The sequence below is a fragment of the Elgaria multicarinata genome, chromosome 15 (assembly GCF_023053635.1).
Source record: "Elgaria multicarinata webbii isolate HBS135686 ecotype San Diego chromosome 15, rElgMul1.1.pri, whole genome shotgun sequence".
Lineage (NCBI taxonomy): Eukaryota > Metazoa > Chordata > Lepidosauria > Squamata > Anguidae > Elgaria > Elgaria multicarinata.
In genome coordinates this window covers 22,548,244-22,615,000 of record NC_086185.1, presented here as the reverse complement: position 1 = coordinate 22,615,000, position 66,757 = coordinate 22,548,244, and the positions used below count along the sequence as shown (strand labels likewise).

The following is a 66,757-nucleotide window of genomic DNA, read 5'->3' as shown; positions in this document are numbered from 1 at the left end:
CACATCATCACAAACGCAAGTGTCCCTCTTCCTCCCACTCCTCCCCACTGGTTCCCCACTCCGCCCCGAGAAGAGAGCTCCTTCTAATAGAGACACAGGGCCGGCTGCGGTGAGTCACGAATGATTTAAACCATGCAGTTGATGCTGAGATGAACGGCATTCACACCCTCCCTACACACCCTCCTTCCACACAGCCTCCTTCTCCAGTTGTCATAGCAACAGCAGACCATCATGCTGATTTGTCTTCCTTTATTTTCTTTTTGTTTTTCAGAATCACCACCACAGCGGCTTGCATGATGGACCTGAGGAGATACCCCCTTGACCAGCAAAACTGCACCTTGGAAATCGAGAGCTGTGCGTATCCCTCAGTCCTGCCCCCACCTGAATGGGTTTGGATGTGAACAAGGAGGAAAGGGAATTAGGTCTTCCACCACTGGAATGGCTGCAGCTTCTCTCTGTCTCTCTCTCAGTGCTGAGCCCCAGGCAGAACGTTGCCATGTCCAAGCCTGTATTTCTCGGCTGTTAGCAGTTACAACTGGACTCATGGCTTCTCTATACAATGCTTTTATCCCATAGCTTTACCGGGGCTTCTGCTTCCAGATTCTTTGTGGGATCAACGTCAGCTTCTTTTCACGTGCTTCCATTTGCTTTTTTTCCGGGAATTTCTTTTGTCTGCAAGTTCTATCGCTTTCGTTAAATAGCCACTAGATGGCATTGTGGTATAGTGCAATTGCATTCTTATACTGGCACGCAGCAATATTGCGTTCTGCAGATTTAACCCCACACTTCCCGCATTACGGGAAAAGCCGTGATATTGTTCACAAAGGACGGGAGAGATGTCATGTAAAACCTCCGTGTGTGACCAATCACAAGCACACGATAAAAGCCTCGTGCAGAGAAGCCCTGAGTAATAATGGGAAGTATCATCAATGTTCAAATGCTGTTCTACCTTTGAATTCTTATTTATTTATTTATTTATTTATTTATTTATTTATTTATTACATTTTTATACCGCCCAATAGCCGAAGCTCTCTGGGCGGTTCACAAAAATTAAAACCATAATAAAACAACCAATTCTTTTAAAGTGGAATTTCCTCCCTGTCCACATCCAAAAGTCACATTTGAAAAGGTTCAAAATTCGAGCAGTAGGAGCTGGATGGAATTTTGTTTTGGAAATCACAGCCATATGGGCTGCAGGTTTCCCAGTATGGAGCCATTGCACACCCAAGCTTCTTGCTCCTGCTGTCTGTTAAATTTGCAATGGTGTGCAATGGTTCCCAGCCATGAGGGTGTTCAGCACTTGTGCACACTGGCCCACCCAGTGGTCAGCACCCTCCTTCCCCGCATCCTTGATGCCTCCCCACCGCCACCCCACTTGCTGGACCAGAGACTCCAACTAGCCGTGCTGCTGCTGCTGCTCTGATAGGTTGAGGAGCATCAGGCCTCAGGCAGGGAGCTCTACTGCCCCCTGAACCCTCCCTCCACCCTCCCCAGATGCTGAGGGCTCCCACCCTTTCCAGCCAAGGACTGTACAACGTTTGGCTGGGCAGCATCATGGAGGAGCTTAGCTCACCTTTGGTAATGGCCAGGCCCACCTCAAGGAGGCTGCAAAGGTCCAACTGCCACAGCCTCTCCACTTAATTCTGACTGTGCTCTTCTCTCACTCCTCTTTCACCCAGATGGCTACACAGTCGATGACATTGTCTTCTTTTGGCAAGGAAATGACTCCGCTGTGACTGGGATAGAGGTTCTGGAGCTGCCCCAGTTCACCATCATTGAGCAAAGACTGGTCACCAGGGAAGTGATCTTCACCACAGGTGGGCTGTCACAGCAGGCACATGGGCCGATGACCTGGGCTGAGAGATTGTACCCGTTCTCTAGAGCATTGTGGCCTTGATGTGGCTGTCAAAGGATTTGGTACTCCATTTCCCCCGCTGGGGGAAATATTTTTGCACTGAAGGAGGCTGGGAAGACCTAGTGATTTGGCCCGTTCTTTACACACGCATCAGCGAACTCCCCTAGTCTTTGTTCCCTCCCTCCCCAGGGTGGGCATGCCACAGTGAAACCGTGGAGTTTCCAGCGCTGAGCCTGCCCCCTGTCCTCTGCCCTGGTGGACAGCGACAAATCAGGGCTCGTCATCTGCCTGGCCACACCTCCGCCATGACTCCCGAGCGAGGCTAGATGGCAGATAGAGGGAGAGTCCTGTGTGTATTTGCTTCATTGAAACCATATTGCAAAAACCTCATATCCCATGCAGAGGAGCCCCCATGGCCTTCTCTCAGCCATATAGTTCGCTTAACACCTGGCTTATGCTGGTGTGAAATGGAAGATATAATCATGGTTTCCTTGTCATTGGGCTCATTTACACCAAGCAGGATATTCCACTATAGAAGCGGTATGAAAGCAATATATAAAAGGCAGGAGCCACACTACTGCTTTATAGTGATATTGAAGTGCACTGCAGGGTCTACACTACTGCTTTATAGTGGAATTGAAGTGCACTGACAAGTGTTGGGGCCCATGACACATCTACACCAAGCAGGATATAACACTATGAAAGTGGTATGAAAGCAGTATATGGTATGTGTCATGGGTCCCAACAGTTGTCAGTGCACTTCAATACTACTATAAAGCAGTAGTGTGGCTCCTGCCTTTTATATATCGCTTTCATACCACTTTCATAGTGGAATATCTGCTTGATGTAGATGAGCCCATTGTCTCTGGGTGTTAAAATGAGGGAAATGAAGCTGGTGCCTTCTGCCAGTTAAATGGATTTGATAGATGATAGATAAATAGATAGATAGATAGATAGATAGATAGATAGATAGATAGATAGATAGATAGATTGATTTATTGGCATCATTTATTTGGGGTGCTATATTGAATCACTTCATAACTTTATATGAGCTGTAGTTAACAAACATTAATTTGGAATTATTGCTTTTCCTTAATTAATCTTGCTTCCTGGCTATTAAATAATTTGGTGGAAAATGCATCCATTTAGAAAAACAACAACAACATTGCATTTGTGCAGATAAGCAACACGTGTTCCCCCTGGTGTATGGTGGGCGGCTCCTTTAATGCTGAAGGAGTGGATACTGGTGAGGTCAAAAGCTGGAAATCAGAGATCCCCAGAGACAATAATCTGGAATTCCTTTTCCTAAACCTGCTGTTGTTTTATTATCTAATTGACAGGCTCCTACCTTCGATTATCCCTCAGTTTCCGGATCAAAAGAAACATTGGTTACTTCATCCTGCAGACTTACATGCCTTCTATACTCATCACCATCCTCTCCTGGGTCTCTTTCTGGATTAATTATGATGCCTCTGCAGCCCGTGTTGCTCTAGGTATGTCTTTTGCCCACCAGCTACCTCAGAGTCACAAGAAGGGGGAGGGGCTAGGGGAGTGGAGGTGTGTCCCTTGCGGGCGTTTTAATGAGGCAAGGCAAAAGGAGGAACTTCTGCTCTCTGAATTGTCATTCAGGAGTGCTTTTTGCACAAAGGGCCTGGCTTGAACATCTCCTGTGCCTCATTCCAATTAGGCCGAGGATGGCCGCGTGCCAGAGTTGAGCAATGAAGTAAGTGGGTGTACATGTGTGAAGAAAAAGGCAAGCCTTGCAGAAAGGGAGAGAGCTTTAAGAACATAAGAAGAGCCCTGCTGGATCAGACCAAGGGTCAATCTAGTCCAGCACTCTGTCCACACAGTGGCCAACCAGTCATCAGCCAGGGATGAACAAGCAGGACATGGTGCAACAGCACCCTCCCGCCCATGTTCCCCAGCAACTGGTGCACACAGGCTTACTGCCTTGGATACAGCTTTATAAACACGAAGGCTGCAGCCAAAGGGCTGGTCACCACCACTGCTTTTTCGATTTCAAATTGGAAGGTAACCATTTCAGGATAAAGCATTTCAAATTTGGAGGAAGCCATTTCGGAGCCAAAGCAACAGGCCCAATGACAGGATTGTGTTAATGGCATGCAAATATTGTTCAGGACATGCCATTAAATAGACAAATTAGCCTACTGTATTTTCTGGCGTATAAGACTACTTTTTAACCCAGGAAAATCTTCTCAAAAGTTGAGGGTCGTCTTATACGCCCAGTATAAGGTGACTTTTTAACCCAGGAAGATCTTCTCAAAAGTTGGGGGTCGTCTTATACGCCCAGTATAAGTTGATTTTTTTAACCCAGGAAGATCTTCTCAAAAGTTGGGGGTCGTCTTATTGCATATGGGTCCCACATTGCATGTTGAGAGTCCAAGATGGGTCTTGGGTCTAGACCAGGTGAAGACCACTGGTCTACACTGAATGGCAGTGGTGGCTCTCCAAGGTTTTAGGCAGAGAAGGGTCTTTCCTCGCCCCACCAGGACACCTGGAGCTACCACTGGATATTAAACCTGGGACCTTCTTCATGCAAAGGAAGTGCTCTACCTGCCTGTCCTCTATTACCTAGCTGTTCACCCTGATAAAGGTGGCATTTCACATTGAGCATGAAGAAACTCAGTGCTCAAGTCAAGAACACAAGTCTTCCCATTTTATTTCAGCAGTTTATTTTGCTGTTTTGACTCTGGGTTTCTTTAGAATTAGACTGAAGCTTAGGGATAACTTCCCCAAGGACTCCCAAGGACTGTGATTGTTAGAACTGGAATCTGAAGTCAGATGTCTTGGGGCTTCTGTTCACTACTTCAGTCAGTCTAACAAATCTTGTGAATTCTGCTCGTATCATTATTAATAAAGTCAAAGGGAAGAGTTGTTGCTTCAAAAAATTATACAGAAGCATAGTTCCCTGGATTTTCAGAGTTACTATTTTTTTCTTCTTGTTCTTCTTTCCAAGTTGCAAACAAGTTTCTTGGGGGTTGTGAAGAAGGATCTGAGATTGTTCTACTTTGTCAATGTACATTTTGTAATGTTCTTCTGTTCTCAGAATCTGGGAAGCATCTGAGAACATGCCTTGCCCAAATTGTAAGAGGGACTGATAGCCTTACCAGCACAGCATATAACTGTTGCTGCCTATCAAGTCAGACTTTTGGCTGCCATGTGGAAGGAAGAGGATCAAAGTTTTTCTTCTCTAAAGAGCAACCTGGTGCTTTGGCACCAAGCAAATCCTACGTGTGCTTCATTTGTCACAGCTTTTCTGCCTGCGGATCGCAAATAACTGAAATGTGTTTTGCCGTTATTTCTGTCAGGGTTTTTTCATCTGCATTTGTTTAACGCCATTGCTGAATTTCACCTGAAGTTGAAACATGTGCAGGATTTCAAAAGGTTTAGTGGCATTTCTCAGAGGGCAGAGAGAGATTTCGATAAACTGTCACTAATTTTTGCCAAAAGTGGAAATAGAACAAATCAGAGGAGTCCAGTTTGTCCAAAACATTTGTAGAACTTGAGGGGAAGTAAAATGATTTGGATGAGATATTTAATGGCCCTTGGGGAAAGTGTGTGAGTGAGTCATTCATCTTTGATTTTTTGAAATCGCAGAGAAATGGGGCTATTTGGAACAATGGATGTTAATATTTACTGTAACATTTTAATCTTAAGAAATGAGTCCTGGAAATTTAGATTTTAATTTGGACTTCTAAAATTTTTGAATGTTGAGAATTCAGTGAGCTATTTGAATGTTGGCCAGACTTCACCTCAGCACTCCTGTGAACGTTCTCAGAGCTCTACTTCAGCATTGCATATATGGGAAATCAATAAATCAATCAAAGGCATGGGCGGACTCTTGTTGAAAGATCCTTGTTAAAAGCACTCTCACCAGTTTTGCCTGGCAAGGAGCCCTGTGGAGAGCAAGCACTTGGTGCAATAACTCTTGTGGAGTAACCATGCATGCATTCTGTCCACGCAGGGGTCACCACCGTTCTCACCATGACCACCATCAACACCCACCTGCGAGAGACCCTCCCCAAGATCCCCTACGTCAAAGCCATTGATGTCTATCTCATGGGCTGCTTTGTTTTTGTGTTTCTGGCACTCTTGGAGTATGCGTTCGTCAATTACATTTTCTTTGGACGCGGCCCCCGGCAGCAGAAGAAACAGAGTGAACGCATCAACAGGGCGAATAACGAGAGGCACCGATACGAGGAGAAGAGGGTGAGAGACCAGGTTTGTCGCTCTCTGCATTGCAGAGTAGCGGGGAAACGACCAGCTTCATCCAAATGCATGTAATGAAGTTCTAGGTGCCGGTTTCATATATATATTTAGGGAGGGTGTAATTTTGGGTGGAAAAGCAGGAGGAGGAGCTTAACTTTTCTCTCCTGGACATTTTCCTGCTCAAAATCCATCTCCTCGCTGCTTTTACAGATGGATGTTTGCAAATACTCCTCACTTGCATTCAGGGCAACTCCAACAGCCCTGGCTAATTCCCAAGCAAGCCCTGTCTGGCTGCACACAAAAGAGGCTCACAGCAGCAGATGTCTTGATAGCATTTTTCTTTTCCAAGCAATGTAGGAGGTGGCTGTGACTTTCCCTAGGCTACAGACTGCCAGTGACTGACCTGGAATTCGAATCCAGATGCAAGTCCTGCTGCAAAGGCAGCCCATACTTTTGGTTTCCAGGCTTTCCCCAGAGTTTGAAACCTTCATGTAGATGTGTAAGCTATCCACTCTTAAAATCAGGATTTCCCTCCCATGGAAAAACACATGCCACTAATTGTGGTTATGAGACTCACATTGGATGAACTGAGAGTCCCATGCCACTGAGATTCAGGAAATCTTCATTACCGTTCCCATATTCTATCTTGTCTTCTTGAACAAATTCGGTTGAGTGGAAGATGTGATGGATTCCCAGCTGTGTAGAATACAGAGGTCATTCATTCTCCTATCACAACCAAATGATACAGTAGAATGGGAAATGTTGGCCAAAAAAAGAGCCCATTTCCCTTCAACAGTTTTCCAACACCTGTCATCCATGATGCACTCAGAGCCTACATGTGTTGCAGGCACAGATTTCATGTTACAACCCCTGGTGGCATTAGAGGTGGGCCAGATGCACTTAATATGGTGCACACTGCCTCTCCACCATCTAGAGGGGAGTGGTTGGACCTGCACAGTTTTAACTAGGGCTGTGCACAGACCACCCCAATCCCCCTCGGAGGCTGATCCGAAGCAGCCCTGATCCACCTCGAGGCTGCCTCGGGGGTTTCCGATCCGCCTCGGCACCGAACCCAAGGCAAAATTCGAGCCCTCCGAGGTGACTCTGAGTTTTCTGGATGCCCAGTAAACTCTCCCCACTTACCTGGTGCCTCCGCCGTCCACTTCAGATTTGGGGTTCAGATCTGAGGCAGTGCACAGCCCCAGTTTTAATCATCCCTGTCATTATTCTTTCAATATTATTTTACCATTTTTTAAAAAGTGTGCCTAATGCCATTTCAAGGCAGTACATTGGGAAAAGTGGCATAGAAACACTTCAAACTTGCACTAAAAGGATTTTTTTTTAATAAAAAAAAGTAGAATTTTAAAAAGTAAAAACAGTTGCTTTGGGACCCACCCCCAATTTCAACATGAATTTTATTTTGATGTAAAAATCTAGTGTAAGTTTTAAAGAAAGATAATTCAGGGGGATAACTGAGATGCAGATGCTAGCATTTTTGCCAAATTAGTTTATGGGAGCTTGTATCTTTTATTTCAGTTAGTTGCATTAATCCGTTTCTGCCCTTAAGTGTAATGTGGTTTTGGATTAAGCAACTGAGCCATGGAATTTTTGAAGCATTAATTTCAACTTCACTGAATATTTCTTTTGGCACCTGATTTTTGATGTATGTTTAATAAATGCTGCTGAGACTTGGGGTGCTTTCCTATGAGACTTTTATTGTCCAATTAACCTGCCTCATTCATAGAATTTTAGGATGAGTCCAAATTATATTGTGATCTACTGGTTTTCCCACTGCTACATCCACCTTTTGTTGTAACTGCAAAAAAAATCTGATGGATGGCGGAGGGAAGAACAGCACAGCAGTACAAATTTTTTTTAGAAGGTGTAGGCAGGAAAATGCGCAACTGAAGCACATTGGAAAGCATTGTCCCATGGGGAGGTGCATGACATCCTTTCTCTAGCGCATGCATTTCCAGCGGCCGAGCCATTGTGCATCTTGCAAAGCAAGTCCTTTTCCCACACTCCCAAGGTTCCTCCAGTCTTATAAAGAAAGGAGAGATCCTATTGAAGGCAGAGATGCTTAGTAGGAGATGTTGGAGAAATGCACAGTGGAATCAAATGAGTTCAGATTTCAAATGAGGTCAGATTCTGCAGTGGAGCAGATTTTCCCAAGGTGCACAGATTCTTTGGACTTGTGGACTTTTTTTCCCCTTTGCAGAATTTTGCACAAATTTAATAATAGAAAAAATACATAAAATTGGGAAGGGGAAAACCTGTCACAAATACACATTTTCCCCATAGGCTAAAGCATGAAAATGTGCATTGGGGGATATCTAGAGGGGATTTACACATTTTGGAGGGCATTTGTGAATTTTGGCAAGTGTGAATTTCTGCAAATGTGAATTTCTGCAAATATGGTAAAAAGGAAAAAAAATGTTTGTGTCGATGAATGGAATCGTCGCACAGGCTCCAAAACTCACAATGTATTCTGAAATTAACAAATTCATAAGACAGCAATCCAAGCGCCCTACAAAGTTTAGCATTATGAATGCATGAGCTTTGACCAATGAGCTGACTAATTGCAAAATTTGGCAGCATCACTAGAAAAATAAAGTTCGCAAGTTTCCTAACTCAGTTTTGAAACTGACCAGAAGGATCAGGATTTACAGCACCATTGTAAACATGTTTAAGAACATAAGAAGAGCCCTGATGCTGGATCCGACCAAGGGTCCATCTAGTCCAGCATTCTGTTCACACAGTGGCCAACCAGCCGTCGACCAGAGATCAACAAGCAGGACATTGTGCAACAGCACCCTCCCACCCATGTTCCCCAGTAACTGGTGCACACAGGCTTACTGCCTCGAATACTGGAGATAGCACACAACCATCAGGGCTAGTAGCCATTGATAGCCTTCACCTCCAGGAGTTTATCCAACCCCCTTTTAAAGCCATCCAGATTGGTGGCCATCATTACATCTTGTGGCAGTGAGTTCCATAATTTAACTAGGCGCTGTGTGAAGTACTTCCTCTTATTTGTCCTGGATCTCCCACCACTCAGCTTCATGAGATGACCCCATTGGGTTCTAGTATTTTAAGAGAGGGAGAAAATGTCTCCCTATCCACATTCTCCACACCATGCATAATTTTGTACACCTCTATCATGTCCCCCTTTAACCTCCTTTTTCCAAGCTAAACAATCCCAGCTGTTGCAACCTTCCCTCGTAGGGAAGATGCTCCATCCCCTTGATTATTTTAGTTGCCCTTTTCTGCACTTTTTCCAGCTCTATAATATCCTTTTTTAGGTGTGACCAGAACTGTACACAGTATTCTAACTCGGACATGAGGTTGTACCGCACTTGTTCTGTGCTGCAGAGTCTCTGGGGGTGGGGGTGGAAATGAAACACAAACCCACATGAAAACAAGGTGCTAAAGTGGTGCTGAGAAGCACTAAAGTTTTGGGAGGAAGCGGGTGGAGACTATGAAGGGTCAGGACAGGGATGGGAACAATACTGCGCATTCAGCTATGTGACACTCATTGGGTGAATGGAACATAGTGAGGTGCACCCACCCCAAAAGCACTAGACTCCCCTGAAGTGTGGAAAGTCCATGGGAATTTTGCTTTTAGCTCAGAATGGAAGAGCAACGATGGCCAACAGTAGACCCTCTCCATCTGGGACACCCCTGGCCAAAAGCTATCCCTTTCTCAGCCTGTGGACCTGCTGAGCAACTTCCTCCAAGTCATCTTGTAAATAACCCGTGAGTAGGGGCTGCCCAAGGAGATGAGTCATTTATTAAAACAGAGCAAACCTATTGCAATGTTTGATCAGGGCACCGCTCATGGGACAGGTAAAATGTTCACGCTGCGCCATGCCTCTTGTGCTTTCCAGGTTGACCCCTATGGGAACATCCTTCTCAGCACTCTGGAAATGAACAATGAGCTCCTGGCTACGGATATGATGAGCACAATGGGAGATTCTCGAAACTCTGTCATGTCTTTTGAAGGATCAGGAATCCAGTTCCGCAAGCAGCTGGCTTCCCGGGATGGCTTCGGACACCACCCCACCTTAGACCGCCACGTCCCACTGTCCCACCACGCTGCCGCTGCTGCCGCCCGCAACCGCGCGAACTGCCGACTCCGCCGGCGCTCTTCGAAGCTGAAGCTCAAAATTCCGGACCTGGCAGATGTCAGCACCATTGACAAGTGGTCTCGGATCATTTTTCCCATCACCTTTGGATTCTTCAACCTGGTTTACTGGTTGTACTATGTAAATTGATGCCTGCCGGCCACGGAAGACATAGCGAAAGACACTCAAACTATGACAACAACAACAACAACAACACCGGAGTGCTGCAGTGTTTGGGGTTTGGGTTTTTCTCTTAATTATGACAAATTCACAGTTCTCACCCCACCCCCACCTTTGGTTTACGTTTCTCCTAAACGTCTATCCTCTTTTTGGCACATTATGTACACGCAGACTATGTGTGGTGGTAACATGGGTTTGGAGGGGGCAGGGGTTGGCTTCCAGGAATAAGCAGGGGGCATCGTCTCGTCTTTCTTCTTCCTTCCTTCCTTCCTTCCTTCCTTCCTTCCTTCTTTCTTTCCTTCCTTTCTTCCTCTGGTAATTTCTGGCTTGAAGTACTATACCACTGGGGTGGGGGACTTGTTTTCTTTTGAAAAAACATGCATTGTTGCAGCTGACTCAATAACAAGGGTGGAGCTGCGTCAGTGAACTTTGGGATGTGCTGGCAAGTGCAACACCCTTTGCTCCATTTGCTCAGAGATGTCTCACATCCTTATTCTTGGGGGGGGGCTCCCTTTTTTAATACCTTTCTTATTTCCTCTCCCACTCTCTCATTTATCCCTTTGAACGATGGTACTGTCTCCTCTCACTGCATGAATCTCCTTTCTTTTTACCCCTCTTCCCGCGTCATACGTATACAAATTACCTGTTCAAATACAACTAAATATTGATTTTGCAAGCGTTTGGGCCGAAAACGGGGAATTACTTGCGGAAGGGGAGCAGCTGGGAGCGTGGTGCCCAGGTCAGAGTCAAAGGCATGTCGCAAGTTGCCTTTTTCTAGCCTTCAGAGTTTGGGAACCGTTCGGGGGTTTGTTTAGTTTTTTCTAGTGTGAATGTTTGGGAATGTGTACAAGTACATTTCCTGTGGTGGTGGTGGTGGTGGTGGTGGGTGGGTTGGGGGAGGGATTTGTAACATCTTTTCTAGAAAGAGGATATCTATGAGGGATAACTGGTAACAGTGGCGTGTGGGGAGTCCTGTGTGTGTGTGTGTGTGTGTGTGTGTGTGTGTGTGTGTGTGTGCGTGTGTATTGTGATGAATCCCAAGAATGTAGGGGAGCATCCCACCCTCAGGTAGGTTCAGGCAGCTAAATGCAGCAGATCAGAATGGGAAAAGCCAAGGTGATGCATGTTGTTTCCATCACAAAGTGCCCCACAAATTGGAGCGATGGGGCCAAGCCATGCTGTGGAGGTTTTCTCTACTCTAGCGGGAGAAGAGAATGAGATTTGGAATGGGAGCTCTCTTTGCCTCATCCTCCTTTTGTGAGCCAATGCGGGCAAGTTGGGCCCTGTAGGCATGGGAGCCAGTGGGTGCTCCTGAAGTGCAAACTTTCTTTCCCACATCCATGTCTGCAGCAAACAGAGGATCGAGGGCCTGTGGCTGTCCTGATGGTCCTCCATGTTGACCTTGGCTTCTCACCTTGGATAAAGATAGAGAGCAGACATGCCCAAAGGTGCCTCCCCTCATTCCCTGGGATGATTATGCAGGACCCAATACTTTAGGAGCGTGCCGGAAGCCTCACTGGTCAGTGGAAAGGCAGAGGTACCATCACTGAGCTTTGCCATGCTTGGAAAAGCTTGCAATCCTAGAGCAAGTCATTCTCAGTAACTTCATCATGTGCTTTGGAAAGGCTGGCCAAAAATGCCTCTTGCCACTACATGCTGCAAATGCCACATGAAAACCAAGCATAGAAATGCACGAGGCACATTGCAAATGCACTCTTCATTTAGCACACATTTGCCCTTTTCTGTCTTCATCCTCTTCTTTTGCCCCACGGTATCCTAGACTAAACTAGAATATCTTTAAAAAAAAAAGCCAATGGATAGTCAGCCTTATCAGATAGCAGAGGCACAACCCAATTTATGGCCAACAATATCTTGGACACAAAAGAATAGCATTATCCCCGACTCTTACACTGGGTTACAATATTTTGAAAGATCCTCCACCGTGACTAATCTACCTTTAACAGGGGGGCAGGGTTGCCTTCCTTCTCACTGGAGAATACCTGTGCAGACAGCTTTCTCTTCTCAGCCAGACCTTTTGGTGGTCAGCTTCACCTGTGGGATGTATGTGTCTGTTGGAACGAGATGGGGCTGCAGCCACTTGCCATGGTGTGCATGCATGTCTTCAAGGGTCTTCGAGCCCATGTAAAGTTGCGCAATTCCTGCTGGAGGTCTCTGTGAAGAACAAGTAGTTACCAAATATATGCACGCATGCGTACACATCATATCTTCTTCTAACGGGTCCTATTCAGGTTTATTATTACAACATCTTCAATCAAGTCATACTGCCTTCTAGCTCTGTCTCTTTGTCTCTCTCTCTCTCTTATGCAAACACACACACACACACACACACACACTGCAATCTGTGAGGTGTTCCAGCTCCACTTTTGGCTGTACCAGATAAGATGTTTCCGTTTCATTGACACTGTACCAGTTGCAATCCAGGAATGCTTTCAAACCCTTGTACCCATTGCAATCTTTGTACCTGTTGCAATCCAGGAATCCTTCTTCTTTCAAATAAGGAAAGGAAGGCCAATGGCAGCGGTGGCAGACTCCTTGTCACTCTCTGGACAATGGGCTCCCACTACACCATCAGGGCTGCCCCTCACAACTCCAGGTCTCTGAGTCCGCCACCATCATTAGTTTCTTTCCACTGGCTGCCACCTGTACCCAAACCAGCCCCGTTCCTATTATTCAGAACTTCAATCAAGGACTCACCTGGCCATTGTCTTGACAGAAGTAGCTCAGCCAGGGCTTCCTGCACCTCACTTCATCTCTTTGTCAAAAGCTCAAACTGGCATCCCATCTTTGTGCCTCGATTCTCTGTCCCCTGGAGTCTCTTGCCAAACTAGCAGGAGGGCTTGCTCTGCTTCCCTTTCGGCCCACTCTTGATATTTTAGTTGGCTTTTTCTAGACATTATTGCCTTCTTCTCCGGGCCTCCTGGATCCATGCACCAAGTTTGTTTCACTCCTATTTGTGCTGTTTTGAGGTGTTGGAGCAGCAGCAAATGAGAAAACAGAGAATCTGCCCAAGTGATTGGGATGGTAGCAATGGTTCTTGGTTGCTCCACAGGGCTGCTTCCTGTTTTGAGCACAGCCTGGACCTTCTGCCTCTGAGTAAGAGTCTGGAGGAGACCTCATCCAACTCTATGCTTTGGTCATCCTGGCCTGATAGGAGGCCTGACATGAAGATGCATAGCAATCACAATTTTTTTTCTGAGATGGGGGTGGGGAGGAGGAGGAAGAGGGAATATCAGAAATCTCAGGACAGCACAATCAACACGCGTGCTTCATTTTCTTCTACTGGCACAAAATAAGGCCACCACTCAGGGACTTTTATGAACTTGGGATAGCATTCTATCAATCCCTCCACACCCCACTCCTTCCTCAGGGAGGCAGGGAAAGTAGGTAGGCAAGGTTATGTTTCTGGAGGCAATGCTTCATCTATCAAACAGGCTGATGGTTATTTAGGAAAACGTTCATCATGAAAGAAGCAGGCAGGACTCTATGGAGGCTTTATGAATATGTGGCATCTGTGCTCAAGTGGAAGCATCCTACATCTTGCAACTCAGTAGGGCGACAGCCCTGGCTGAGTCTTCCACCCATGGACAGTAACCCAGTTCAGGGACTTCCCAGAAGCTGAACAATTTGATGGGAGGGTTAGGCTTGGCAAAGGAAGTGAGAGATTTGAGATTTGCAGTAGTTCACCATGAAACATAAGGAAGAAATAAAAGCCAGTAGTTTACGGTGTCTTGCAGTTAGTGGCATGTCAAGGAATGGTTGGGGCTGATCTCTGGGACGGCAGTCTGGTATAACATTCTAAAAGGGTTTGGTGGATAGCTCAAAAAGGGATGATGATTTGCATCCGGTTTGACAGCAGGAGCCGAAATCTATGGTCAGACTCTGCAGCAGCCCACACCAATGACGAGTCTTGGCTAAGGATATAGGGCTGGTGTCAGAGAGGCAGGAGCATCTTCGTCAGACCTGAGAGGCAGGGAATCAATAGTGAGAGTAATGGAAGAGGAGGGGAGGGACCGTCGCTCAGGTGTAGAGCCCCTGCTCTGCATGGAAACAGCCCAAGGTTCAATCCCTGGACCGCATCTCCAGGAAGGCCTGGAAAGACCCTTTTCTGCCTGAAAGCCCAGAGAGCCGCTGTTGCCATTCTGTTCAAAAGATGCTGAGCTAGATGGACCCAGAGTCTGACTCAAGATATGGCTGAGTTCTATGTTCCTGGGGGCTCAAACTGGAGAGAATGGCGTGGGGAAAGGAGGAATTAGTTGGAGGAGGTTGGCTGTAGCCCTTCCTTTTGTTTTCAGTTATGGTTTCTTTTATGACATTTTGATGTAAACCAAATAAGTGTGGTGGTGATGAAGGAGAAAGGTGGAATGGACAGCAGACAAGGGGAAATGTCCATTTTTTTAAAAAAAAAAAAGAGTATGCACGGCACTTTTTAAAAATGAACTTAAGTGGCGGTGGAGATATGTGCAGCAGCACCATCACCTCTCATGGGGACCCCTGTGACTGGATTGAGTGGGCCAAGTGGCATGTCATCTCTTGGTTTGGCCCTCAAGTGGCCCTCTTCTCTCCCCCTCCTTTCCACACCTTCTGACATGAACGCGTGTGTTTCTAGCAAGTTTGAGAAGGAAAAGACCAACTGTAGCTTTGCAGGGCACCTGGGGGGAATCCGCACGTCGTTCTCAGGGCGCTTTCATCCGCCCCCAGTGCACCCCGAAAACGATCGTGTAACTCGCGTGTAAAAGAGCCGAGGAAGAAGCGTCCTTGCCGGCGCCGGCGCCACCCAACTCCCTCCTCGTCCGGCACTGGCAAGGACGCTTCTTCCTCGGCTCTTTTACAGGCGAGATACACGATCGTTTTCGGGGTGCACTGGGGGCAGAAGGAAGTGCCCTAAGAACGACGTGCGGATTCCCCCCTAGTCTTCAGTGCACCCCAATGCCAAGTCTTGCCAGGAAGGTAAACCTATGACACAATGAGAAATATGGAGGCAGCCAGGCATAGCCGCTTTCTCTGTCCACATAAGAGGGAGTATCTTCTGCCATTTCTCCACAGCTTGAGATAATACAGTACCGTTCCCAATTGCAGAGTAATCAAAAATACCAATATATGTGACTAGTCCTGTATTAGAATTGGGCAACTATTATTACCAAAGAGAATGGAAGGCTTTGGTTCAAATGCAAGGTTTTCCCTCCTGTCATGTTACAACACTGGTATGCCCCAACCTAGACTCCTTCTGCTCACAGAGAAGTAATCCAGAGTGAGGAGTGAGCCATGAAGGTGCCTATCCCAACCCTACTCAGAGTAAGGCACACATCCTCTTACTATCTGTCAGCCCAACCCCTTGTGCAACTTTATCAGGCTTTTCTGTCAAAGCCGGTATTATGCAGCATGTTAGCTGTTCGGGAACATGATAGCCCAGAACTCAATGGATGGCTGTGTTGTTAACACCTACGCTCATCACACTGCATTCCAGAGCGTCTTGGCATTTTGCCCCTTTCTGGTCCAGCACTTATTTTGGTGTGTTTCCTGTTCATATTCACTTCTTCCATCCATCATAGCCAGTCATCTAAAATGAAGATGAATGTGTGAGGTGCACCTGTGAACTGCTCCCTCCTCCAATAATCAAGATGCAATGTGCCCCAAGGAAGTACTCCCTAAGTAGAGGGAGTCTTGACTTGGAGTGGTGAGGTGGATCAAGTGTAGCTTCTGCTGAAAAGGTCATGAGCAGGCAACAGTAGCCAGGAGTTGAACATGAATAGAAGAAGAAGAAGAAGAAGAAGAAGAAGAAGAAGAAGAAGAAGAAGAAGAAGAAGAAGAAGAAGAAGAAGAAGAAGAAGAAGAAGAAAGCTCTGACAATGGTGGATGAGGGACACTGAAAAAAATTCTCTCCAAACCTCAAAAGAGGAAAGCGTTGACCTCTTCAGTGACATACAAATGTTCCTATGCGGAAGCCAGAAGTGATGCCATTTTCAGGCACAAAGAAATGTCAAGTAATGTGTGTAAAAATCAATATTAGATTATAAGGACACCACCCCTGAAAACGCACACTCACGCACCCTTGGCTTTTCATGCACTCAAAATTGCACCTTCCTGCTCAACAATTCTGTCATTTTTCATACCAAATACTATTTAAAAAAAAAAAAACCAACCTGAAGATATTTGACCATCTCAGAATTCACTAATAGAAATCTGAAATTCCCTTCCACCTAATTGAAAAACTGTATTTATGTTACCTTATACATGAACAAAATGCCATTGAATTTCCTTTACCCTGGTTAGTAATCCAGTGCTCATTTGCTTTCTTTCAAGACCACCAAAAAAATAAAAGTGGGGAAGGAGTCAGGAAACCCATGTGAGATGCCAATCCCTCATACCAACCACCAATGGTGGCCCAATGGGTTGAACCAGGTAGCTAGATTCTTTGGGAATTCTGCAGGTATCCATGGGTTTCAGGGTGATCATAATATGAATCAGGGGTGGGGTGGAGGATGGATAATGGCCTCCTGAAGACAGGATGGTCCTTTCCTTGCTTTTGGGGGGAGTTATGTTAGGGTTATGGAGCCCTCAATTTATTTCCATTATGTCCGTCTTTGTGATATGGCATACCAGATATGCACTTCAATTATCATTGGTGGCCACTGGATCCAGGTGCCTCGAATGTTATTCTTTGCAATGCATCTGGTGACTCTTGTGCCACGTGGTTGGGTGAATTCTAGTAACTTTTTTTTATTCAACTGGCTTTGATGGGGCAGAATGTCATTGTGACTATAGGAGCAGGTTGCAGATTGAAGTGGTGTGAGATCCAGGGCAAAATGTTTTCTGTGTGCAAGAGACAGAGGTGAACTTATTGGAATGTTGTCCTAGACAAGCAGACTTCACCACTTGCTGGATGGATACATGTCCCACACCAGCCTGCAAAATATCAAAGTATTGTCTGTCCGTCCCCATTAGCACTGTCACATTGCTGGGGTGACACTACACACGTCAACTGGAACAGCAAGGAAGTGAATTGAAGAACAGAAAGTGACAATTGTTAGGCCAGATCCAAGAGGGAGGGAGGGGCAGAGGAGGGGAGAGACCCTGGAGAAGGAGAAAGACTGTGATCCGGAGCCAAGCTTCAGGCTGAACACTCCAATGGCTGTGCCTCACTGTGGAAGGAACTGCCTCCACTCCTGCTCATGGCAGGCCTCTGAAAAGGCCTAGCACCTTTAGGAGGCCTGATGAATGGCAGACCATTCCATTCCAAAATGTTTGCCTGCCTGACGATCCTCTACGATCTTGTCTGAAAAGCTCTCTTGGCAGCCCAGGGTCAAGCAAGATGGTGTCAACTAAACATACGGTCTAAATGCCACACAACGCGTGGTAATGTCAGGATAGATGTCTGTGTAAATTGGAGATTCTACTTTGTGCTTTACAGTAAGGACGGGAACGAACATCTGAGTGGATCACCATGGTGTCATGACATGCCAACCAGACGTGGCTGAAGAAGCCTCTGCCATGCTGGACAAAAGAAATGAGATACTAGAGACAGTATTTTTGAGGATAGTTCTGTCTGGATTTCTCTTGCGATTTATGATCCTCTTCCCAAACTGGAAAATAGCAACAACAACAACAACAAGTCAACAGGGAGGTGGCACCTTTAATATTTAGGGGAAAGGAGGAGGATTGATGGATACAGCCTTGTCATGCAGGGGTGCTGGGGGAAAGCTGTCCCTCTAATTTTAGAATTCCTCTTAGTCTTTGCAAGATGTCAACCCCAAGCTCATTTACATGTGGATTTCCTATGTCAATACACTTCTCACAGGACTAGCAAGTCCAGCCCCTTTCAGGATTGCGTGGAAGCAAGAAAAAAACACATCAGCCCTTTTGCTCCTGGAACCATGTCAGTGATGTGTTTTAAAAGACAGGCAGGCAACTGACTCTAAATGTGTGTCATCTTTTATGTGTCATCTTTTATGGGCCAGGCATAAGAATATATAAGCTTCTGCAGTATACAGAATGTGTCACTCTACAGGATGAATAGGTATTTGGAATTTGAAGCCTTGTATACTCTTACAAATATCTATTATCATCTCTATATTTTAATTGTTCTTCTCTTGAGTCCAATATGGCAACAGCAGCCTTTCTCTGTCAAGGCTGAAAGTAATCAAGGCAGGGTGGTGACTGTAGGGAAGATTTCAGCAAGGTGAGGCTGAACTTCTTAGCTGATTATAAACTCAGGATGTTTCCGGGGTCATAGCAAGAAGAGGCCAGATGCCCTGGTGGTGGTGATACCTTTTGTGTGGGCAACATCAGTTGCTGCTTGGTAGATCATGGTACTGTATGGATCATTTTGTCATGAATCAGGTGAGTTATCTCCGGATGAATTTTAAACACGCAATAGGATGGGTATTTAGCAAAAAGGGGCAACTGTTTTGCATGGCAGACAAGGTATCAGTTAGCTGAAAGGGTGATTGGGAGGCACAACTGAATGCCATTCAGTGGGTGAACAGAGAAGCAATTCCTTGGCCTGGTCAGATTTAGATACACCTGCCTCTTCTGGTGCCTGACAAAGAGGCACTTTACCTGGGAGACATTAAATAAAACAAGGAAAAAGCCAGGGAAACCCATGTAATTGTCACATAAGCATATGTTGCAGAATGAACTGCTGTGAATCATCTTTAACCTTCTCTGAGTGGCTACTTTGCATCCTGTACAGTGTTTCCCAAAAAAAAAAAAAAAGGAAAAAAAGGAGAAAAAAAAAGAAAAAAAGAAAAAAGAAAAAACACCCGTTTTTATGATCTCTCTTTGATTTGCATTTTTCTGCATGAAATAAGTCCTTGATCTTTGTCTCTATCTTTTTTCTCCCCCACAAAAGCAGATTCTGCTTTAAAAGTGTACAAACCAGAAAAGGAAATAATGTTTCTAGCAAAGTGATTTAGATGTAGATTTTTTTTTTTTTTTTGTATAAAAAGGCAAGAAAAAAAAACAAAAGAAAAAAACCTAAGAAATAAAATAAAATAATCTAAAGAGCCATCTTTGTCTACTCTACAGGTGTGAAAATGTGATTAGTGAACAAACACTTCCTGTTTCCAAACAGCCACTTCCTGTGACTGAACAGCCATCAAGAACTCACGTTCTGCAAAAGGGAAGTAGCTGTGACAGGACGTGCCGATTCACCAATCACTTAATGTGTGTCCTTTCAAAAACTGTCTCCTTTAATATATATGTCGGCTTTTTCTTCTTTTTAGTGACCCTGTTACTTTAACAGTGACAGTTTTTGGAAGATGACAATGAACTAATGTTTAAAAACAAACAAACTTGAAAATAGTTTACAGTTTTGTATAAAACATTATCAATATTAACAAAATGGGGTTTTTTTAAAAAAAAATTATCATAACAGTGCCAAACAAATGTAATGTGTGTGCATTCATGTTTTTCTTTTTTGAAAAAGTGTTCAGACACAGACACAGACACACACTTCCTTTTTTAAAAGCAAATGGCGATGTACATGAACTAAAATGTATTTTAAAATTGTTAAATATCAATTGGTCAGAAAACTTCCTTGTTTTTTTTTTTTCCTAACCCGAAAGAGAAATTAGACTTTCAAAATACAGCCTTGAAAGAAGATGTGCTCTTTTCTTTCCACTGCCAATTTGAATGTGGGATGTTCTCCTCTGTTTTCCATGCTTCGTTTTATATTTGGGGAGCTGTGTGCAAACAGACACAACTGAAAGAGAGCCCTACAGAGCACTCAGCATCAGCCAATGGGCCCTCAAGGCATGGTAGGCGTACCTGAAAATTGTTCAAAGGTAGCACATAAAAACATAAGAGCCATGCTGGGTAAGGCCAAAAGTACATCTAGTCCACCATTCTGTTCAGTGTGGCCAACCAGCTGTTGACCAGGAACCCACAAGAAGAACTCAGGTGCAACAGCACCCTCCCACCCAATTTCCCCAGCAACTGGTGTATATAGGCTTAATGCTTCTGATACTGGAGTTAGCACATAGCCATCAGGACTAGTAGCCATTGACCGCCTTCTTCTCTAGGAATTTATCTATTCCCCTTTTAAACCCATCCAAATTTTTGACCATCACTACATCTTGTGGTAGTGAATTCCATAGTTTAATTGTGCACTGCATGAAGCCCTTCCTTTTATCCGTCCTGAATCTCCCACCAATCAACTTCATGGGATGACTCCTTTGGATTCTAGTGTTATGGGAGAGGGACAAAAGTGTCTCCCTATCCACATTCTCCATACATCATGTTGTACACCTTTGTCAGGTCTCCCTTTAGCCTCCTTTTTCCAAGCTAAACAATCCCAGATTTTGAAACCTTCCCTCATAGGGGAGATGCTCCAGCCACTGTCCTTTCATGCATAGGAATGTGTGGCAGACAGGTGTGGTGTGTTTTTTGTGATAGTTGTGGTGATGGTGATGGATAGCCTCCAAGAGTAAGGGGAGCAGATCTTACTCTGGAAACTTTTCATAGTGGTTGGAAGAACGGTGGACCATAAGGTCCTCAAAATATGGATGGACCACCTGGCTAACAAAGTGAACATGTCTGGTAAGAGGGCAATGCTGAACCTGCACACTAGGAACTGGGATCCATGCACAGCAGCAGCCAGGCTGCCTTGCTTCATAAAGAGGCCATTCAAAGTTATTTACAATAGAACTCGCACAACCCGCCATAGTAAATATTGCTGTGGCATAACCTTCTAGGTGAAACTAGCAGCAATGAGGGCTAGATGCTTAACCTTAATTTTAGCATGTGCTAAATATTACCAAGATCAGTAAACACTGTAATTACTGGGGCATCTTTTACACATGGTTCTGTTCTTAATGCTCACAACTGACCTCCAACAAACATCAAAACAAAAAAGATGAGAACAGTGCAAGACAAAACCAGCACTGAAGAATAAAACCATTACAACGCCATAAAACCAAACTAATCCAGCATCAGAAGAGAGTACTAAAAGCACTAAAAACAGTTATTAAAATGCCTGGGAGAATAATAATAAAAAAAAGGTTTCACGTGGTGCTGGAAAGGCCATCATCTAGAGGCCAAGTGAGGTGATCTGAGGAGAGCACTCCACAAACAGGGTGCCACCACTGAAAAGTCTCTCTTGTAGCCACCTGCCTTGCCTCATTTGGCACTGGGAGGAGCACCTGTGAATATCCAGGTGGGTAAATTTCTAAGGAGACAGTCCTGCAGATAACCTAACAGCTTCCTGAGATGGCCAACCAGTGCCTGCCCTGGAACAGTTCTAAGTGCAGGGTGGGCGGGTGTCCTTTTGTAAACTGCCCAGAGAGCTTCAGCTATGGGGCGGTATAGAGGAAGAATACGGAAGGAGAAGGACAACAGGAAAAGGTCACAATTATTCCATTACTCACATCAGTCACTGTCATCACATCAAAAAACTATACAAAAAACCTTCAGAAACTACCAAAATACATGCACACCAACATCCAGAAAGCAGTCATACTTAAAACATGGTCAATTGTCAGGTAATACGTGAACAAGCTTGATTTGGCAAAGCCCGTCATGTCTGTCTAGAAAAACCACCAAGAGCAAGAAAAGAGATGATGATGATGATGATGATGATGATGATGATGATGATGATGATGATGATGATAATTCCTAGAAGGCTACAGTGCTTTCACTTTTGTAGGAGGATGGATTTAAATTTTATGATATGGCAATGTATATTCCACCACATGAAACTTCTGCATCCCAGAAACCAGTTTACTATGTCAGTGAGAGGTAAAGGGTTCAAACATCACAAATGCTTTAGTTTTCATCTACAGTCCAAAGTCTTACATAATGAATTGTGCATAGCTCATTAGAGGAGTCTGAAGAGCAAGGGAGTCGCCCTGTTTGCTGATCATCAGCATGGATGCTACTGGACATACGGTTCACGTCTTTTTCTCCCACAGTGCACAAGGAAGTTGTCAAGAATATGCTGAGTGTCACAGCCCCTCCTCTGCTTCTGGGAGAAGGAACTGCTGTGTAATATCGACTTTGCACCTGGTACTCTGCCTCAGATGCCACCGCATTGAATGGATGTGATTCCTCAATCTTGCACCTGCCATAAAAGACCCTGAAGTTTAGGCCCATCTGTTTAATACTGTTTGGCAGGAAGGGACATGAGAACACCTGGGACAACAAAGAAATTCAGTGACTCTCATGCCCTTGTTAATATCCTGCTGAGCACAGGTCCGTGGACAGAGTGGGGGGGGACCAATGCACACCACAAGGTCAAGAGTTAGCTGAGGTCAAAAACACCATGGCATGGCTGCTCAGAAATAAGGATAGTCAATAAAGCAAGGTCTTAGGTGAAGCTGGGACCAAACCTCAAAAAGCAGAATCTTCAGCACTGGTCCAGGGGTCAGTAGCAGTCCATAACTGCAGTAGACTTCACAGGTAAGCTGCTTTTCAAGAGTCTAGATGGGAGCTGAAAGACCTGTACTCTTTCAGGAGCTACCAGACCTCATATCGTCTGGTCTCCTGGACCTCACCCAGATCCAGCTGCAAGCACTTAGTTCTGCTCAAAGGACTGTTTACTCCCAAAAAGAACCCTACTCAGAGGTACTTTAAGGCCTCTACTTGGGACAAGTAACGGCTTCTCGCTCTACCTGTCTAGTTTGTTACTTAAACTTGAATGCGTGTATCTGAGATTCACCAGATCAAGAGAGAATACAACTCTTTTAAAGGACAGGCCATACTCAGCAATTGGTTTGCAAATCTTTACCAAGTGTTTAGGGTTTCGAGAGTTAAAGTATAAGATTAGTGGTCCCTGAAACTTCTCTTAAGTCCCTGAAACTTCTCTTAAGCCAGACAACACAAATATGGTATCAAAGAATACATTTTTATTGCTTAAACAGTCTAAGATGAGACAGATCACAATTATTCCTAAAAGCACAAAAATTATAATCACTAGAAGTACAATAAAGATAGTAACAAGCATATTGATAACCCAGGCCTAATCTACACCAAGCAGGATATTGCACTATGAAAGCAGTATATAAAATGCAGGAGCCACACTATCGCTTTAATGCAGAATTGAAGTGCACTGACAACTGTTGGGGCCCGTTGACACATACCATATACTGCTTTCATAGTGCTATATTCTGCTTGGTGTGGCTCCTGCCTTTTATATACCGCTTTCATAGTGCAATATCCTCCTTGGTGTAGATTAGGCCCTAGTAAAACCAAGGGACTTCTCGATTTAACAGTGAACATCAACGTTTCATAGTTACCTAAATGGTGCGCGAAGCCATTCTAAGCACGAATGGCGGGTTTCCCGTTCTTTTAGATTTTCTCTTTCAAACTTATTAAACTTTGTCCTTTTTATAACCTAATAATGATCTCATCTTTTGTTTCAGACCTAATCATATTACTATTTTCATTTTTTTCTCAATGTAACCAACCAGGTCTGCCACAGATACTAGTAACACCCAAATGAAGGTATCCCTGCTAAGTTAAGCTACATGCTGCTTCCAACACTTGACCGACACGTTCATGGCAGCCTCTGCCTGTTTCTAAGAATATATTCTATTACTCATAGTTATCTCACAACACATATATGCAAAACTAGTCACACCTACAACACCCATTTGAACACGGAATAACGGGCTCAAGTTAAAGGAAGCCAGATTCCAGCTGGACATCAGGAAAAACTTCCTGACTGTTAGAGCAGTGCGACGGTGGAATCAGTTACCTGGGGAGGTTGTGGGCTCTCCCACACTAGAGGCCTTCAAGAGGCAGCTGGACAACCATCTGTCAGGGATGCTTTAGGGTGGATTCCTGCATTGAGCAGGGGGTTGGACTAGATGGCCTTGTAGGCCCCTTCCAACTCTGCTATTCTATGATTCTATGATTCTATGATACAAGATACAATAAATTCTTATAAATTCTACTCACTACAATGCATATTCCATTACATACTTGGTGTTACTTTAAGCTATGAGGTGTGCATTCCTTTGCCAGGCGGCCACCTGAGCCTGTACTTTCTGGCATTTGCACTCTGGCGCAGGAAGACCGTTCGGCCTTCCTCCCTCTGTCTCAGAAAGAAGTTTTGGAGCATGTTAGGACCTTCTGGAGAATTGGCCAGGTGATGTTTCTCCTTAGCTACTGGAATCTTCCTGGGCTGGATCTACACTTCTGCTTTAAAGCGCTTTAAAGTGCTTTATAACAGTTTTGAAAATGGTATATGGAGTGTGTCCTGGGCCCCAGCAGTTGTCAAAACTGTTGTAAAGCGCTTTAAAGCAGTAGTGTAGATCCTGCCCTGGCCGGTGCTGGAGTTGAGGGGCTTGGTCTACTTCCAGGGGTCTCCAGGCTCTGGGAAGTTTAGATCCTCATCTGAGGAAGAGTAGTCCAGGGTAGGGCCAGGGAGGACCATCATCATGGTGTAACCCACCCCCAAACACCACCAAAAACAAACAACAAAAAAGCAAACCAAGCACAAAGCTCATTTTTTAAAAAGCAGTGCTTAACAGAAAGCATAAAAGTTGTAGCATAGCAACCAATCAGCTGAAGGATTGTGCAAACTGGTCTATTACACCACTGGCTTGAGTTAGAGAAGGTTTGCAAGGCAGATGCAGCTTGGAGTTGCATTCACAGACCATGCTTCAAGAAGGACCACATGAAACCCACAGCATGTTTTCTGGACCAACGACATCTGAGGCCACCAAAAGCATGTTTATCTTAGGCTGAATTCAGGTGAACATAAAGATCTCTGCAACAGACCTCACCCTTCCCATCTGGGTAAGCATGGCAGACCTCCATGCCCCCAGAGCAATGGGATAATCAGAGTCCAATAAGTGACATGAGGTATCACACCAGGGTTGTAACCCTCCTCTTCCTCCTCCAGGTAACCATGGCTCAGTGTTTTGCAGTGGAGTAGTTGTGTTCATCCGTTGCAACAAAAACAAGAAAGACTACTGTGGCACCTTACAAACATTTTCAGGGGAGCATTTAAAAATGCTAACATTTTACTGAGACTCCCGGTGGGGAAAGGAAGAGCAAACCTAACACACTCTCTGGCAGGTTGCTTATCCTCCTTGCCCAAAGGCAAACTGGCAATGGAAACTACTCTTCTCAGGTACATTCCCCCATAACAGAAAACACCAGGCCTCTAAAGCCTGACTTTATTACCTTGCCAATGTAGGCCTCAAACCTTCACATCTCCCCACTCTTTTTTTTTTTAAGTGGAACATCTTAACCAAAGAGAATTGTGAGACCCAAGAAAGAGATCTTGGGGTTGTGGTGGACAGCTTGATGAAAATGTCCACCCAGTGTGCGCCCGCTATCAAGAAGGCAAACTCCATGTTAGGCATTATAAGGAATTGAGAATAAAATGGTGCGGCCACCCTTAGAATACTGTGTACAGTTCTGGTCACCACACCTAAAAAAGAATACTATAGAGCTGGAAAAAGTGCAGAAAAAGGCAACTAAAATGATTAAGGGGCTGGAGCATCTCCCCTGTGAGGGAAGGTTACATCAACTGGGATTGTTTAGCTTGGAAAAAAAGGCTAAGGGGAGACATGATAGAGGTGTACAAAATTATGCAAGGTGTGGAGAATGTGGACAGGGAGACATTTTTCTCCCTCCCCCATAATACTAGAACCTGGAGTCATCCCATGAAGTTGATTGGTGGGAGGTTCAGGACAGATAAAAGGAAAGGCTACATGCAGTGCATAGTTAAACTACGGAACTCACTACCACAGGATGTAGTGATGGCCACCAATCTGGATGGCTTTAAAAGGGGGTTGGATAAATTCCTGGAGGCGAAGGCTATCAATGGCTACAAGCCCTGGTGGTTGTGTGCTCTCTCCAGTATTCGAGGCAATAAGCCTGTGTGCACCAGTTGCTGGGGAACATGGGTGGGAGGGTGCTGTTGCACCATGTCCTGCTTGTTCATCCCTGGCCGATGGCTGGTTGGCCACTGAGCGAACAGAATGCTGGACTAGATGGACCTTTGGTCTGATCCAGCATGGCCCTTCTTATGTTCTTAACAGAAGGCACAAAACAGAATTTACTTCCAGGAAAGAGCATCTGCGATAACATTTTCTCTCCCTTCCCATAGCACACCAGCATCTCTTAAGCTTTAACCAGACTTTGGGAGATCAACTCATGACTCTGGGTCATGAGTAATTTGGCTTTCCTTGGTCCATACTATTCTGGGAGCAGGTCCAGATTGTGATGTGCTGCTGAAACCCAGGGATTGGGGGATGAATGCTGACCTTGAGGTATTGGCTCTGTGGGATGGGCTGCCTTTTTCCCAACCTTGAATGCACTCACACCACTTTCCCCAGAGGCACTTGACAGCACTGTACACGTCATGAAGCAATGCACAGATTTTGTTTTTAATGACCACAGCACTGTTCTCGGTGCTGACAATTACAGAAAAAAGGAAAAGGAAAGCAGCAACAAAGGAGAAGAAAATTCCATCCCAAACCAGGAGAAAAAGTGCAGCAAACTTGGGCCACAGCTAGATCTAAGGTTTATCAGGGTTCGCCCCTGCCTGAGCACTGGATCCCCTGTGTGTCACCTAGATGAACAGGTTTGACCCCTGGACGATCCAGGGATAAACCTTAGGTCTAGCTATGGCCTTGGATAGAAGACAATGGTGCAGATTTCTTCACACACCTTATCTTCCACCTCTGATGCCCTTGTTTTCTCAATGCAGAGAGTGCATTTCTACCTTTAAAAAATCCCTTGATAATTGGCTCAATGTAATGTGTAAGGCTTGTAGATTTTCATCATAAAATCTTCCTCCAGATGCATCAGATTTTCCTTTTCTGGAACAGAATTTCTCTTCAGACTTAAGGTCAAACTATTGGACAAAATTTATGTATTGCATTTACAAAACAAGCACAAAGAAATACCAGAACAACCCTCAGCCCAGGTCAATAATTAAGCACAGCCTGTCATTCTCCCAACACGAGGGTCTCTTGCAGTGAAATCCCACATTTATTCAGAAATAGGCACCACTGAGTTCAATTGATTTTTTTTGCAGAGAGAGAGAGAGAGAAGGGAAGCAAAATCCCTTATGACTGGAGAGTGTCCGTCTCTTAGGGCTTTTCTACATAAAGGACAAATCCCACAGCCTTACCGGGGATTTGCCTTCTGGAGTCTTTGGAATTCACAATGTGGGCTTCTCAGAGGTATCCAGTTGGCCACTGTTAACAAAATGCTGGACTACATGGGCCTTTGGTCTGATCCAGCACAGCTTTTCTTACACTCTTAGGATCAGAGGGCAGGCATGATATCGGGACCAATGTAAAACCCAAAGCAGGTCCCATGCAGTTTGGAAAATGTATAAACAGCACCTTGTGCATGAGCCTGCTCAAAGATGTGGTGAAGACTTGCTGCAATTGATTTATTAATGCTATTTCATGGTGTTTTGTAAAACTGTAAATATTAGTACCAAGTACCTGGGAGTTTCCTGAGAGTTTTTCAGGAATTTCCTGAAAAATTTCCTTCCGGAGCGTGGAAATTTTGGAGTTTCCACTGTTTGCTTCCTATTCTCTTGTGGCTGAAAATGCCAAAGCGTGGTGGGGTGGGGTCAAAACACCATAAAATATCTAACATGGCTGGCCTGTGTTCGCTATGTAACTACTTGATTTTTTTTTTAAAAAAAGGGGAGATTATTTTTTGAGCTTGAAATCTAGCATTTCTGACATCTTCTTACTGGGATGTGTGCCTTTAGCATTTATTATCTAGAAGCTGTAAGCCAAGAAGGTCAAATAGCCACAGGGTGACTGAATTTGGGCGGCACACTGCCTAGCCAAATCTTTCTTTGCACGGCTCTCTAGCATCCCTTCTGACTTGTAAACTGATCTGCACGCTAAACGGGTTCATTCTGCTCTCACAAATGTGCATCCAACATGCGAGGCAGCTCTGACACCTACTGTAAAAGTAGAGGAACGGCAGCCAAAACCAACCCGGGATTTTTACGGCCTGAGTGAGACAAGATGTCCCCTCTAGTTCATGTGCTGAAGCCAACTGGACCGGCGCTTGGATTTGACTTCAGCACTGGACAGCGAGCAACCACCCTCCCACTGGAAGCAATAGGTCATCACTGCACTCCCAAACGAATACTGCAATGCAGCAGCACAGCAGTGGCACCACCATGCATCATATGAGTAGAGTAGCACAAGTGCGACTTCAATGCCTACTGGAGTGCTGGTATTGCTGGCCTGGGTTGGTGGACTCTCTGCCACCTTGTCCAGTTAGAGGCCTTTCCCAATGGTGTTGTCTGTGATGGAGGTGAGGTGGCCAGGCCAGCAACAAGTAAGTATTGCCACCACTAGGGCACAGGTTGAGAAGGATGGGAACAATCAGTATAAATGGGGAGGGAGCTGGCTGTACCCCTGGACAGCAGGCTCACAAAAGTAGAGAGACTTGACCAAGGCCACAAATGACCTGACTCGCCTGACGTGACAACCCACCATGGGTTGTTACCCATGGTGGGTTGTTGTCATGTTGAACATGGTGCGTGTTTTCTGAAGAGTGGTTTATTTTTCATGAACGAGCCACCCTATGGACCTATGGCTTGTGGGTGGGTTCACATGTCATGCTAAGCTACCCTGAGAATAAGCCGCCACGGTTGGTTAGTTGGTTGCTCACTAACCCGACAGACTATCAGGCACTCTGTGTCTTGCCATGACTTCATAGAATCATAGAATAGCAGAGTTGGAAGGGGCCTACAAGGCCATCGAGTCCAACCCCCTGCTCAATGCAGGAATCCACCCTAAAGCATCCCTGACAGATGGTTGTCCAGCTGCCTCTTAAATGCCTCTAGTGTGGGAGAGCCCACCACCTCCCTAGGTAACTGGTTCCCTTGTCGTACTGCTCTAACAGTCAGGAAGTTTTTCTTGATGTCCAGCTGGAATCTGGCTTCCTTTAACTTGAGCCCGTTATTCCGTGTCCTGCACTCTGGGAGGATTGAGAAGAGATCCTGGCCTTCCTCTGTGTGACAACCTTTTAAGTATTTGAAGAGTGCTATCATGTCTCCCCTCAATCTTCTCTTCTCCAGGCTAAACACGCCCAGTTCTTTCAGTCTCTCTTCATAGGGCTTTGTTTCCAGAACCCTGATCATCCTGGTTGTCCTTCTCTGAACACGCTCCAGCTTGTCTGCATCCTTCTTGAATTGTGGAGCCCAGAACTGGACACAATACTCTAGATGAGGCCTAACCAGGGCCGAATAGAGAGGAACCAGTACCTCACGTGATTTGGAAGCTATACTTCTATTAATGCAGCCCAAAATAGCATTTGCCTTTCTTGCAGCCATATCGCACTGTTGGCTCATATTCAGCTTGCGATCTACAACAATTCCAAGATCCTTCTCGTTTGTAGTATTGCTGAGCCAAGTATCCCCCATCTTGTAACTCTGCATTTGGTTTCTATTTCCTAAATGTAGAACTTGGCATTTATCCCTATTAAATTTCATTCTGTTGTTTTCAGCCCAGCACTCCAGCCTATCAAGATCACTTTGAAGTTTGTTTCTGTCTTCCAGGGTATTAGCTCTCCCACCCAATTTGGTGTCATCTGCAAATTTGATCAGCGTTCCCTGCACCTCCTTGTCCAAATCATTAATAAAAATGTTGAAGAGCACTGGGCCCAGGACTGAGCCCTTATTTCCTTCTTTACTCTCCCTTAGTCCTCCTGCTGGCTCTCAGCATGTATCCGAGGTGACTTTGTGGCAGAACCCCTCATTTCCTTGCTCACTACGTCAGCACCCTTTCTGCAATTGGTCCTCTGGGGTTGCCAGCTCCCAAGGAAAACTCTCCCCCCAAACTACCACATCAGATCCCCAAATGGAATTAATTTTCTGAGCCCTTATGAACATGGTAACACATTTGGAACACACACACACACACACACACACACACACACACACACACACACATATATATATATATATATATATATATATATATATATATATATATATATATAATCAGGGTCTTGCACTCTTGCGCCACAGTGCAAGACCACCTGTCTGCTATTTAGCGGAGCATAGTAATATTCCTTTCATGTCAATGCCCTTGTCAATTTCATCTGTGTGGTTTTATCCTGAGTGGATTCCACACGTCATACTGAGGGCGCTTCCATGCGCCCCCAGTGCGCGCCCAAAGCGATCGTGTAGCTTGCCTGGGAAGAGACGAGGAAGAGGCGTCCTTGCCGCCGCCGCCACCCACCTACCTCCTCGCCGGCCGGGCCGAGCTCTCCGACTCGGCCGGCAAGGAGGTAGGTGGGTGGCAGCGGCAAGGACGCCTCTTCCTCGTCTCTTCGAACAGGCAAGCTACACGATCGCTTTGGGGGCGCACTGGGGGCACATGGAAGCGCCATCAGTACGACGTGCGGAATCCCCCCTGGTTGTGCTTTTTATATTGTATTTTGTATTTGTGTTTTAAATTGTTGGTTGCTTTTATGCTTCTCATGGTTTTAATTTTTGTGAACTGCCCAGAGAGCTTCGGCTATTGGGTGGTAAAAAAAATGTAATAAATAAATAAATAAATCTTCCACCACAAGGTTTTCCTTGCTAGCAAACACCCTTTGCTTAAGGGCTGATTCATGTTCTACTGAAGTAAGAACAACCACCCCTAAAACTTCTTTCCTATTGCTTTCAGCACCCACCCCGCTTTAGGCTTATCATTTCCCTTCACTTGTCTGTTGCTAAGTGTCACATATACATACAGGTTACAGAGGAGTGAGTAGGTTGCTAAACATACAAAATGTCATGGCAAAGCAACAAACAAAGGGGGAAATTGCGCAACTCTCAAGGCAGAGCAGTAAAACTAAGGGGGAAAATTGTGCAAATCTCATAGCAAAGTAGTTAAACGGGGTGGGGGATGCCCAAATTTCAAGGCAGAGCAGTAAAACTCAAGGAAAAAATAGGCAAATTTCCTAGCAGCTGACATTCACTCATGCGCACCTTTTTTAAAAAAAAAAATATTCAGGACATTCTCCAGTGTCCTTTCTTCTTGAGTTTTAGGGGCACAAGATGGGAGGCACTGAGAATGGATAAGGAAGGATGGTGGCAGCATTAACAAGAATGTGAGGAGCAGAGAGGCAGGGGGTTTCACTGCTCTTGCCAGGCAGCTCTCTAACCAGTTGCCCTGCTGGGTTTGGATATCACCATTGGTATGAACAACCCAAGAAGAAGCCATGGGTTCTTAGGATGGGGACTCAGGGGAAGAATAAGATTTAAAATTTATTAAAATAATAAATAACAATTGGGGTTCAATCTTATATACGAATATGGTAGGGTAAGGCTTATAACTAGAGATTTAGCAGACTGATTCTGCTTATTTTATTTTTTTGTTTTGTTTTAAGTTGAAGCTTGAGCTGTCTAGATATGCAGGAAATTTCAAAGAAGTTCAAAGCTTGAGCTTTAATAACCCAATAGTATGTTTCCACACCTTGGCTAGGAGCCTGAGGAAATCAGGGAACTACACTCCCACATAGCTCTGTGCCATGCAGGGAGAAAAACACAAAGGCAGGGATGGGGAGAAGGCCTTGGACTTTGCGTGTTGAGCCTACGCTTGGAGCTGCCATATTGGTGGCAAGGATGATGATGGAGGAGACGGTGAATGCTCCGAGGCAGCAGCGGCCAAGGTGAAGGAAAAGCCAGGCTTTAAATTGTGCGGGGAAGAGGGAAGGAGGTGTGCTTGAGGCCTGAGGGGAAGAAGCCAATGTCGTTCAGCGGCAATAGATATGAGGAAGTGAGGGCCGAAAGTCCACGGTTGCATTGAAGGAAAGTAACCTCCACTCAGCTTCAGAAGGACTGTGCAATGGCACCGACCTTAAACAGAAGGCCTTGCCTAGCACACCCTTCTCAAGCCCAGCACTACCACTTGAACAACCTGAGGGTAGGGTAAAACACAACCTTTTCCTCATATGAGAGGGTAAAGGCTAGAATCTGGAAAGGTTTTACTGTGTATGTAATAAGCTGATAAGGTGTGTATGATAGTAACTACAGAGCAGGTGATAAAGCCAAGCAGACACGCAGTTTGACGTAACAAAACAAAACGTTTATTTTTGTTGAACAGATCTTAGTTACTTTAAATGCAAGTTAACCTGCTTAATCTACTAGTTCTAATCAAAACAGTAATCTGAAATCTCTTAAAATCTTATCTTCATTTACTCTCCACACCGCTGGACACTCCAAACTAAACAAACCCTAACTCCCTTAAACTAACTTAACTAAGACACAATCCCTTCAGCCAACTTATTTATACTCCTCTCTCCTCCTCTCTCACCACATCATCAGCCACACCCACTCAGTCAAACATTCAGCACTCACTAGACATACAAACTCAGACATACCTAAGGGACAGAAAAGTGGGTACCGACACAGCAGGAGTCAAGGAATAGTATGTTTTGCCCTCAGACTACTAACAGCCATGGCAATATGGGCTTTACACTATAGACAGATAATTATATTTGCCCACACTAATCCTGTCCCTTTTTCTGTTTTCCCCATTACCTACGTTACATTGTAATCTGTATGTGGGCAGGGACCTGTCTAATCTTGCCTAATGGCCTATTTTATTTATTTTATTTATTTATTTATTTATTTCATTTCTATACCGCCCAATAGCCGAAGTTCTCTGGGCGGTTCACAAAAATTAAAACCATAAAACAACCAACAATTTAAAAACACAAATACAAAATACAATATAAAAAGCACGACCAGGATAAAAACACACAGCAAAAATTGATATAGGTTAAAATATGAAATTAAAACAGCAGAGTTTAAATTTAAGTCAAATTAGGTGTTAAAATACTGAGAAAATAAAACGGTCTTCAGCTGGCGACGAAAGGAGTACAGTGTAGGCGCCAGGCGGACCTCTCTGGGGAGCTCGTTCCACAACCGGGGTGCCACAGCAGAGAAAGCACTCCTCCTAGTAGCCACCTGCCTCACTTCCTTTGGCAGGGGCTCATGGAGAAGGACCCCTGTGGATGATCTTAAGGTCCGGGCAGGCACATATGGGAGGAGGCGTTCCTTCAAATAACCTGGCCCCAAGTCATTTAGGGCTTTGAATGTTAATACCAGTACTTTGAATCGGGCCATACCTGGACTGGCAGCCAATGAAGTTGTAGAAGGACTGGTGTAATATGATCTCGTCGGCCAGTCCCTGTTAGTAGGCAGGCTGCCCTGTTTTGTACCAGCTGAAGTTTCTGGACCATTTTCAAAGGCAGCCCCACGTATAACACATTGCAGTAATCCAAACAAGAGGTTATCAGAGCATGGATAACTGTAGCTAGGCTATCTCTGTCCAGATAAGGGCGTAGTTGGTAAATCAGCCTGAGCTGATAAAAGGTGCTCTTTGCCACTGAGTTCACCTGTGCCTCAAGTGACAGTTCTGGATCCAAGAGCACCCCCAAACTACGGACCCGATCCTTTAGGGAGAGTGCAACCCCATCCAGGACAGGGCAAACATCACCTCGTTGTCCAACCCTGTTTTTTCCAAAACAAGGTTAGACAACTAGTAACCCTCCTGTTCTTTTGACCTACAACTCCCAGTACACCTCACCACTGACTATGCAGGCTTGGGCTCATGGGAGTTGTTGGCCAAAAGATCTGGAGGGGCCGACGTTTCCCACCTATATCACAACACATACGTTTACTGTGCAGTCACATACAAGAAACCCCCTTGATTTCAGTATGCCTTACTACCAGGCAAGAGCCTCGTGTAGCGCAGAGTGGTAAAACAGCAGTTTCTGCAGCTGAAACTCTCCCCACGGCCTGAGTTCGATCCCAGTGGAAGCTGGTTTCAGGCAGCCGGCTCGGGTCGACTTAGCCTTCCACCCTCCCGAGGTCAGTAAAATGAGTACCCAGTTAGCTGGGGGAAAGGTAATAATGGCCGGGGAAGGCCACAGCAAACCACCCTGCTATAAGGCCTGCCAAGAAAACGCCAGCTTTCCTCCAAGAGTCAGTAATGACTCAGTGCTTGCACGAGAGGTTCCTTTCCTTTCCTTACTACCAGGCGAACATGCATACAATTGCAGCCCTGTTACACACTTATCTTGAGGAACTCCCATCAAACTGTGGAGCTTTCTTCTGAGCAGACATGTATGGGGTTACATTGTAGGTTTGTTGATTTTTTTATGATGACACAAGACTTTTGTTTTGTTTTGCTCTGCTCAACAAGTTAACACACTTATCCCTCTGAAAGTTAATTTTGTCTCAAACACACACACACACCTCAAAGACTATTTGAAAATTGCTGGGTGGTCTCAGTGGACCTCTTACAGTGCAATCCTAGGGATGTCTGCTCAGAAGCTGGACATCAGGCAAAAATGTCCATCAGCTGGACATCAGGAAAAACTTCCTGACTGTTAGAGCAGTGCGACAGTGGAATCAGTTACCTAGGGAGGTTGTGGCCTCTCCCACACTAGAGGCCTTCAAGAGGCAGCTGGACAACCCTCTGTCAGGGATGCTTTAGGGTGGATTCCTGCATTGAGCAGGGGGTTGGACTCGATGGCCTTGTTGGCCCCTTCCAACTCTGCTATTCTATGATTCTATAAGTAATCCCCATTAAGTTCAACAGGCTCAACTGGAATGCAGTCCCTGAGTGCTTCTCTGAAATGCAACACCCCAATGTACACTAATTGTGACTATAATAACTAACGATGGTGCTTAATAAGGAGCAGCGTCACAGACAGTGGACAACCAAACTATCATCTAGCAACACTAAGGCTCCAGTCCCTATGAATACTTCCTTAAGTCTCACACAGTGGGACTGACTTACTTCCGCAGGATCTGCCTGTTTCATGTAACCCAAAGCAACGGCCCCGCCCAGAGGCGTGGCTAGCCCTCCCTTGCCGACCAATAAGGAGGAGAAAGGCCCCAGAAGAAACCGACAGCTACTGTAAAGACTTCTTAGAGAGGCTTCTACCAGCGATAGGTTCTCCCCCCCCCTCCCGTTGGTATCGTCCAGAATCCTTTGCTTGGCGTCGCCGCCCACTCTCCACTCCGCCGCTCTTTCGATAGTGGTATCGTCCCTTCCCTCAAAGGCACCGCCTCCTTTCCTGCCACCCACCCCCCGCCTTGTAGCTGCGCGGTGGTACAACCCAATGTGATTCGGCTGTATCTAGCGCCGCCTCGCAACACCCCCCCTCACCGGCACAGACAGTGGTGCGGCCCGGCATTGCCCAGCAGCCTCCGCCGCCTCTACCGCTAGGGAAGGCCGCGGTGTTGTTCGTCCGCCTGCTTCCTCCCCCCCCCTTGTGGAAGCTGAAGTGGTAGCGGCCGCGATCGCTCGGGGAGCCGCTCGAAGCCAGCCAGCCGCCGCCTTGTGCCCCCCTCACTCGCCTCGCCTTCCCTGGGCCGGTGTATGAGTGATTTATAACCGCGAGCCCGCCATGTCCACGCCCGCCCGGAGGCGCCTCATGCGGGACTTCAAAAGGTAACGCGCTGAGGGCTCCCCCGGAGCGGAGCGGGGAGGGCGGCGAGCGGGAGGAGAAGCTGAGGTGTTCCAACATGGCGGCGGCAGAGGCAGCGCTACGCCGCTGGCGTAGTGTCAGGGCCGCGCTACTGGCGCAGGGCTCTGTGGAAGGCGGCGAGGAGTTACGTCGTTTGCGCGCGGGGGGGGGGGGGGAGAGGTGGGAGAAGAAGCGAATCGCGCTCTCAATCCGGCCCCTGAACTGGGTGTCTCTTCTCTGCCCCCCCCCCCCGACAGGTTGCAGGAGGACCCCCCGGCTGGAGTCAGCGGGGCCCCCTCGGAGAACAACATCATGGTGTGGAACGCGGTCATCTTCGGGTGAGTAGGCCGGGCGGGGCCCTGATCCGCCCCTCCTGTCCTTTCTTACGCCCTCCCCACTCTTGGGGGAAAATAACAGAGTCTCTGGCCTGTCTTATGCCCTGAATCCGCTTTCCCCCCAACATGGGATCCTCCAGATGTTTTGGATGACAGCTCCCATTGGTCGCAGCCAGCATGGCCAGTAGTCAGGGATGCTGGGAGTTGTTGTCCAAAGCATCTGGAAGGGCACCAGGTTGGGTGGGAGAGTCTTGCTATTTACTGTTTTACTCTGTACAGCACCATGTACATTGATGGTGCTATATAAATAATAATAATAATAATAATAATAATAATAATAATAATGAGATGCCCCAAATAAGCCTTCCCCCAACCTGGGGCCTTAGAATCATAGAACAGCAGAGTTGGAAGGGGCCTGTAAGGCCATTGAGTCCAACCCCCTGCTCAATGCAGGAATCAACCCTAAAGCATCCCTTCCAGAGGTGTTGTTGGGATTGCAATTCCCATAATTCCTAGCCAGCATGTCCATGATGGCATGGCATTATGGGAGTTGCCATCCCAACACATCTGGAAGGCCCCAAGCTGGGGAAGGCTGCCTAAATCACCCCTTCTCTAACGATCATGATGATGATAATCACATTTGTATCTGCCCTTCTTTCAGGTAAGGCAAGACAGTGTGGGTTCTGCTATAATAGCTAATAATTATTTTTGCTGTCACGTTTGTATCTTGTTCTTCCTGTAGGGCAGCGGTCCCCAACCTTTTTGGCACCAGGGACCGGTTTCGTGGAAGACGTTTTTTCCACATACTGGGGGGGGGGGTGAGGGGATGGTTTTGGGAAGCCCCCCCCACTCCAGCATCCTGGCTTTGCTTCGGCTGGGTGGGCGCCCAGCCGAAGCAAAGCCAGGACGCTGGGGCGGAAGGGCGGCTTCGGAACGGTGCTCCCAGAAGTTGCTCTTCCTGGCTTCGCTTTGGCTGGGCAGGCGAGATGGCGCCCTGTGCCCAGGTACGCCGGGGTGAGAGCAGGGGGTGAAAGCAGCTCACCTGCACGGCCCGGTTCCTAAGAGGCCATGGACCGGTATCGGTCCATGGCCCGGGGGTTGGGGACCCCTGCTGTAGGGGACATGGGATGAAGATGCCCATTCTATCTCCCAGATCTCTTTTTCCATAATGGTAGTCCTTAATACTACATTTCCTGTTCACTCTTTTTTCCCGGATTACAAGGTCATAAGAACATCCATGCTGGATCAAACCAAGGGTCCATCTAATCCAGCGTTCTGTTCACACAGTGGCAAACTACTGGTGTACGTAGGCAATGGCATACTGCCTTGCATACTGGAGGTAGCACATAGCCATCTGGACTAGTAGCCATTGATAGCTTTCTTTTCCAGGAATTTGTCTAACCCTCTTTTAAATATATCCAAATTAGTTGCCATCGTCACATCTTGCAGTAGCAAATTCCATAGTTTAATTATGTGCTGTGTGGCACAGTACTTCCTTTTATCTGTCCTGAATCTCCCACCAATCCGTTTCATAGGATGAGCCCAGGTTCTAATATTATGGGAGAGGAGAAAAAATGTCTCCCTATCCACGTTCTCCACACCATGCATCATTTTGTACACTTCTATCTTGTGCCCCCTTACATACCTTTTTTCCAAGCTAAATAATCCCAGCTGATGTAACCTTCCCTCATAGGGAGGCTTCTCCAGCCTCTTGATCATTATCGTTGATCATTTAAGTCTTCAGTAGTATTTGCAACAACAGTCATTATTATAGAACAACATTGCATCTTGCATTCCTTGTAGGAAGATGGATACGTATGGGATAATCATAGTAACTCCTATTATTATTACGTCACATTTAGATTTTGTTTGTCTTCAAAGGGGCAGAGGTTGTGCTGTGTGTATCTTATAATAATTAATATAATTACATTCGTTGTGATGATCTGCCATACCGCAATTTCCTTATGAGGCGGACCAGTTGTACATGTTTTTGTTTGATCAGTTGGAAGCTGTCACCCCACCCTTTTCCCTATAACCCTTGGTAGGGGACACTAGAGAGAAGAGTTATTTATTTGCTGGGATGTGGGTAGCAACCATCTGAGACCCTCCCTGCATTATCACAGACGGGCAGCCTGCTTTCCTCTTACCTCCCCTTAGAGGCAAATAGGCAAACACGGGTAGATGAGCCTGAGTGACTGTGCAGGTGTGGAGAGAAGACACTATTCAAATCACCAGAAACACTTGCTCAGAGCTCAGCTCCAAATTGAAACAAGATGTTTATTAAAACAATATAATAAGAGATAGAAAGGAAAAGTGGAGTAGGTTATTTTAGAGTACCTTCTCTTTATTTTAAAGAGAAAGCTTGCTAATGTACACAAACACGCAGCTTAGGGGGCACCTAGAGAGATGAAATACGCATAGCTCTTTGGGGGCAGCTGGAGGGACCAGAGCGACTAAAGAATTAAGAACCATATTGGTGACCACCCAACAGGTTTCACCAGTCAAGAGTGGCACATAAACAGGGAGAGCCTCTTCTCACCTTACGGTTTAGGAGATGGACAGTCACAAGGAAATGGCTTGAGCTATCTCTGGCAGACTGGATACATCAAAAAGCTTTCCTCATCTGTAAATCCGAGTGGGCTATGAATGATTGTAGCTTTGAAGAAACAAGACTCTAAAAAGCAGCTCCGAGTCACACGGCCATGGTGGCTCTATTTCTATACTGTTGACTTAGCAGCTACCATTGTTGCAAGGATTTGAACCCTAACTTGGTAGCTTTCCAAATTTTGAGGGAGCCTTTCTTATAATGACTATTATGTCAAGGAACAGCTGTAGATTGTCGAGGATATGGCATTATGTTCTAGGGTGCTTAGAGTAGTGGCTAGGTTTCACTGTTGCTCTCAGGTACTGAGAGTGCACCAAAGAATGTCATCGCCGTGCTCTGATTTGGCTGCACTTAACAAGGAAACATCATACTGGTCTTTGAGGGAAGCTTCTTTGTCATTACTGATCTTCTGAGGAGTTCTCTAAAGCGTTGGCGGGGAATGTGTGGACCTCCAGCTGTTGTTGGGCTGCAACTCTCACCAGCCGTAGCCATTGGTGATGGATGATGGGAGTTGCAACTCAACAACATCTGCAAGGTTACATTTTCCCCATCCTTACCCTGAAGCCTCTGAGGAATTCTATCCTGGGCCAGATTGAAAACCGCTGATTTATCGTATCCCATTGTGCCATGTTGGTTTCCTCAGACATAGTGCCATTCTTCCCCTTCCTCACTTCATTTTGATCTTGTGCAGGGAGGTAGGGAAAAGGGAGCCTTGCCCTGGATCGCCAGTATGCACGTATCCCTTTCCTCCCCCACACCCCTTTATCATGAATACTTTCCACATGCTGCTGTTGTTCAAAAAGGTGCTGCTCAGAGCATCTCCACCTTCCAAAGCAATGCAGATTACCACAAGGAACAAACACCTTCCTTTGTGGTGGAACCTGCTCCCAAGACAGGCCTGCCCGACTTACTCCATTTTACTCCAGGAAGCTAGCATTTTCCAGCAGCCGTTTCCTACTTAAGGTTTCTCCTGCAAATGGTTTTAGTTGGTTTTTATATTTCTAAATTTTAGTACTTTTTATTTAGAATCGGATGTAATGGGATACTGATTTATTTATTTTTTAATAGTGTCTTCTTCATGAATCTGAGTGATCCACTTTCTCCTATATCTCCCCTTGTCTGTATGTGAGCCCTAGTTTGCCCTGTCTGAAAGGCTTGGGGAAACATTTCATTGGGATGGTTAGGGTTCTTGAATTTCAACTGAAACCAAGCTCAAGTATGGAACTACATTGGTGCATATTGCCCCCCCCCCCCCCTTGTCTGTGCACTCCTTTCTATCAGCATTCAGGCTATGCTCTCAGGGCAGGGACTTCCTTCTCTGTGTTGCTCTGTAATATGCTGCTCACCTCAGCATTAACTAGAAAACTTCCAGTTGGTCAACACAAGCTCTGACCCCAGCGAGCATTATGTGGTCTTATTCAGCTGTTGTACCATTCATTGCCTTTTATTAAAAAATAGCAGTGCCACTGGAATTGGAAGGGAGAATGGGCAGGCGAAGCAGACAATTCTCTTAGCACTGCAATCTTTGATGAGAGGTAGTGCTTTGGGGTTGGGGGGGGCTTTATCTCCTTTATCAGTCCTGAATTAGCATTTGGCTTGGGGGCATAAGAGTGGGCGGCTGCCCTATCGCAGTTACTTCCAGTAGTAAAATTCCCTTTGCGCACCTGTGTAGGTTTGTTCTCCTAAAGCCCTTAAAACATTTCTCATTTTGATCCCCGTTTCTGTGCTGAGGATGGAAAATTTTTTACTACATGTCATTTTGCAAAAGCTGACCACCCATTCAACAATAAACTAACTGTGGCAAACTACATGTGCGATGCTGACATGCTCTCTCCTCTTTCAGGCCTGAGGGAACCCCATTTGAAGATGGTAAGTATTTAAACAAACGCTTTCACCAGTGACTGTACATTTGTTGTGTTCTATTTGTAAACCATTCCTGGGATTCCGCATCAAAATTTCATGCAGGGTAGCATAAAAGCAGAGATCCAGCTCTTCTGTCCCAGTGCTTGAGAAAGAGGATGCCTACTTCATTCTTTTTTTCTTCGTGACAAGGCTGTAGATCCATTTTTAGAAGGGTGGGGAGGATCTTGGCTGAAGTGTAGCCTGCTGCAGTTAGTTACTTCGACTTGAAGTGGTGATTAAGTCATGTCAATAGGTGCCTGTCACAAAAGAGGCAAGATCACCAGGTAGTAGGACACAAAGAAGATACCTGTCTCCTTAATTGGGATGTTGCTTTTCCCTTACGATACAAAAACGTGGCCCTCTCTGCCCATTGGGCAAAACCTGGTTCATGGCCCTGATCCCCCTTTGGCTTTGACTACTGCACCCTTCTCCTTAATCCCTTCACCTCTCTCTAGTGCTTTGCTGCTAAAATAGTTCCCTCTCCAGTTTCTCTGATCATGTGGTGGCCCTCCTTAAATCCCTGCACTGGGCTCTTGGCCACTCCTGGATCCAGCAAAGCCCTCTGTGGCCTTGCCGTCTTTTGTATCCCAACTCATCGCTTCTCCAGGTCTCCCACCCTCAGTCCTCCGAAGGTCTCTTACTCCCTCACTGCTTTTTATGCTTGGAACTGCCTCCTAGAACTCCTGTGTGGTGCTACTTCCCTCCTCTCAAATCCCTCAACATGCTTTTTTTCCCCCAAACCTTTGGCACAACCCTGTCCTCCTGTAATTAGGCCTATGTACACGTAACTGAAACAACACATGCTTTCCCTATTTACCCATTTCCCTACCTTCCTCTGTTGTCTCCATCAGATTATAGATTGTAAGCTGTCTGTGTAAGAGCTGGTCCTCTTGTGCTCTGTAAAGCACCATGCACACTAATGGAGCATCTCACCTGGCCAGTCAGTATTGGAGGCAGAATGCTCAGCTAGTCCTTGACTCCTCTCACAAGGGATTTCTGTGAAACCGTTGGGGCTTCTGCATTTGGGGCCATTAGTGGGTACAGGGAAAGTTCAAACCATCAGCAATACTTAGAACCCGCATCTCTCAATTGCAGGAACTTTCAAGCTTACCATAGAATTCACAGAAGAATATCCAAACAAGCCACCTACTGTTAGATTTGTGTCTAAAATGTTTCATCCAAATGGTATGTACCCATCTAAACATGAAGTGATTTGTGCAGCAATGGTGGAGAAAAGTGGAGCACAAACTGATAGTTCAAGGGAAGCATGGTCACAAAATGTTATGCACATTGCTGAGAATCCCGTCCTACTTGGTTACTAAATTCCTAGTGAAAGTGGATGATTTGCCCCAATGATTCCCCTAATCTCTGAGGTGCAGAATTCCATCAGTGTGTAAAGGCAAGGGAAACATTTATTTAACCCGCGTCTGTCAGGGATGCTGCAGTTGCAAGGTTCCTTTGTTGAGTGGGGTGGGCTAAATGACCTACAAGGTCTCTTCCAACTCTAAAATCTGATGGTCTCTGAATAAAAGTATACTTAACTGCAGTACTAGTTCAGTATAAGGGTTCCTAGACTCATGGCTGGTTGTACAGCTGAAATATCAAAAGCAGACTTTTGATGGAACCCTCAAACTGTTTTTGTGATCACTAGCCAAATACAACAAATTAGGCTTGTGCCACTTCTACAGCTACTTTTGTAAATTGGTATTAATAGCTTTATTCTTAACTGATAGTCCCATCTTGCATGTATGTTTTCCCCAGTTGTATTATAAAGAATTCTAACACAAAGTGAACCACCCAGAGAGCTTCGGCTATTGGGCAGTATAAAAATGTAATAAATAAATTAATAAGTTCACATTAGATAATTGTATAGATGTTGTTACTAGGTCAATTTACACACATGGGTTCCTGCTGTTTAATCCTTGTTTGAAATACCATGCTGTGAACATCCTCATAACCGTAGTTGTGAGGTCATAAAGGAGGAAGTAACAGTGGAATAAGGTGAACTTGAAAGAGGCGGGGACCTGTTCCATAACTCGTATAGAAATAAAATATTTGAGGCATAAGCTCATGGACGCTTGTCGTGTGAGTGTCTTTAAATGATTATGCAGCAAATATTGACAATGACCTGGGTGTGGTAACCTGGCAGTAGAGAAACTTGCAGGCACTGCATCTTGTTATGAAACCCATTCATTTCCTTTTGTAGTCTATGCAGATGGTAGTATATGTCTGGATATTCTTCAGAATCGTTGGAGTCCTACCTATGATGTATCGTCCATCCTAACATCCATACAGGTAACGTCAGGGCTACCAACTAACCTTACTGGTACAGTTTAAAACAGTGCTTTCATTTGTATACTAACCCTGACAGTAAGAATTCATTAACTGTTTTCCATGGGCCTAATGATCCTATTGTAACTTCTTCTCTACGCTTTTATTATTTGAAGTAGTTAACGGAAAGGGGCAAGAATACATATGCCCACACTAACCATACCAGTGGCTGGAATTGATAAAATTCAAAATATCTGAAACATCTTGATTTTCAGGATAAGACTAAATAGAAAGGAGGCCCAGAGTTAAAAGCACTCAGAGAAACACATACCACCCAAAATATAGTAGCATGATATATTTCTAATCAGTCTCCCAGCTGTCAATATACTGGTTCCCAAATCTCCCCAAGTACAGAAATGCATGTTCTCATTCCTTACTAATCAAGTCTTTTCTGAGCAGTGTGTATCAAAAAATGGATGAAATGGCTTTGCGCTGTAGCAGTTCTACAGATGGACATACTTTGTTAACTCTGTTCTGTCTGTGTTTCACAGATCATGAGACAGATTTTATTCCATTGTCTGCTCATTGTCAGAACTGGACTTTTTAAAACCAGAATTTTGTTCAAATTGTGATAATTCTCATTAGCAGAAGTGCACATTAGCGCCAGTGTGCATTAGTGAACTGCATCAGCGCAAATCGTCCCCAGAATCCACACAACTTGGAAAAAGCCAGCCCACTGGAATCTGCCAGTTAGATTTATAGAAATCCAAACTCATTCGAATCTGTTGCAACTTTCTCCCAACATTCCTACGCAGCCCCCAATAGTCTATAAGTTGCATCTTTACCTTTTGCTGGTATTTTTTTCTATGCATTTTTGTACTTGGAGATTGTTTATGAACCAGTATATTTATAGGTGTACCAGTTTATAAACCTGTCTCGTATTTTGTGTGTGAATACCCTTCTGCTACACCATGTGGGGAGCATGCTTTCTTTTCTTGCGCTTCTCAAAACATTCAGAAGTCTTGCACAGATGTCAGCTGGCTTCTCAAAAGTTAAGGCCTGGCTCTGTTCTCTAATGGATTCGTCTTCCATGAAAATGGAACTCTGAGCACAGTCCCATAATGGGCTTAGTTTTCAACCTTTTTTGCTCCATTCCCCCCTTTCACCATTGTTCAGAATATAATTCCCCCCTTCCCAAGATAGTCTAACTCAAAAGGTGCATTCCAAATAATATGCCTATAATATTGAAAATCTTTTATTTTTTTCTATATTAGTCCCATTTAAAGGGGCAACGCAAAGCATGGCCCCTTTTACATTCTCAGCTTCCATGCTTTCCCCTTTAAATGGGAAGCTTGAAACTTCTAGGATTGCGAGAGAGGGAAAAGAGAGCAAAAGCCTGGGTTTTGCAGATGACATGACACTTTTCTGGGACGTTTTTAATAACGTGTGGGAAGACATAATCTACAGGATATCATACTTTGCTGAATAGTGGTCCCAATTCCCCCTCTGGAACCCTAAAATTCCCCTTGTTGAGAACCCATGGCTTAGAGGAACCCATTATACACATATTATCTTCCAGTGGTTTAATTGCTATCCATGTAGTTTGAAGACTGGATGTCATCACTAGTGTTAAAACAACAGGACAGGTACAGTCTAAGAAGGGGGCCGGAAATGCCCAATGTACACTGGAATGTATCAATGCCTGTATGAATGTGTCGAATCAACCACATTGCTTGCTTTCGTGAAATGCCATGATGATGTACAATGTGACCCACCTTTCTCTTCTAAAACAGTCTTTACTGGACGAGCCTAATCCAAACAGTCCAGCAAACAGCCAGGCAGCTCAGCTATACCAAGAGAATAAGCGGGAATATGAAAAACGGGTGTCTGCAATAGTAGAACAGAGCTGGCGTGACTGTTGACCCTGGATGATGCAAATGAACACTCTGATGAGGAAAATATATGTATGAAGTGTCTGAGTCATCCTCCTCCTCCTCCTCCTAGCATCACTGCATTTACTTTGAAAGCAAAATAGCTGTTGTGCTGTTGCCACCCACCCTCGCTGAAGCTTCTTTCTCCTTGGACATCAGAAAGCACCCCTTTCCCTTTCCCCTTGAGGTCAAAATGTACTTGGGTTACTTGTAAAAGAATTGCTGAGGCTGAATTCCACTCTCTGTGGTCTACCATCTCCAGCCTTAGGGCAGTATTGTGCATTTCTGTAGTGTACACTAAGCTTTTAATTGTAATTGTGTTATACACAGTGATGCTTATGTGTAGCTTGATTTAAAAAAAAAGGGATGTTTATATACAGTAATACATTTTTAACTATGACTCAAGTGTTGATCTGTCCAGGCTAGTCATTGAACTGCTGGTATCAACTTCACTGCATCTGTAAGTACTGTGTGAAGAACTTAACTTTCCCTGCTATCTCTCATTTGTCCCCAGGGATTTTTCTGTTAAGCAGTATGATTAGAAAGTATTTGGAATTGCAAAGTAAGATTCCATGTCAAGCTTATTAAGGGAATGAGGGTGGGGTTGCTGTCTACTTCTATGAGTTGTGTTCAAAGATCTATCAATGTAATATGATGATGCATTTAAGGTTAAATGCTATGTATCCTTCATATAGGACTCTTCAGGATATCAGAATGGCTTAGTAGCGCTCACAACCTCTGGGGGTGGCCATAGTGGGCAAGGAACAGGAGTTGACTATTACTTGGCTAATGGTAAAAGGATAGAACTAAAGAAAATACAACAATGCTTAAAAACTACATTTCCTTCTATGATTTTAATCTCTACCTCTATCACTGGAAAAGATAACCAGATGCTACCGCTTTGCTTTCTGTTGGAAAAAAGTAGGAAGATCACAAGCATTACTGCTGCATGCCTCATTCCTCTCTGCCCTTCCCCACCCTGCCCCCCCAGTTCTACAAAGTTGTTCCGCCTTTGCAAAAGCATTTTTGTAAAGCTCAGTTTGTACATTTTGGATACCTTAAGCAGCAGTGCGGGAGGAGACTGATCAGTGTGTTTGTCTGCTCTTCCAGTGTCTTCTGTGTATACATTGATCTGTTGAGTACAACTTTGCACAAGTAACCCATGTAAGAAACTGTACATTTTTCAATTACTTGTAAATAAATGTGTAACCTTAAGTGCTTATTGTTGAAAGAAGCAAGATATGTACAACTGCTTATTCTTACAAATGACCTAAAAAACAATTCTAACTTGATCCTGTAAGTCAGGATGCCTTCAGCTACTAGCTGTGACCCCCTTGTAGGAACAAAGTTTAGAATAAATGCCATCCCTTAACCTCTATCGATTTACCAGAGGAGCGATTGTGACATTCCTACTACAGATTACTTTCTAAAGTGCCCCAGAAGTTACAGACTACAATAAACCAGAATGAGCTAAAACAGCCCTTAGAAAGATGTATCAGTTCTGGGAGGAAATGGGGATCAATGGGTATATTTTGCCTCCAATAACAAGACAATATGTCTCTGCATACTAGGCGTTGAGGCCCACAAGTGAGAAGGTGCTGGTATGTTGAGGACCTGCTTGTGGATTACTTCTGGCCACTGGGATCAGAATGCTGGAGTAGGTAGTCCTTTTTAGTCTGTTCCAGCACAGCTCTTACTGAAGCATTTCTGAAAAGATGCTGCTTGACAATGAGCTCTTTGCCTTTCCCTATAGCTGGTTAAGCATAGGCTAGTTTCCTTCTCCCTTGTTTCATTGATGCTAGCGGGAACACTCGCCCATAAGAGTTCTAACCTGTATCTTGGTCTCTTAAGACTTTGAAAGCGTTCAGAACCATCTTTCGCAGGAGCTTATAACTGTGTTTTCCAACTACCGCTTTCTAAATACTCCTTATAACAGCAAACAATAAGCAAAACAATACATGTGTGTGGGAAGGGGGGGAAATAAGGATAAACTATTCTTAAAGACACTGGTAACGTAACACACCAAAGCAATTCTATGATGCCTGTAGTCCCCTAGGATGAATAGCATTGCTTCTTGTATTCAGCTTCATCACTTCAATAGGGATTGCTGTACAACGGGTAGACAACCTTTGGGAGCACCTGTGGCGGTTTGAGAAACTCCTAGTCACCAGGACAAAAATGCTGCCATGTGAGGCATGGCTAGTCACAAAAGATGGGTAATTTGTCCAAAAGACTGAGTAAAAGGCAGAGGTGGGGTCTGAACCCCAACAAACCCTTTGAACCCAGAGTTTTCAGCATGTACAGAAACCTATTTTACAAAAGGCAAACTTTTAATTTACCCCCTCTTGAAAGCCAACTCATTCCCCTTATCTTTCTCATTCTTGATCGCCCATGTACACGCTGTCAGCTCTGCTCACTGCCCATAGCCATGTGCATTCACACAAACACAAGAACCTCATATCCATCGTGTGTGCATGCATATATAGACATCCCCCCCTTCACTGCGAGCATACAAAAAAAAACATGTTTTCAGGATCCCTCCAAAATCCTCTTGAACCCTTTCTCACATACATGCAGCCCCCATCCATTCAGACATATAAGCATGTGAAAAGGTGGGAGGGATAGGACACCCTGGGGGGGACACCAAGAAAGGTGTCCTGGGGGAGGGGGCACTGGTGCCTATTCCCATGGTACAGCCTCCAACCCCTTCAATAGTTTTCCTGCAAGGTCAAACAGTAGAGAACAAGTTAGTTGCCATTAGTGTTGCACATTTTAGTTCCTCATCAAATTAATTTTAAAACATTTCTTAACTGTGCTAATCAACTGGATGACAGATTTACGTTCTTAATACAAGTCCTTATAGAATATGCCCCAATGGCATGCTTAAGATAAATTTTACATACCTTCACCTACAAAAGCAGGGCAGGGGGAGGAGAAGAGAACTTCTTCAGGATGGCACCCACAGTGTGATATGTACATAATCATACTTTATTCTGTGTGAAATTTTGCTCCACAACTATTTTTTTTATGCAGATCTATTCAGGATTATTACTCAGTCAATCAACTAAGAATCCTTTAATCAGGTGACATTGGCCCCGTTCAGACAACACACTAAACCATGCTGCTTAACTACAAAATGGTTAACGGAATGCATTAACCATTTTGAGGTTAAGTAGCATGGATTAGCGTGTTGTCTGAACGGGGCCATTATCTGCTTATTCTTTCTGGTCACGCCAGACTCCCCGGTGTGTCAAGGCAACAAAACCGTGGAGAAGATAGAGAGACTGATGAAGAGGAGGTGGTTTTCTCACATCTTTAACAAGCCTCAATTTTCTTTAAAGGTTCGGATAGCCAGAAGAGAGGGGCCCTACTACACGCCTAGCTTTGGAACAAGAAAAAGAAAAAAAAATAGAGAATATTCCATACACAAGTTACAGTAACAAGAGAACCTTTTACTTGTTGATCTCCCTATGAGATATACAAGCACAAGTACACAAAAGAAGCAGCATACGAAAACGAGTATTTGGAGGCTATGTATAGAAATAAGCAAATGTAACCACCCACCCTGAAATGTGGGTTTTTTTCTTAAATACTTCACTGTTCAACAGGATGAGAGAAAACACACTCTTCCAGAGTTAGTCTTACTGTTGAGATTATGGAAGTGCCTTCGTTTATTCGATTGTTTCTCCTGTTTTGAAAAGCAGGTGCCTGGCTGGGCAAGGTGAAACCCAGTCGTGCATGTTCTGCAACACACATATACAAAAATGAAATTCCATGCCAGAATTTTGCATAACTCTGATCATACAAAAGTGGAACAGAACCCACCGCGGCAGAAAACTTGGCATAATAAGGTACTTTCTGCAAACTTCCTCACATCTTATTGCCTTGAGGGTTAGAAACATGAAATGCAACCCAGCCCCAGGTAAATATGTTTAAAGCCCACTGGTTACCATGGGAGAATTATGTTCGTTTTACAACTCTTTCCCCCATTGAAATCAATGGGACAAAGACTTCAATTTTAACCAAAATTAGGAGGAAGCATACTAAAAAAAAAAACCCCTAAGTGATTAACCACGGCTGGGCTATGCCTTTGGATATTAAAAAATAAAAGCAGTTTCTCGTGTTTGCCAATTCTGCATCCCATTCTATCTTCAAGGCTTTCATAGCGCAATGGAAGAACCTACAGCCTTGGGCAAACCAAATTACCAAACACTCGTCACTGTAATGATGTTACATTTTGAATATGCTGAAAATATTTTTACCCCTCCGCCCACATTTTAAATACAAAACATGCCATTCTTTGCATGTCCAGAAATAAAAATCTATTTATTATTAATACCAACTTTACATATAGTTTTTCTTCATACTGCCATCTCCTTCCACTCTTTTTTTCAACATTAAAAAGGCGAAATAAAAAGACACGGGAATCATCCTTTTTAAAAAAAAAACCAAAAAAAAAACCACAGTGTGGAGTTTTCCCCGGGTGGACTTGTTTCTGCTATTACAAAACTAGTAAAATGTGAAGGAAATAAGCCATTTCCAAGAGATTTCATAAAACAGGTAACTGCACTAATGTTATCCAGACAGCACTACATATGTTTGGACAGAACTCTGGTTTTAAAAGTTCTAACTTTTTTTTCCTAATAAAGATTTTGAAATTAAATGAGCAAGGAAAACTTTTTTTCTTAATCATTCTTTTCCCACCACAATATGCAGCCTTTGCTCTGTTTAATGGGGAATTCAGCCTCAGTCCGGGCATGCCCAGGAAGGGGTCAGGGGCACTTATTTCTCCTGGGGCATAATGAGTTCATAATGGCCAACTTGGCCATCTTGCTTTAGCTGGTCTAACAAGTCCTCTTTGCGCCTCTTTCGGCTAACCACCAGATATCTATCGCGGCCCTGGCCGTGGGATTTGCTCTTAAGCCCATATTTTTGGGCAATTTGATGTATCTGTTTGCGCTCATCGTTGGTGAGTTCCGTGGAGAAAGTCAGGTCGATTTTACTGTCCGAGAAGGCGTAGTTCTGGATGATCTGCTCGATATCTTTCTTGGTGATTTTCGACCCCCTTTCAACGTCAAGCCCAAGGCCTTCCCTTTTGAACTGCTCCTTCACCGCGATCGGCTCCCGGATCCCCTCCCCACTTTTGCCCAAGCCGCCCCCCGTCCAGCCCATTTTCCTTAAAATCTGGTTCCCGATGTTGTCCTCCTTGATCTGCTGCTTCAGGGCCTCTTCAGCTGAGCGCCCGCAGATCTCATTCCTCGAGATGACGTCTTCGATGGTGCCTTTCTTCAGGTTGTTGACGACAGTCGGCTGGGTCTTCTTTAGGACTTTGACGGCCTCCTCGGCTGCCACATGCTTGACCGTCTTCTTCACCCCAATGGCTTCAGCGATTAATTCATTTTCCAGCATTACCTTGCACTTCCACCGCATCCCCGTCATCCTTTCGAAGACGTACTCCACGGTCATCTTGTTGAACTGAGCCGTGTCGTTAAGCGTGCACACGGGGTTCATGGAGTTCTCATACACGACGAGTTCTTTCAGGTCCTTCTTCTTGGCAGGATCCCGGGCCGGGCCGCCCACTTTCTGAACCTGGACCGCTTTGGTGGCGCCGGCGTTGGACTGGGTCTTCTGCAGGATTTTCAGTGCCTCGTCTGCCGCTGCGTGCTTGCTGGTTTTCTTGGTGCCATAGCCTTCGGCTAAGAAGTGGTCCTGTAAATAGACACTGCAGCGCCACAAGCGGTTCGGCATCAAGATGTATTTGTATTCGACAGTCATTTTGTTGAAGGACGCCGAGTTGTTCAGAATCCCAATGGCGTCGCTGGCGTTTTCCGTCAAGACAAAGTTAGTCCAGTGCTTTGCCGAACTGGGGCCTTGCAAGGGGTCGGAATTCGCCTGCCCGGGTGCGCATTCTTTCATGGCAGCGATGAAGTCGTCCAGCTGCTTGAGGGCCGGTGGGAATTCGGCAGGGGACGTGCCACTCTCACACAGCACTAGATCCTCCCGGGTGGTGTTCTTGAACTTCCGCTGTGCCACTTTCACCTCCACGGGCTTCTGCAGCATCACCACCGCCAACTCCGTTGCTCGGTCCCGGGACCCATTTTTGCTGCCAGCATACCCTGTGGTCAAATACACGTTCTGACACCTTACCTCGCAAGCAAAGCCCTCTTTGAGGAGCTTCTTGCTCTTGGGGAGGTCACCCGGGGAAATCTCTTTCAAGGGGGAATAAATATACTCGGGGTTTGTCTTGCAAGCCTGGATGGATCGCGTCAAAAGATAAGTGTAGTTGATTTTGTCAGGTCCGCCGCTAGCATCCGGGTTAGCAAGATTCTTGCGGACAGCCGCTACAAGTTTGTTGATGAAACACTGCTTGACTGTTATAACTGACTTGGGAAACGTTTCGGAGGCTGTTTGGAGAAGAGAAGGCGCCCCTGAAACCACCGCAGGGCCACTAGCAGAAGTGTCTTTGCTTTGGGGAACTGCCTTGGCTTCCGTCTGGTTGCCCTGGCTGCTTCCGTAGCCTAAGCCCACGGCGCTTGAAAACTGAGGGTCCCCATCCTGTGTACTGAAGCTGCTGAAAACCCGATCGGCGTAGTTTTGGATTTGCTGAGCTGTGATGTTCTCGCCGGCGGCGTCCTGCGCTTGGTTTTCTGATGGCCGTTCCTTTCCTCCATCTCGCGTATTGCTGGCTACGAAGTGTATGGGTTCAAAACGAGGCCTGACGCGGAATTTGGGAGGCTGTTTCCTTGGAGCTTCGAGACCTGCAGAATACAAGATGGTTATAGCATTCAGAGAAATCTTCTTTCTTTTAAAAAAACATGGGTCAAATATAGCTTTTTCTTTGCAGCCACAAGGACTTGTGATGGGGGGTGGGGAGCAGGGCCTGTGCCAAACTTCAGTGGTTCCACGAGCATGGCACTACCAATGGCACCCCCGTCACGATCTCCCCCTCCACCCAACACCAAATCTGTCCCCACCTGCTGCTGCATCCCTCACCAACTGGGAGAGCCCCATTCTACCATGTTTTACAATGGGAGCAGAGCCGCCTTGCGTTGGGTCCTGTTCAGAAGAGCTGCCTGGGAAACTTACCAAGGGAGGGCTGGTGAGGTGAGTGGCCGGCTGCTGTGGCACTTCTGAACGGCCGCCAAGCCAGGTGCTGCTCCGCATCAGCTGCCAGCCATCTTGGCTTATCACCAATGCAATGCCCTGGCACTGCATCATAGCGTGCGCAGCACATTTCATTAGGGTGTGCGCATCCAGGGATTTATTTATTTTTTTAAAAGGTGAACATTTATTGAATTCTCAATCATAAAGGACATTATTTTTATTCATTGATTTATTAAACGCTGTAGACACTGAGGCCTACTCCACTTTCAGCTTGCCTGACCACAGGAGGGCCATTGCAGGTGGGAGGGGAGAATGAGGAGACACTCCTCAAACCCCAGCACTGGTGGGGCTTTGTGTTGACACTGGTCAGAGGAAAGTCTCACAAGGTGATATTAGCCTTCAGGGGCTTCTACTCCGGGCCTCTTTGAAATGTGGTTGCCAGCAGAGTGATTCCTTTTTGCTCCAGCTCCTGGGAGTAATGGTGTGCTGTTGGAGGCAGCAGAGTAGCTGGAGGGCCATTTCCACTGTGTCTGGATCCCACTATGGACCTCTACTCAATGCCCCCCCTCAATTCGCCGCTTATTGCTTGAGACATTAGGGGTTGCCTGGGCACACCCCTTGCGCACGCCTATGCACTGCATTTGGGGTCATCTAAGATGGCGGGCAGCTGATGTGGAAGTGGAGTTGAACAGCTTGGCTCATTCAAGCATTCCGCCCACCACCAGGTGCGAAAATCAGCCTAGCCCAACCCAGACGTAAATGTTCTCTTATAGCTCACCACTTTGTCCTAGCCTTGAAGAACCAATCTCCCTCCTCAACCCTTTCCCCTCTGCTGCCCTTTCCATCTCCTACAACTAGCATGCAAGACGTGGTGGGCAGGGCCAGGCAACCAGCGAGGATCCAGCGACTCCGGACAGCCCACCTGCAACCTGACCCTGTGGACCCCGCAACAAGTTTTCCTGGTGGATGGTGTGCCCTCCCCCTCCACACACACACACACTATTTGGGATCTTGACACTGGATCATCTTTTCATATACAGCAGAAGATGGGAGTTACAAGTCCGCAAAAAACAGCCGCCCCTACAAATGGGAAGATGGGGATACTCACTGCGAGAAGACGACTCGTCCAGGGGGGAGCGCGGCCTTTTCGTTGCCTTGGCACCTGGCACCAACTCAAACGATGGCATCTCCCCAATATCGATTCCTTCGGCCATCCGGAGGACTTTCTCCATAACTTGGGAGCCATACCTGCATTTAAGGGAAGGAAGCTTCAAATCGTAGGCCGCCATCAGGAAGCCCTCCGGACCGTGCTGTTCCCACCTTGGGTAGAACACAGACTAACCCAGCCTTCCTCACCCTGTTGCCCTGCAGATGTGCTACACTGGCTGAAGGATGATGGGAATTGTTGCCCAACACATCTTCTCCATCTGGTTCTCTCCAGATGTTTGGGACTGCAACTCCCAGGATTCCTGACCATTGGGCATGCTGGTTGGGACTGATGAAGTCCAAAACATCTAGAGGGTACCAGTGTGGGAAAGGCTGAGATACAGGAGTGTTAAAAGCTAACTGTAGCTCAATATTGTCCACAGTGACAGGCAGCAACCCTCCAGAGTTTCACACAAGTCGTTCTCTAGCCCCACCTGGAGATACTGGACATTGAGCCTGGGACCTTCAGCCCACTAAAATCATGTGCTCTGTCACAAGCTATGGTCCTTTCCCTAATAATCAAGGAAAACACCAGTCCTCATGGTTCTGAATAAAGGGCTGATTCAAACAGGAGCATAGGAATAACTAACCAATAATTTGACGGCATATGATGGGGCATTTATGTCAGCTGCTCAGATCGGTTTCAGTACTTTATAGTAAATGTTTTCACTGTTTCAGCGCAATCCTATGCATGTTTAGACAGAAAAAGCTGCCACAACTCCCAACATTCCCCAGCCAGCCATGCTCCCATGCTGGGAATTGTAGGACTATTTTATCTCTAAAAATGCATAGGATTGCGCCCTGTCTCTTCAGAGCACTATCCAGGGTGGATAAAAATCAATGATTTTTTTTAAAAAAATAATAATTAAAAAATCGTATTTTTATTATTATTTTTTATTATTTAAATTGGATTTCTTTAATAAAATGCTTTTAGAGGAAAAATATATCTAAAGATAGTTTTCTATTTAAGATACATTATAATCCAAAGGTTATTCATCACAAAATAAGGATTAGTTTTTTAATTATGTAGCATGAGGCTGTACATTCATGCAATGTTTAAATTTTTTGGTAAATGAATTCCATTAATCCATTCCCAGTGTCATGCTCTTCCAGAGGTTTCTGTAAGATTATTTTTCTCCTTCCAATAAAGTACAGCAGAAAAGTTGTCCAAATAAATATGGTTAACCTATTAAACTGGAGATAGTTCACCTCGCAATAACTTCATTATTATCTATGATGTGTTTCTAATAGTATAACCAAATCAGTATTTTTGATATAACTGTAAAACTAATCTGAAAAGTTGCTATTCTAAAAATGAAACCTTCATCTGGTTGTAAATATTAAGATTATACCAGCAAGAATGAGTCTTTGGTATCTCTGAGTTGTGTAAAATATAGCAAGGAAGAGTGCACTTTTTTGGGGGGGGGGGGGGAGTCACATGATTAAATCAAGTCTTCCCGAGTAGTGATTTGAATTGAGATTTAAATCAAATTGATTTAAATCAAATCCACCCTGGCACAATCCCAATAGAACTTACTCTGAGTTCAATGGGACTTACTCTGAAAAGTACATATAAGATTGTGAACCATCCCCTTTTTTACTTGTGGAGATATAAGGCAAAGCACATAGGGTGAATTCTACCTACCGTGTTTCCCCAAAAATAAGACAGTGTCTTATATTAATTTTTGCTCCCAAAGATGCGCTAGGTCTTATTTTCAGGGGATGTCTTATTTTTCCATAAAGAAGAATACGGTACACATTTATTGTTGAACAAAAAAAAAGGTCTTATTTTCGGGGGATGTCTTACTTTCGGGGAAACAGGGTAATTGCTCACTAGGAAGTATTAACAGTATTGTATCATAAGTATACATGGCACTTTACAGAATGTAAGAGGACAGATTTTAGCCCCATGGAGCTTACAATCAAACATTTGCCTAGTTGTTGTTTTAAAAGAACTTTACATATACCTAAAAACTGAAATATTTAACCATTCAAAAATCCATGTGTGTCTTTTGTAAATGTTGATTGTTTATTCTTAAGGTTTAGTTTTCTTCTTCAACAACCTTATTAGTACAATTTAAAAGTCTTTTTGGTGGTGGTGATTCAGGTACATCATGATAGAAATGTCATAATTAAATGAACTGTTGGAGCGTGTTCATCTTTACAATGACTTCACACAAGTTCATTCTGCTTTAGTACTAAAATGACCAAATTATCATCCCATTTTGATGAAAATTAATCTGAAAACAATTGAGAAAAACTGTTTAGTCTTTATCTACCTTCTAATGAAAACTACATCTCTGAATATGTATTAAGGTTATATTAAATTACAAAAAAATGATGATGTAATGGAATTTTCTCACCTGTGATTTAAATCATTAAAATTGAGTCCTTCAGAGAAGCGTTTAAATCAATTTGATTTAAATCAAATCAACCTGGCCGTAACAAAAACAGACAGAACATTCAGAGTTGAGCAACAAATTTAGCTCTCAATTTCCTGGTTGCTGGCTCAAATAAGGAAGCATGTAAGCTGACATAATGTTCATTATCGAACAAAAAAAGAACATACAAATTCACTAGTATAACAAAATCCTCCCTGACAAATATTTTTCATGTGGATCCTGATAAAGAGGGCACTGGATAACATAATGGAACAGATCCTGAGAAGCAGTTTTGCAAAACACACAAGATCGCTCTTCCAATGGTAATTTCTAAGAAAGCAGAGGGCATCATGTTAAATCTTAATTCTGTGAAAACATTTCTATATGGAGCTGAAGTAGATAACTGCCTTTCTGGTGATCTGACTTGATGCATGGATACAATCTAGAAGAATGGTTGATTAATATATCTGTCATGAGCTATGGGTCTGTTACCTAACAATTGAGGAAGACACCAGTCCTCATGGTCCTGAAAAAAGGGCTGATTCAAATAGGAGCATAGGAAGTTACAATAATAATAACAACAATAGCAACTAACCAATAATTTGATGGCGTATGATGGGGCATTTATGTCAGTTGCTTATATCAGTTTCAGGACTTTATAGTAAATGTTTTCGCTGTTTAAGCGCAATCTTATGAATAGTTAGGCAGAAAAAGGTGCCACAACTCCCAACATTCCCCAGCCAGCCATGCTCCCTAAGGCATGCTGGGAATTGTACGACTATTTTATCTCCAAAAATGCATAGGATTGTGCCCAGTCTCTTATGAGCGCGATCCCAATAGAATTTACTCTGAATTCGATGGGACTTACTCTGGAAAGTACATATAAGACTGTGAACCATCCCCTTTTTACTTGTGGAGATATAAGGCAAAGCATGTAGGGTGAATTCTACCTAATTGCTCAGTAGGAAGAATTAATAGTATTGTATCATAAGTATACGTACATGGCACTTTACAGAATGTAAGAGGACAGATTTTAGCCCCACGGACAATCAAGAATTCTGGCAAGCGTCTGTAATGCGGTTACTTTCCTCCAAGAATTTAAGAGCCATCAGTTTTACAAGCCAAATGTGAAGATGGCAAAGTTAACATTCTATTGTGAAAATTCAGACGCCAAGCTTGTATTCTAGTCCAAACAGAGGGCTGTTGTTATTATTATTGTAACTTCCTATGCTCCTATTTGAATCAGCCCTTTATTCAGAACCATGAGGACTGGTGTCTTCCTTAATCATTAGGTAACGGACCCATAGCTCATGACGGATATATTAATCAACCATTCTTCTAGATTGTATCCATGCATCAAGTCAAATCACCAGAAAGGCAGTTATCTGCATCTTACTACAGAACAACTGCAAAACTGTTTTGCAGTTGTTCTGATTTTGGTGTGTGTAATAAGGGACAGGAAAATAAGGAACTATTAGGGGTACCCCTACTTTCTAACTATGGATGGTGGGGGGTTTTTAGTTCCTGTATCTCAAAAATGTGCTTATACTTAAGCTGTGGGCACCTCTGCTGCTCATGTCCGTATACAAGAAAAACATTTGAAAAGAAGTGACATTACCCCAGCTAATGAAAACCAACAAAAATGTTGAATGGAGATATATTGGTGCAGGAGGTTGAGCAAAGTTGCGCAAGGCGTACGGGAAGAGTGAGTGCAACACAGTGGAACGGCTGAAAGACAACAAGCCTGGCTATAGATTGGACCACGTTATCAAGGAGAGGTAAGTGGCTACTAGGAGCAGGGCCTTCTCCACTGTGGCACCCCAGCTGTGGAATGAGCTCCCCAGAGAGGTCCGCCTGGCGCCTACACTGTACTCCTTTCGTCAACAGCTGAAGACCTTTTTATTCTCTCAGTATTTTAACACTGAATTTTAACTTAAATTTAAATGTTACTGTTCTAACTCTGTATTTTACTCTTATATCAATTTTTGCTACATGGTTTTATCCTGGTTGTGCTTTTTATACTGTATTTTGTATTTGTGTTTTTAACCTGTTGGTTGTTTTATTATGGTTTTAATTTTTGTGAACTGCCCAGAGAGCTTCGGCTATTCGGCGGTATAAAAATGTAATAAATAAAATAAATAAAATAAAATAAACCATTAAACACCTGAAACACAATAATGCTCCCAGTCCAGATGGATTTGGAAGCTCTTTTATAAAAAAATAAATAAAGATATACTGATTCCTAGACTTGCTCAACTTTTTTCTAAGATTTGGCAGGTCGAGGATCCCCCAGACACCTGGAAAATGTCCAGGTAATACCAAAACCCGGGAAAGACTATACAAAGGTGGGGTCCTATCGTCCAATTACACTTCTTAATCAGGATCAAAAAAATCTTTTCATCTATTCTAGTTCAACAACTGAATTTGGTGGTAGGGGATCTAATTCATGTGGATCAGACTGGTTTTATTCCCCAAAGACATATATCGGACCCAATACAACAGTTCTTAAATATTATCCATGATGCTACTAGAATGAGTCACCCACTGTCCTTAATTTCACTTGATATATTTAAGGCCTTTGACTGTTTGGAATGGCAATATCTGTTAAGAGTTTTAAATTATTATCAGCTAGGTACCAAATTTGTGACTGCAATCTCCAAATTATATGTTGCTAATATACTGTACGTACTATACTGTACGTACTACTATACGTATTATAGTACGTACTAGCAATATAGACTCTCCACTTGTTAATTTGGAACGGGGAACAAGACAAGGCCTGGAACCATTGGCTAATATAATACGTCAACAACCAAGTATTATCGGATATAGAGGATGGAGTGAAGAACATGTGATTAATATGTATGCGGATGACATAATTATACTAGGAGATTCCACACCAATCAGAACTTGAACATTTTCGACGTGGCAGGATTAAAAGTTAATTATGAAAAATCTACCATAATGTCATATAATGTGCATCCTAACCATCAACACTATATCAGCCATACCTTGGGAACACCAATTTGTAGAACTTCTTTTAGATACCTGGGAATTTATATTCACAGGAAAATTAACAAACTATTTAAAGTAATTTATGCCCCCCTTATTAAAACCATGATTACAAATCTGAAGAAATGGAACAAATTGAATTTGTCGATTTTAGGGTGAATTGCAGCAATACAAATGTCCTTAATTCCCAGGTTTCTATTCTTATTTCAAGTCCTCCCTATCCTCCTCCAGCCAAAAATATCGAAGACCTGACAAAGTCAAATCAATACATTTGTTTTCCAAGCTAAAGCACCTCACCTGGCATTAAAATGATACTACACACACACACAAATGGGGGAGGCAGGGAACTTTCACACCTTACATCATATTATGAAGCTTTTCAGTTACGGCAGCTTCACTTTATCATTATGAAGGCAAATAAAAACTGGATACATGTGGAAGAAGAAATGTTGGACATGGGCCCTTAATGGGCCCTACCTTTTCAACCTATAAAAACAAAGGAGCTAAACAATATTCAAACACTAAGACTATTTTTACAATTTAGAAAAAGTGGCAATCCAAGCTGTCTCCAGTGTGGTCTCCCCTCACCCCATTACAAATATATCCAGGCAATTTAGATACAACTATCATTACTAATGGGATCTGAGCTGGCGGTGACCGAACAAGAAAGAGATCTTGAGATTGTGGCAGACAGCTCGATGAAAATGTTCACCCAGTGTGCGGCTGCTGTAAAGAAGGCAAACTCCATGTTAGGCATGATAAGAAAATGAATTGAGAATAAAACGGCCAGTATCATACTGCCCTTATACAAATCGATGGAGCTACCACACTTAGAGTACGGTGTACAGTTCTGGTCACCACACCTAAAAATGGATATTGTAGAGCTTGAAAAAGTGCAGAAAAGGGCAGCTAAGAGGGGCTGGAGCATCTCCCCTACGAGGAAAGGTTACATCAAATGGGATTGTTTAGACTGGAAAAAAGGAGACTAAGGGGAGACATGGTAGAGGTGTATAAAATTATGCATGGTATGGAGAATGTGGATAGGGAGACATTTTTCTCCCTCTCTCAAAATACTAGAACCCGGGGTTATCCCATGAAACTGATTGGTGGGAGATCCAGGACAAATAAAAGGAAGGACTTCTTCACACAGTGCATAGTTCAGTTATGGAACTCTCTACCACAAGATGTAGTGATGGCCACCAATCTGGATGGCTTTAAAAGGGGGTTGGATAAATTCCTGGAGGCAAAGGCTATCAATGGCTACTAGCCCTGATGGTTGTGTGCTATCTCCACTATTCGAGGCAATAAGCCTGTGTGCACCAGTTGCTGGGGAACATGGGCGGGAGGGTGCTGTTGCACCATGTCCTGTTTGTTTATCCCTGGCCGATGGCTGGTTGGCCACTGTGTGAACAGAGTGCTGGACTAGATGGACCCTTGGTCTGATCCAGCATGGCACTTCTGATGTTCTTACTAAAAACTCTGAATGGGATATTTGCGATTGAGAGATTTTTATGCCCAGGATAAACCAAAACAATAGAACAACTCAGAGCAGATCTAGGAGACCTAGGTCTGGGATGGCTACAAGCAATACAATTATTCCACTCCCTCCGAGACCCCAACATAAAGACACATGCACTCAGAACCATAACAGCGTTAGAACGAGCAATGTTAATTGTAGGGGTACGAAGGAAGGGAATTGTATCTTTGGTTTATGCTATCCTAATAGACACCCAGATGGGTTCGATGGTGGGCTTGAAGAAAGTGTGGGAAGGAGATTTTGGAAGGGAATTAGATGACACTAGCTGGAATAAATTATGGAATAATAGACCATTTAAATCAATATCAGCTTCTATTCAAGAAACTTCTCGGAAAATACTGCATAGATGGTATCAGACACCAATATAGCTAGCACATATTACTTCAACATGTAGCCTCCTATGTTGGAGAGGCTGCACAGTAAAATTTTATTTATTTATTTATTTATTACATTTCTATACCGCCCAATAGCCGGAGCTCTCTGGGCGGTTCACAAGGATTAAAAAGGCACCTATTTTCATTTATGGTGGACTTGTCCACATATACAGGGATTCTGGATGTTAGTACATAAAGAATTGATGGTTATTACTAGAGAAAGGATTGTATATGATCCAGAACTATTTTTATTATCAGTATACAAAGGATCTAATGTAAGTTTGAAATGTAAAGATTTATTATTATTTTTATTAACTGCCGCTCGCCAGACAATTACACAGCAGTGGAAAAAACTGGACAATTTGAATTTATCGACATGGTACCGAAATATATGGTCAGTGGCAATATCAGAAAAAATAACTCGTGACTTGCTTCTACTCCAAGGAAAAATAGAACCACTATCCTTTTATGCTATATGGTGGAGATTTATTCAACATACATCACAACTGGACCTACAACAATTATTATTATTATTATTATTATTATTATTATTATTATTATATTTATTTGTATCCCGCCTTTTGCCCAATGCTGGGCCTCAAGGCGGCCTTACAAAGTTTAAAATATACATGGGGGGGGGAGGGAAACAAAACCATAAACAATTAAAAAAATACACAACACAATTATAAGACATTAACATACTGTATTTTCTGGCGTATAAGACTACTTTTTAACCCAGGAAAATCTTCTCAAAAGTTGGGGGTCGTCTTATACGCCCAGTATAAGATGACTTTTTAACCCAGGAAAATCTTCTCAAAAGTTGGGGGTCGTCTTATACGCCCAGTCGTCTTATACGCCGGAAAATACGGTAGATGGAGGGCTGGATTATTCTCCAAAGGCCTGCTTGAACAAAAAAGTTTTAGCCTGCTTCCGAAAGCCCATCAAGGAGGGAGCCAGCCTAGCTTCCCCGGGAAGAGAGCTCCAGAGCACTGGAGCAGCCACCGAGAAGGCCCTCTCCCATGTTCCCACCAAGCGTGCCTGTGAAGAAGGTGGGACTGAAAGAAGGGCCTCTCCAGAAGATCTCAAAGCACGGGCAGGCTCATAAGGGAGAATACGGTCTTTCAAATAACCTGGACCCGAACCATATAGGGCTTTATAGGTCATAACCAGCACTTTGAATTGTGCCTGGAAACAGACTGGAAGCCAGTGGAGCTGTTTTAACAGGGGAGTCGTGTGCTCCCTGTAACCAGCCCCTGTCAACAATCTGGCTGCAGCTCTTTGAACCAGCTGGAGTTTCCGAACACTCTTCAAAGGCAGCCCCACGTAGAGCGCGTTACAGTAACCCAATCGGGATGTAACTAAGGCATGTGTCACTGTGGCCAGGTCTGAGATCTCTAGGAACGGGCGCAGCTGGCGCACTAGCTTTAACTGTGCAAATGAACTCCTGGCCACCGCCGAAACCTGGGCATCCAGGCTCAGGGATGAATCCAGAAGTACACCCAAGCTGCGGACCTGTGTCTTCAGGGGGAGTGTAACCCCATCCAACACAAGCTGAATCCCTATTTCCTGATCTGCCTTTCGACTGATCAGGAGCACCTCTGACTTATCTGGATTAAGCTTCAATTTGTTCGCCCTCATCCAATCCATTACTGCCAACAAACACCGGTTTAGCACAGAAACCGCTTCCTTGGAATTGGGTGGAAAGGAGTAGTAGAGTTGGGTGTCATCAGCGTACTAGTGACACAGCACCCCACAACTCCGGATAACCTCTCCCAACGGTTTCATGTATATGTTAAATAGCATGGGGGACAAAACAGAGCCCTGAGGGACTCCACAGGCCAATGGCCAAGGAGTCGAACAGGAGTCCCCCAGTACCACCTTCTGGGTCCGTCCATCCAGGAAGGAATGGAGCCACTGTAAAACAGTGGCTCCGAGACCCATCCCAGCAAGGCGGCCTAGAAGGATGCCACTGAGAGGTCCAACAGAACCAGCAGGGACACACACACCCTGTCCAGTTCCCGGCGAAGATCATCCACCAAGGCGACCAAAGCTGTTTCTGTCCCATAACCAGGCCTGAAGCCAGATTGAAATGGATCTAGATAATCTATCTCATCCAGGAATCCCTGGAGTTGGGAGGCCACCACACACTCCAATACCTTGCCCAAAAATGGGATGTTGGAGACTGGCCGGTAGTTATCCAATACAGTGGGGGCCAAGGAGGGCTTTTTCAGTGTGGGTCTTACCACTGCCTCCTTCAAACAGGCTGGGACCCTTCCTTGGCGAAGGGAGGCATTGACCACTCTGCTTACCCACTCAGCCAGTCCTCCTCTGGCAGCTTTTACAATATATGCCCGCTTCAGCTTTGAGCATTTGGACATTACAACCACAAATGAAGATCATACAGCACACTTATTAATTAATTTATTTGTTTATTCAATTATTATTTTGTCCTCCCTTTATTTTCTTCTTTTCTTTCCTTCTTTGGTTTATTTCCCCCCTAAAATTTTATTAATTAATTCTATATAACAGTTGTTTGGACATCAATTGTTAGGAGACTGATCACTTGCTGGTTACATTAAAATAAAATTTATTTTTAAAAGTTTTTAATAATAATAATAATAATAATAATAATAATAATAATAATTCCTCCCAGACTCCCTGCTCATTGGACATCCTGGCTAGGCCTTACAGGAGTTGTAGCCCAAAGCATCAGGAAAAACTTCCTGATGTTAGACCAGTACAACGATGCAACCAATGACCTAGGGAGGTTGTGGGCTCTCCCACACTAGAGGCCTTCAAGAGGCAGCTGGACAACCATCTGTCAGGGATGCTTTAGGGTGGATTCCTGCATTGAGCAGGGGGTTGGACTCGATGGCCTTGTAGGCCCCTTCCAACTCTGCTATTCTATGATTCTATGAGAAGACCAGGTTGCTTATCCCTGCAATAAGCACTCTACAGGCCAATGTGGTGTTAAGTTAGCCTCCCCTGTACACTACATACTTTTGTGACTGTCATTTCACGATGGAACTGCTCCAGTTTGGGCCAAGGGATTTGCCTGTCTCAACAAACAAATGTGATGCAGGTTGGTTCCTTTCCCGTTTTAAATCCATTAACTATATCTCACCTAGAATAAGTCCCACTGTACTTGGACAGAGTTTTGCCCTTCTCTATTTTTTCCAGGAGAAAAGTAGTGTATTCTGAGCATGCAGGCTATGCCCTTAAATATATCAGATTAACCAAATGTGGGTGGGAGGAGTGCATGAATTATCTGTGTACAAAGTACCTTACAACCTGCCAAGCCTATATTTTAGAACCTGAGATCTTGGGGGAGCCACTCAAGAATAGACAACCAGGGGTCTGGCTAAGAATAAGGCTGTTTCCTATCTTCTTAAGCTTGGATAACTTGTGACCCAGCTGAACTCCGTGGGTAGGTTGCATTCAGCGGCTCATAAATTGTGGTGGCTGGACATGTGAAACTAGCCCAGAAGTGCCAGGGCTGCTATAGGGCCAGCACCACGAGTAGGCATAGCTGGGTACCTGCCGAGGCCCACACCCATGCAGGGGGCCTACGGCCGCTGTGCAGCACTCTTTCTCCGTGCTGCTGCCCCCTGTTCACCTGTCCTGTCTGATCATGTAAGCAGTGACAGAAGCAAGGAGCAAAAGCACCCATTTTCCTGGGGTTCTCCCTCGGGGCAATTGCATAGATGTGGCCCAGACCTTGGAGAGGCCGAGCAAGCGGGCAGAGATGCGTTGGAGAGGAGGAAAAGGGCCAGTTAGCACACCTTGTCTAAGAGCCTCCCAAAACCTGGAACCGGCGCTGCAGAGTTCAGTCCCGAAGCTGTCTGCATGTCATACACTCTAACCTGGAAGTACTTACCTCTAACATCCTTAGCTAGGGAAAAACAGGGCATAGTTATTCTGGGAAAATTAAAAGGCATTCTGCTCAAAATAATGTGGAATGTTAAAATAGCAGAGTTTGCCTGCTTGGGAAGGCCAAAGGCCTATCTAGGACAGCGATGAGCAACTTCTGGCCCTCCAGATGTTTTGATCTACAACTCCCATGATCCCTCACTATTGGCTACACTGGCTCAAGCTGATGGGAAGGTGTAGGCCAAAAGGTCTGGACAACCACAAGTTTCCTCCCCTTGATCTAGGACCACAGCTCTATCCGGAAGAATGGTCAAGGCAGATTATTAGCACGGGAAGATTGACCAGACCACAGGAAATATTCAAGATTCCAATATATTCAGGGAAACGTTACTTATGAAACTTGAGAGAAATCAAGGACCAGCTCTGATCTACAACAGAGATGTCAAGCCGGTTAGTAACGTGCCCTGAAGAAGAGCCATGCACCCCAAAAGGCTTTGGGAATGTGGAATAGTTTTGAGGTTTAGTAAAGCTGCACAAAATAGTAAATATTCTGCCTTTCCTGGATGTTGCTCTTTATAACAACAGGGATGTTTCTAACAGCTGGGATGCTTGAAAGAAGTAAGGCCCTATTTCTTGGGATGAGTGCTTATATAATGACAACATATGGGGTCTATAAACCTCCCACATTCGGAAACTTCCTTGTGCAAGGAGAGGCTTTGCACACTCAGAGATAAACTCAGCTTCCTTCTATCAGCTTCTAATCAGAAAGTGAAAACATCTTCATCCTCCAAGGCTTGCCATGTTTAATTCCCCTGCTGTTTTCCAAAACCGTTTTTAGCTGCTATTTACGATTTAAAACAACAAGCAAAACACGACCGCCGGCTTTAAATGGGTGGTCTTATGCGGCGCACACAATTGTTTGCTGTGTTCTTGGGTTGCTGTCTATATTTTATCAGTAGGGAAGTGGGATATAAATAATAAGAATACGACCAGCAGTCAGAGTGCGAAGGAAACTGACAGACAATAAATGTGTGAGAGAGAAACAAACAGAAGAAATGCAATAAGTGAATGAATGGATCATAGGTGGGGGCGGGGATGTCCGCTCTTACCAATCAGAGACTTGTTGCCTCTGATCTCTCTTCCAAACCAAAGGCAGACACGAGAGTTGGATGCACCCGTGTGACGTGTGAATGCGGGTTTTGGGGGGCAGGGCGGGGAGAAACGAGCCCCCGATCTTACGTGCGAATGGGAGTTATTAGGGGTGGGTAGAGAAGTGCCCCTGATGTCTCTCACCTGCATCCCATGAAGACATGGTTGGTCCACGCGTGGGAGAGCGCCAGGAGCTTCTGGAAGGCGGCGTCGTGGCCCGAGTAGCTCGGCAGGTTGCGGAGCAGGAACCGCTTGCGCAGCGCCCAGTGCCGGTCGCTCTCCTGCTTCTCGCGCCAGGGCTCCAGGTCGGGCTCCGCCGCGGGGACGGCAGCAGCAGCAGCAGCAGCAGCGGGAGGCGGCGGAGGCGGCGGCGGCGGAGGCTCCGGCTGGGAAGGAGGCGGCGGCGGCTGCGGGGACAAGAAATCCCCGCCGGGCAACGTCCACCCTCCGCCGGCCATGGGCTGGGCTGGGCTCGGCCGGCCTGGTGGGAGAGGGCCAACCGGGCCCGGCGTGCCGAGCTAGCGGAGGGTGGGTGGCACGCAGGATGGGGCTCGCTCCGCGGCCAGATCTGGATCCCCTCGATACGGGTCCAGAAAGGAGCGGGGAGGGACGGGTTCACACGTGCAGGCGCCCGTGTCGTGTCGTCGTCGTCGCCTCCTTTTCTCTTTCGCGCCCGCGCGCGCGCCGCTCCCCGCCTTGCTACAATGTAACCTCTCTTTTTTTTTTCCTCCTTGTTACATTCGGCTCACGTGGGTGGAATGGAACGTCCAAGGCGCGCGAGATTTCCCGGCAGGCCGGCCCATGTGGTGGTGGTGGTGGTGAGGAGTGGCGGCGCAGCGCCACCTGGCGACGAGGAGGACCCGGGAGCGGCGCTGCCGCCTTCCCTTCCTTCTATGGGGGGTTCAGAAGAACGGCTCCGAGATGGAAGAGTCCAAGTGACAGACAGAGGGGGTGGGGGTGGAAAGAGAAGTATGGAATGGACTGTACCACTCGGGGCCATAGCTGAAGGATGCCACTTACTTAATTTTTCTCTCTTATTTATTCACTGATTACATTTCTATATTGCCCAATAGCCAAAGCTCTGTAAAAAACAACATTAAAAAAACCCAAAATACATAATATAAAACCAGTGTACAAAAATTATAGCAATTTTGAAATACAGTCATTATAACAAAAAATAAAATTGTAACACAAATATATAACACAAGCACATAAACTATGGAATTTGTGACTGCAAGATGTAGCAATGGCCACCAATTT

General features: G+C 44.9%; 3 protein-coding genes across 4 annotated transcripts in view; 2 read left to right on the top strand and 1 right to left on the bottom strand.

Annotated features, from left to right (window-relative positions):
• LOC134409403 (gamma-aminobutyric acid receptor subunit beta-4) overlaps positions 1–10,440 on the top strand; it is a 58,619-nt gene extending 48,179 nt beyond the window's left edge. The window contains exons 5-9 of one of the 2 annotated variants that reach the window (XM_063142121.1): positions 272–354; positions 1,680–1,817; positions 3,196–3,348; positions 5,841–6,085; positions 9,973–10,440. In XM_063142121.1, the coding sequence (XP_062998191.1) occupies positions 272–354; positions 1,680–1,817; positions 3,196–3,348; positions 5,841–6,085; positions 9,973–10,359 (1,006 nt within the window). In that variant the 3' untranslated portion in view covers positions 10,360–10,440. Of the gene's footprint in view, positions 1–271; positions 355–1,679; positions 1,818–3,195; positions 3,349–5,840; positions 6,098–9,972 lie in introns of both variants that reach the window. The other variant, XM_063142120.1, reaches the window with a different exon arrangement.
• Positions 10,441–35,481: 25,041 nt separating this feature from the next.
• On the top strand, positions 35,482–46,079 carry UBE2A (ubiquitin conjugating enzyme E2 A). The gene is made up of 6 exons (XM_063141688.1): positions 35,482–35,804; positions 36,078–36,158; positions 40,604–40,629; positions 41,758–41,847; positions 42,869–42,957; positions 44,727–46,079. The coding sequence occupies exons 1-6, from the start codon at positions 35,761–35,763 to the stop codon at positions 44,853–44,855; spliced, it is 459 nt and encodes a 152-aa protein (XP_062997758.1). The 5' UTR covers positions 35,482–35,760; the 3' UTR covers positions 44,856–46,079.
• Positions 46,080–49,308: 3,229 nt separating this feature from the next.
• On the bottom strand, positions 49,309–65,985 carry NKRF (NFKB repressing factor). Its single transcript, XM_063141980.1, has 3 exons — positions 65,642–65,985; positions 53,077–53,216; positions 49,309–51,622 (listed from the first exon to the last, which is right to left on the bottom strand). The coding sequence occupies exons 1-3, from the start codon at positions 65,953–65,955 to the stop codon at positions 49,647–49,649; spliced, it is 2,430 nt and encodes an 809-aa protein (XP_062998050.1). The 5' UTR covers positions 65,956–65,985; the 3' UTR covers positions 49,309–49,646.
• Between the last annotated feature and the right edge of the window lie 772 nt (positions 65,986–66,757).

Excerpts from the sequence above, each read along its gene's own strand:
- UBE2A (XM_063141688.1), top strand. The coding sequence starts at position 35,761 with ATGTCCACGCCCGCCCGGAGGCGCCTCATGCGGGACTTCAAAAG. Across the intron at positions 36,159-40,603 it reads TGGAACGCGGTCATCTTCGG|GCCTGAGGGAACCCCATTTG; the intron begins GTGAGTAGGCCG and ends CTCCTCTTTCAG. Across the intron at positions 41,848-42,868 it reads TAAAATGTTTCATCCAAATG|TCTATGCAGATGGTAGTATA; the intron begins GTATGTACCCAT and ends TTCCTTTTGTAG.
- NKRF (XM_063141980.1), bottom strand. The coding sequence starts at position 65,955 with ATGGCCGGCGGAGGGTGGACGTTGCCCGGCGGGGATTTCTTGTCCCCG. Across the intron at positions 53,217-65,641 it reads CATGTCTTCATGGGATGCAG|GTATGGCTCCCAAGTTATGG; the intron begins GTGAGAGACATC and ends CCTTAAATGCAG. Across the intron at positions 51,623-53,076 it reads GGACGAGTCGTCTTCTCGCA|GTCTCGAAGCTCCAAGGAAA; the intron begins GTGAGTATCCCC and ends TGTATTCTGCAG.